Source organism: Rhipicephalus sanguineus, chromosome 8 (genome assembly GCF_013339695.2).
Source record: "Rhipicephalus sanguineus isolate Rsan-2018 chromosome 8, BIME_Rsan_1.4, whole genome shotgun sequence".
In the NCBI taxonomy this organism is placed as follows: Eukaryota; Metazoa; Arthropoda; class Arachnida; order Ixodida; family Ixodidae; genus Rhipicephalus; species Rhipicephalus sanguineus.
The window spans coordinates 84229931-84302019 of NC_051183.1; the positions used below are offsets into that span (position 1 = coordinate 84229931).

General features: G+C 46.0%; 1 protein-coding gene across 4 annotated transcripts; it reads right to left on the bottom strand.

Moving 5' to 3' along the window:
• Positions 1 to 3166: 3166 nt before the first annotated feature.
• On the bottom strand, positions 3167 to 46253 carry LOC119402867 (serine/arginine repetitive matrix protein 1). Of its 4 annotated transcripts, none has more exons than XM_037669913.2 (8): positions 46171 to 46253; positions 45947 to 46088; positions 39539 to 39654; positions 35052 to 35102; positions 31715 to 31762; positions 21785 to 21844; positions 6467 to 6526; positions 3167 to 3328 (listed from the first exon to the last, which is right to left on the bottom strand). In XM_037669913.2, exons 2-8 carry the CDS (start codon positions 45976 to 45978, stop codon positions 3315 to 3317), a joined length of 381 nt encoding a protein of 126 aa, XP_037525841.1. In that variant the 5' UTR covers positions 45979 to 46088; positions 46171 to 46253; the 3' UTR covers positions 3167 to 3314. The 4 variants fall into 4 exon arrangements, with proteins under 4 accessions (XP_037525841.1, XP_037525842.1, XP_049274491.1 ...); XM_037669914.1 differs by having other exon boundaries at positions 46175 to 46237; XM_049418534.1 differs by having other exon boundaries at positions 45917 to 46088; positions 46175 to 46237.
• Between the last annotated feature and the right edge of the window lie 25836 nt (positions 46254 to 72089).

Here is a 72089-nt window from a genome sequence, read left to right on the forward strand (position 1 = left end):
TGATAGGAGATGAATAATTAGTAATAATGGAATAACGATCGCGGTTACACAATAAAGATTTAACAGAACTATTTTGAATTGAGTCCATTTTGTTAAAGAAGTAGTTCTAGTTACATTACGCTAAAAGTTGCCGAAGCAGAATGCTTCGGCACTTTTTAGCTGTGGGCGAACGTAGGCCACATTGAACTACGTTATACATAAAATCACGCAAAATGTAACGGAAATAGCAATTTCCTACAGATCTCTAGCAGTAATGGCAGTTACGTGCTCTCTCCAGGAGATATTTGGAGATGAGCTGGTTCCTAAATGATGCATTATGGAACCTATATTGGCACTATCATATTTATAGAACGAACGAAGTTAGGTGTCGTGCGCGTACGATTTCATTAAACTACATTGTATTTAGCAAAGCTCAGAAGAAATTGCCGCGAATTTCGCGGCCTCGGCGGCTGCATTTTCACTGGAGGCGAAAAGATGTGAGGCCCATGTACTTAGCTTTAGGTGCACGGTAAAGACCCCAGGTGGTTGAAATTTCCGGGGCCCTTCAATACGGCGTCGCTCATAATGATATCGTGGTTTTGGAGTGGGTTTGGAGATAATATTCTAAAAACATAGGGAATGCAGCTGGTAAAATTGAAAGTGCTCATGGAATAGAACAGAAAACACCGGGCTATAATCGGCGCATAATTATAAAATCGCCCCACTTCAAAGAAAAGTATTTTTATGCTGAAAGAAGAATCATCTAGCGTGTGCATTCAAGAGCATTTTTCGCCAAGGATGCAGCTTTTTAGGAAAAAGCTCCGACATTTTCCTCGTTCGAAACAAAAGCCCGGCGAAAAATCCAAACTTCTCTTTGACAAGCTTCTGTTACACAACGCGATTTACGTCTTGAACCATACCACTATCGAAGTACCTGCCCTGCCTAAGCGTCACCTCCTTGCGAAAACCCAGTGACGAAAGCGTGAAATCTGATACGCACCTGTCCTTTCTTGTAGCGAACTTCCGCAGCATGTTTCATGAGCAAGATCACCTGTGTTCGTATGTTTGTTTGTGTTCCTTAGACATTGCTCTAGGCACCGAAACCTGGTTGTCACTGAACATTTCTCATCAATAATTGTGCCCGATTCGTGAATTTTCATTGGTTTGGAAAGATAGGGTTGAATCAAGTGATCGCGTTGTGTTAGTCGCACTAAAATAGTTTGGAAGCTTGCGTTATTGAAACTGGTTCCTGCCTCGAAATTTTATAGATGGCTCCAGACGGCAGAACTTTAATGCATCCATGCTTTGCAGTAGTTGTCGAAAAGCATTCCAAGGTTACAAAAGAAAGCGCTCAACCAGTTTAGCTTGTAAAGACCGATCTACTGAATTTAGTATGCATTGGAATCCTAATGATGTTTCATGAAGCTTTGCAACGCGACAGAGAGCGCTCCACTGTTTCATCGGCCTTCGCGACGTTATGAGTGGATCTGGGCTATTTTGTTTTTGTTAAATGCGCCACTTTTGTCCATGTAGTGTATAAGAAATGAGCTGAAGTTTTCATGTCGTTTGACTGTCCCAACTTCCGGCCTCAAGTTGTGGGAACATTTGACCATTTACGCGCCACGGTAACTTAGGTTAATTGAAGCTGCATCTATATGTCCCACACTCCGCAGGTACATTGCTGGGCAAATAGGTTCCGTTAGAGACGTTTTTCCAAAAGCTATGCGAAGAAATATTTCACATGGAAGCAGTTTTATTGCGCGAAGTAACCAAGAAGCAAGTACATTCAGAGAAGCTTCCGTAGGGAACCCCAGCTGAAGTTTGGGAGCGATGCTCGCGCGGCCCGGCTATACATTACTGGGGACAGGCGCTGCCCGCGAAGACGGTTTGTCCCCGGATTTGGCAGCGGCAGCGGCAAGGACACATGCGCGCATGCGCTTCTCATTCAGCCCGGAGCATTGCTAGTGAGCAAGAGTTAAATTTTGACGCCCCACATATGTTCTCCAAGAGCTCTGCGCGTGCGCAGAAGTAGGCGCGGCAGTGTTGTGGCCGTGGATATTCCCAGTCACCATAAAAGCAGTGGAGCCGCTCAACGCTTCTTTGGAAGCCTATGGGCTGCTTCGATTCTTGATTATCGTATAAACCGGAGGCAATATTCTTACCACTTCATATTATGCAAGGTAGGAAAACAGCGCGAATTTTTGGACGAACACAAAAGGGAGACAGACGACGTGTTCGTCCAAAAATTCGCGCTGTTTTCCTTTTTTGCACCATGAACCAACCTTCCCAAGCTTTAACCCTAGCATATTATACAAGTTTGAAAGTATATTCCACATTGTTGCTTGATACTGAGTCTATCGGCGTTTTAGACGGAAAATTTAGTACTTTGTTGAACGGCCATCGATCATCACGTGTTCTAATATACCTGAGCATAATTTTCGCCACCTCAAAGAACCAGATATCTCCCTATATGCGATTACTAATAATAATAATTCAAGTTTTATGGAGGCCACCGTTAATTTTGACCGCCTGGGATTCTTTAACATGCACGTACATCTAAGTACACGCGCGTCTATAGCATTTTGCCTCCATATTGGCTGCAGTTCAGCCGTGTATACTTATGCTCTTGCAGCACATTTTTAATAGCGCTATGGTTAATGAATACGTCTGTCTTTACACCTAGTCGTATCCTAGCACTAACATCTTCAGAACCCTGCTTGTTTGCGCCTGCTTGTTAGGCGGTTTCTCAATGTTCGTCGCCTGAGAGGTCGGAGTCATGGTGTCTGAGAAACACTACGTCAAGGGTTACCAACCTGTACCGTTTCTGAGGTCGGGGTGGAGGGTGGGGGCTTAAAAATGAATGTAGAACATGTGTGGAAATGTTGACCTGGCAGTCACTTGCGAGTGCATGCATATAAAAGCTTGTAGAAATAGTTTGTTTAAGATATTTTATTATTGAAACATTCATAGCGAAGAACAGACGAGCAGTTTTCACATTGTGCTGACGCAACTCATTCGCGCTCTGTAAATGTACGGGAAATATTTCAGATTTGGAGCAGTTGCGAAAATTGTACATACCGTTAATAAGCCATAAAGAACTAATAAAAATCGCTGTCTGTTTTCCCATCCTGCGCTCAGTTCACCCATTTACTAGCTTTGTTGGTGTTTTTTTTCTACACGTCCATGCTTGTAACATACGACCAGGCAGGCAGCCTAATGTGCCCTACGACATAAGCTCAACCTATTTCGAACTGCTGATGTCTCATCCTTGCGCTCAGCAACGCTTCAACTTGCTGTCAGTTCCTCGGCGGGGAATTGTGGCTCCGTGTCTACGTTTACAGCCGTAGCCCTAGAAGAAAAAGTACACGTGACACATACATTGATAAATTGTGCCCGTAAATACATTCGCAATCTGCTGTTTTAAGCCAAGCAATAAACCTGTCAGATATCAAAAGTCTGGCTGCCTCACCACCACCTTTGTTCTTGGCAAATAGCGCGCGCTCTTCGTTAACACAGCATACATGGCACTATTGTAACTGATGCGCGAGTGGCGGGTTATGACGCAATCAGACTTCTCGCGAGTTCTGTTGACAATGGAGCACGTATCCAGTACAGTCGCATGAGGACGGTCATTAATTCAAAGTTGCCACTTCCGCTTATATTAAGCGTATTTGGGCTTCTTTTCCCGCCGAGTCGCTTTTAGGACATTTTAGTCGCTTGTCGCGTTTTTTGAGCTTATTTGCATTTTCCCAGCAAATGCAATCATCACGTGCACCAATAGCGCGTTTGTATGTCACTTTGGGTAGTTGAGTGTTGAAGTCAAACGTACGTTGAGGAATCAACAAGTCACTCGTGCACCAGAAAACGTGCATTCAACCGAATGGTGACTACCATAGAGACAACGATGGTGAAAAGTAAATATGTGCTTTCGTTCATTGTTGCGGATATTTTCGCTGTAGAAAATACATGATGTGATTTTTCGAACTCCCCTTCCTATTTCACTTAAAAACTTTATTATAAATACAGTATTTTCACGAATGAGAAAATTCATTAGAGTTGCGCTTCTTTCAGGCTTCATCGCGAAAGCCGCGCCATTTCGATGGCTTATTTTGTGATGATTATTTGCTTGTTAACTCGGTACAATCTGGTAACTCTTCTCATTACGTAATTCTGCCAGGCTGCATACCTACGGAATAACCATTCCCGGCAATTAAAGAAATACTACAAAAATTTGTGTCGCCGCAAGGGAGAAACAATTAAAGCGATGGCAACAATTTTTAATGGTATGCGAAATAAAGCTGCCAGCTAAATTTCTGCATCCGATCACGCGTAACTCTGCAGAACGCTGGTTTTCTGGAGATATGCAAGGGACCGCGGCAGTTTTCGTGCTGCCATTCCTCTAAACGTGAAGTAAGCAATGAGAGCGCAAAAAGCTAATGAGCCGTCTCCTGATGCCTGCACCCTTAAGAGCAACGTTCGCAGTTGCTGTTCGAGTGACGTCCCCCTCACCCCCCGCCCCGGCTTTCTCCTCAGAGGCGCCCTATGCACCTTTGTTGGTGTGATGTAATCAATTTGCACCTTATGTAGAGTTTGACGGTGATGGCGACAGCAAAAACCCGTGAAGAGTGCCCGTATAATTGCTATCGGAATAAGAATAAAGCTGTAGGTCCAGACGATTCACTATCTGGCTCCTTTGGTTCAAGTTGCTGTGCAATGCCAAAGCAAAATGGTACGTTTGCCTCCTTTCTCGCGTCTCGTCTTGTTGCTTGTGGCTTGAAGTAACGTGTGTTTAGTGACCAACGCGCTGTGGAGGTTTTGCTGTGGCGGAATCTGCGGAAGGCCGTTTGTCCTTACGTAACATTCAAAGAACTTATCTTCAAACGTTCAGGCCGCTAATTTATTTATGAGCTTTCCTCTCAGAGTAAGAGGCGTGGCAATTCATTCTGCAGTCACTTGGGAAGTACGTTAGCTACACTGATGGCATTTTTCGGGAATCGCACCTGTGCACACCGGGCCGCCAATTCGCTACGATGATTGCACGTAGCGGTGAACCAGGGAAAAAAGGTGCACACCGGTGTGATATTTCGATGAAATGATACGTTGCTAATACGCATTTCGAAAGCAAAACGCACATGAACTATTTCAGTTTTTGACATAGTAAAATCGACGATGTTTTGTTGCTTTTCTCGTGTCTTTATAACTGTCAGCAGTGTGATGCCTTGGTACATTGCGTGAAGCATTGCGTTAATGAATAATTGCCGGAGGTAGTTTTTATAGGAAAGTATATAAAGCGTATGAGACAAATTTAGGAGGGAGGGGCATTTTCTAGAAATAATGCGCTCGTAAATAATGTCTGCGTCACTTGGGTGGAGAGGTGCAACTGTGAGGGAATCAGGAATTTCCCTTCATTGTAGACTTGGCCTAACCCTATGTAATTTATACCTTCGCGACATTGATAAAATCGGATGGATGCCCTAAATAAGTATTCTCAGATTTACTTTCGCGGTCCATTACTTCGTCGCACAAAGTGGATTAATCACCGGTTATCTCACCAATCAGACAACAGAAGTACAGTAGGGAGGGTATACTTTAATGAATAGTTACCCGAGACTGCTGGAATGCAACCGCTAGGGTTTACATTCTTCTATAAGGAGGACGATACATTTGTGCAGTGCTGTGCTGGATGTCGTTGATAAAACTTCTCTAATAAGAGACTGTGTGCGCAAGATGAGAGCTATTTTTATCGCTGAAGTTACGCCTTTGTCATAAAACCAATGTATCATCTCGAATACTATGGTATATTGCGCTCAACAATTAGAGGAGTTCAGTGGTCAGACAGTGGTGAGTGGTCAGATTCAGTGGTCAGACATGCCTTCATCATGTCTGACCACTGAATCTCGGACAGCAATGATGCAGAAAAAAACGAAAATAAAGTAATAGATATCTCCACGCTCATTGTTTAACGCACAACCTAAAAAAACAAGCATGAATGCTGTAAGTTTGCTTTTGTGGCCACTAGTAAGCTAGGAAACACACCTGTCGCATTGCAGAGTTAGAACAAACACTTGAAAGACCAAAAACAGGCAGTCGCGTTTTGTTAATATACAGAATGCCGCACTAGTGTGCCATAAAACGTTTATTGCTGCTACGGTGCCTTTTGCGCACGACTGATAGGTTTTTATAATATTCAGAAAATAAATAAAAAACTGCGCGACATTCCACGTACTACAGGAGTCAAATCCATGAGGACTATCCTGCGAGCAGCTACGCGCGCATATCTGCCCCCAAGGAGAATGTAACGAGCAGCTGAATGATAATACTGGGTGCATACCGTACGACACAGGACTACAGAAGACTAAGTGAATCAGAACGGCAACTTATACGACGCCCGCTCCTTCGTAGCTTTAACCCATCATCGTTAGAGTGGATGAAATAGACTACAAAGACGCAGACATTCAGTGGACTCGCGTGTGACAGAGATACCTACGCGTTTTGGGTCCGCGAGGTGGAGATTGTGATGGCCTTCTTCCCGGTGGAGAATGATGTGCTGGAAAATAACAAACCAGACCTACAATGTTAATATCGAAAAGAAAAAAATGGACCTCTAGTACAAGAAAATTGAGCCATAAAATGTCTCTGAGCACACAAGCACACACAACTGAACATGACTGCTAAGACACGTGAGCGAGCTCTGATGGGATCATATGTGCTTAGAAGGATAAAGAAAGATCGAAGCTCTATGTGTGCTCTTTGAAGAATATTCTAGAGTTTAAAGAAAAAAATATTCTCATGCAAAATGATATCTTTATGGTCCAGCTGCGTCACTGCATTACCTTGTATTGAAATACGATTGGGGAAACTTTAGCCAACTTGCAAAATTTGCGGTGAGTAGTGCTCCTCAGGAGCGCATAAAATTAAAAGAAAATATTTGGGGCAGCTATGCGCTAGTGCTGCGAAGAATATAGAAACAGGCAAGATGGTGGCCTTCCCGTCCTCCTTCTCGTCACTTTCACTTCCGTTTCCAGCCACCTTACCATATACCACACACATCACTATGCCAAGCCTTCTTTCTCTTTCTTTCGAACTCTGTCTTTCGCTCTAGGTCTATTTCTTACTCTGTCATTCTATATTTCTGTTGCTGTTTCTCTCTCCCTTTCTTTGACTTTATCTCAACCTTTTCGTGTTATCTCGCCCATAGAAACGCAATCATATATCGTTCCCATGAACGCTTGTACAGCTAGCGGGCCTGTATGCCGAGTGGCAACGGCGCTCGCCTAAGCATCGTGGTTACCCGGGTTTGAATCCCGCCTCCCCAACAAATTTTATTACAGCACAGCTGTTATGGTCGTGGAGTGCGTCTGTCGTGGATAGGAAATTATCATCATCATGCACCGGCGCGCGCTCAGTCAGCGCCCAAGCATTTTCTACAAATGGTTAACAAGAGAAGCTGAAACGTAGTGGGACTTGCCCATTTATTGAGACGCATACGCGTTTACGAAATTCATTTTAGCACAGCTGTTGTGCTCTATGTTTGTCGTGTGTCGTAAATAGGAAATTATCATCATCACGAACCGGCACACGCTCGCTGGCCGCCCAGGCATTCTTTATAGATAGTTAACAATACAAGCCGAAAAGTGCCTACTAGCTTTGCTGTGTCCCAGACTTGCGCGACTTAGTGCAAGCTGTCCTCATACTTTTGTTTTATTTATTTCTTCTCCTTCTCCTCCCCAATCCTCTGCTCCTCAACTCCTCCTATCTTCCTCCAACGCTCTCTCCCTCTCTACTCCTTTCTCTATTATTGTTTCTCTTACAAATCGGCCCACGTGTGTTGGGATCGAAGTAGAAGATGAAAGAGAGGACGAAGAGATTGGACTACGGTGCATGAAACCATCAAGGAGCGTACGTCCGGATCATTAGCGGCCCGAGCACCAAGTACAACTGTTTGTGCTCTTTGAAACAACCTTGTCTAGCGCCGGTGCGAGCGTTCCCGAAAGTTTGATAACGATAAAAACGTATATAAAAGGGATGGAGCTGGTTAACATAACAGTCACTAAGCGTGGTATATTGTTGCGATGAAAGGAATAATCAAGCTGGCTCGGTCTAGAGAAAGATAAGTCCTCTTACCGCCGCTTGGGCGCCAGCCATATTTATTGTTATTACACCAACTCTACACTCGTGTACCTAATTTCTTCGTGCAATATTTTGGTCAAGGTACTGGGTACAAGTACAGAACTTTGCCTCGAACCGTCCTCTGCCTGTCGCCGTGATGGCACACCCTCCGTCGACGCCTCAGCAGCCAGTGCCACCGGTCATCCTCACCCATTTTAAGGACCGACGGACATCTTGTGGCATGGATTGGACGTCGACGAGTGGCTAGCACTGTATGAGACGAGAGCTACAGGTGGGACTCGATATTGATGCTAGCAACCTGATATTCTATCATAAGGGAACTGCGTGGATGGTATGACACGCACGAAGCTGTCCTAACGAGCTGGGAAGTTTGCAAACAGAAAATGCGAGATGCGTTTGGAAGACTGGTCAGTCGTCAGCTAGCCACAAAGAAAGAACTTGCGGGCCGCGCTCAGAGCCACATGTTGTCTACATAACCTATTGTCACGGTGTCGTGACGTCGACGAAGGCAGCAGTCGGCGCGTCGAAGATAGAAGGCTTTATTTGGCCGAACTTGTGGCCGGTAACGGAAAGTCAAACTACAGCAATACAACTCTACACAGATAGCGGCGAACAGAGCGTCGACCGTCGATAAAAAAAGGCACAGTTTCGCGGCAACGACGAAGCGATGAATGTGATAGCAACGAATTAGAATGTAACCCGAAGATCGACAAGCAGCACAGTGCTTGGAATGCGCCGCTCGAGCGCAAAGGACTGGCGAAAAGAACACACACAGGACGACCGCGAACTAACAACGGTCACAGTTCGACACTGTCAGCGCACTACTCATATTCATCGGAAGGACACTCGAAAAGAACGCACAGGTACGCACAGGGCAAGCGCTAACTGTTGCGGTAGTTACTTCGTGTTTGAGCAGCGCGCTACAACCCAACGCTCTTACGCTTCTTTTAGGGGCGGAGCTCCTTAAAGCGGCACCCGTTCGTTTCCGTCGTAGTGCGTAACCAGTCTTAACGCTAGTACCAGATCTTGACCTCCAAGGTGGTGCCGGTGGGAGATTTCTCCTGTGCGTTGTTGAACAATAAAAAATTCGCAGCGTGCGCGTTAACTAAAAGCCGAATTCTTCTGTCTCTCATTCCCCATTAGCAGCCATTGGCATGTTCCAGTAGGAAACGTTAGTAGAAGTAGAAGTGTAAGTGTTAGCTAAAAGCCGACTTCTTCTGTCTCTCATTCCCATTAGCAGCCATTGTTTACCTCCAAGGTAGTAACTGGTGAGATTTCTCCTGTGCGTGAATAAACAATAAAAATTTTCTTCAAAACGCCGTTGATTGATGAAATAAACGAACGAAAGACAATAGATGTTTTCTAAAAGCAAAACGAAAAGACGTCAGATGTTTCTAAAGCAAAACGAAAAGACGCCAGCTGCTTAACGAAAGACGCCAGATCTTTTCTAAAGCAATGTTTTCTAAACAATGAAAATTCACAGCATGCATGCAAAATTAAAGTGAGCTGCAAGTCGTCATAACTCTCATCGAACCTTTAGTATAAACGCGCCCGATCTCACGTCGGTGATGATGGGCAGAATTCACGGAAGATTCACGGTTTATTGATGAACCTCCGCAGCTTCGCCCACTCATCATCATTCACTCCGTGGATATGCTGTGATTTTTTTTCTTTAAAACTGGGGCGCGTGGAGTGGCCCCTCGGCGTCTCCCGCCGCGCGGTGGCGTTACACACACATCGATGTGTGCGCCCCCCTTAGGGTGTTGCCATTCTTTGAAGGGGCTGATGCCGCCACGACGCCATTTTTTGCCCCGCGTCTCGTGCCTCTCAGCGCAGCTGCCGTAGAGGGGTGAGACACCGGTAAGAAGCCGTGGGCTAAAATATGGCAGCCGCACCGCAGTAGACGCCGCAGATGCCCTCACCCTAAAGCGGACAAAACGCGCATCAAGGCACCCTACGTTTATTCGGCGTTCCACATCGTCAGTGGCTACAGGAAGGGGCCATCTTTTAGTGCGCGTCTAAAGAAAAATGTAGAAGCGTTGCTTTAAGCGCGCCCTTCGGGCAATCTCGCCGGGGATACTACACATACTGAAGCACCTCCACGCTCTGCGTGCCGTTAGCGTTAAATGGTGTATATAAATAGCTCGCCGTTGTTATGTTGAACAGCCGGAGGCGCGTGGCCGTGTTTTTTAGGCAGCGTGCTGCGGAGCGAGGGGTCGAAGGTGCGAATCCCTGTGGTTTGCTTCAAAAATTTTTTTCTTCTGATTTATTTTCTTTGTGGCTTTTATTTATATATACAGACATATACATATCCGGGACACCACGGGGTCGACAGACGGCGACGCAAAAACCAGGCGAGAGTGTCCATATAAGTGCTATCACAATAAAAACTGATCATGGCTGGGACGCCCCGTCTTTTATACATCATGCATTTGGACTTTCCAGCCTTAACACTGGTGGTTGCGCAAGCTCTGGAATAGTGTTGACTATTCGCGTCATGTGCGCAATCTTGACAACATTATCTACGACGATCTGGAATGTTCCCAGACATTCTGGCGCGGCCCGCGCAAGACAGCGATCACACGTGCAACGAACCAGTTACAAAAACATAGCAAAAGAAGCGCGCGTGGCAATATGTTCTGTCAGCTCTGCCGCAAAGTTGACGAACGGCAGACACGATCGGGCACATGTTGCAAGGTATTGCCGACAATTTCTTAAAGCTCCTGATGTGCAAAGATTGGACTACGGTGCAGGAAACCATCAACGAGCGTCGGTGCTTCGAACGGGCAAAGGGCCGTCGAGTTGCTCAAGCGAACGACAGATCACCGAATACTGCCACGACCTCTTCATGCGAACGCCCACCGCGGCTCGTCCAACCGACAGCAGCTGAAGACACTACACGCATTAACCACCGTGAGCTTGAGGTCATGTCTCCGGATCCAGCTCGTTCTGAATTAAGGGACAGCATGCCCTCCATCTCACTCATACAAGCTGTCGTTCGGGAAGAAATCGCAAGTTTGCTCATGCCATCACTCTGCTGGGTCCGTCACACGATCGCTTACCAGGTTTCCCCGGCCACTGGCCGCCAGACGCAGTTTTCGTCCACCTCGCCGCAGTCCAGGCTAGTGGCGCCCTGTACAGGACCGACCCATCTGCTTTAATTGTTCCCGTATTGGGCACATTGCCCGTCACTTCTGTAGCCGCTTGTCGTCGAGTCATCGGCGGTCGTCTCCTAGGTACTACCACCCACTGCAGAACAGTCATACATTATCGGCCTACACAGAGGCTCATAGCATCAACGTCGACAGTGTTCCGCCACGGTCCAGCCACTCCCCGTCTCCGCAAGGTCGTGGGTCACGTTTACCACTCATTCGCCACTATTCGTTCCCATCCACAACCGGCCGCTTCACTTCAGGAAAGTAGGCGGCGCAGCTCCCGAAGGTGACGCTGGAACTGTGGCTTGGCCGTCAAGTCCTCTACAGACCCTGCCTACATGCGGAATCCTACTGCACGTGGAAGTTGATGGTGTTCATATCGCATCTCTTGTCTACACAGGGTCGCACATTTTGATTATGAGCGCTGCTCTCCACCGAAGGATTAGGAAGGTTCGGACAACCGCCGTGACGAGCACAGTACGAGTCGCCAATGGTGCCACTGCGCCTGTTCTTGGAATCTGTACAGCACGTGCTGTCGTTGGTGGCCACTACGCCATTGTTTCATTTATTGTACTCGAAGAGCTGGATCTGCCATTCTCTACCAACGCCGCAACTTCCGCATCACACCGTTTATGTTCCGCTGAGCTCTTTCGCCTGTCCTCACAAGTTGCCACAGCTGTTCTCCTGACGCCCTGCCCTCCCTTACCAGATGGCGACTATGACGTACCAGTCATCAATTTTGGATTCTCTACCCATGTGCCTCCCCATAGCCTCGTAGTGGCGCATATCACTATTTTGGAATAATATTGCTACGTAGCTAACCCATCAAGAGCCAGATATTCTGCATACAGAAGACGACAAAGAGGACTGGCCTGTCGGTCTGCTGTGGGTGCTGTCCTCCATCTTGACCGATGCTGTGCACATCAGTGCAAATACACTTGTAAATAGTCACGCCTCCTGTCATTTTACGTAACATCTTTGTGGTGGAGGCGCTGGTTGTTTCCTGTACTCATCACGAAGCTCCGCAACGGCCGTATCATCGCGGGTCCGACCATGTCACAAGTTGACGGAACATCGTCGTCACCGCCTGCCCCTCCCGTGGCTTCCACCTACGTAGTCCTACCTCCTGCTCGTGATCCTGGCGTATTCTCCGGGCAGGATGGCGTTGACATTGACAAATGGATCAACCTGTATGAACGCATCAGCGCCAGCTATAAGTGGGACCCGACCCTTATGCTCGCCAACGTACTTTTCTACCTTGATGGCCCACCGCGGGTGTGGTTCGAGACGCACGACTCTGACATTACGAGCTGGGAATACTTCAAAGAGAAGATCCGCGACCTTTTTGGCAACACCGCTGGACGGCAGATGGCTGCGCGGAATCAACTGGCAACTCGAGCACAGACCTCTACGGAATCGTACGTCGCGTACATTCACGACGTCATCGCCCTTTGTCGCCAGGTTGATGAGCACATGCCTGAGTCAGAGAAGGTATCGCATGTGCTGAAAGGTATCGCAGACGATGCCTTCAACCTGCTTGTTTATACCAACGTTGCCACCGTCGAATCAATCATCAAAGAGTGCCGACGGTTTGAACAAGCCAAGAGCCGCCGTATAACTCAGCGATTTACGCGGCTTCCCAACACAGCCGCAACCTCATCTTGTGAAGCCGCTCCCCAGCCGCCCACCTATGACAATGTCACACGCATTGTTCGTCGGGAGATTGAAGCTGCCTGTCCTGCTCCCATTCAACCACCCGTTTTTACGGCACACACCACTGACCCTTCACAGCCATCGGTGGCCCTCATTCAAGCTGTGGTCAGGCACGAGTTTGCAAACCTCGGCCTTCCTTCAGCATGTCCCCTGACTCGCCCTGTAGTACCGCCTTACTCCCCAGGGAACGCTCGCCGATCCTCTCCTACAGTGCCCTTCCGCAACCCTACGGAATGGCGAACACCCGATGACCAGCCTATCTGCTTTTCCTGTCACCAGCCAGGGCACGTTTCTCGCTATTGCCGTCGCCGCTGGTCAAACCCACCACGCCAGACCTACTCTACCTACATGCGCCCTACCACTTCTACACGTTCAGCCGCTGCACCCTCCAATTTCTACTCGTCCTCTCACGTACCTCTCACCAATGACGCTACTTCGCCCGTTCGCCGCTACTCCCGCTCGCCGTCGCCGCAACGCCGCCAGTCCCGCTCTCCGCAGCCTCGACGCTTTCCCTCGCCGACCTTCTCTGGACGCTCGCAGCAGGAAAACTAGATATTGCAGCTTATGGAGGTGAAGCTGCAATACCGTCGACGCCTACAAATCCTCTACTGACGCTGCCCACACACCACAGCCTGCTTGAAGTAAAAGTCGACAATGTTTCTGTGACCGCCCTCGTTGACACAGGCGCGCACCTGTCTATTATGAGCGCCCCTCTACGCCGCCGTTTGCAGAAGATTATGACGCCGTCCACGACAAAGGCAATACGTGTTGCCGATGGCGGTACTGTAGAAGTAATCGGAATGTGCACTGCTCGTGTCAGCATTGCCGGTCGTCACACCGTCGTCCTTTTCGCCGTTCTAGCTCGTTGCCCTCATGACCTCATACTTGGCCTTGATTTCCTTTCGGCACACTCGGCCTTAATTGACTGTTCTTCTGGTACACTCAGCCTCGATCTTCCTCTTCTCGCCGATAACTGTGAAAAGCCCGTCAGCCGCTTGAGCCCAACCACTTTTGTTCGCCTGCCACCTCGAGCAGTGACGTACGTCTGTTTGTCATCGACCCCTCCAGTTCCCGACGGCGACTACATCGTTACACCTATAACAGACGCACGGCTTACGCGCAATATTACTGTGCCGCATACCATCGCCACCATAGTGGATAACTCCGTCTTCCTTCCGCTCCTCAATTTCGGCCTCATCCCCCAAGTGTTGCCCTACCAGATGTCGCTCGCCCAACTCACAGCTATAACCGACGATGACATCAACGTTGTCGCCGTAACTGCTCCGGACCAAGCTGAAGTCTCACGGTTGCCCGGTTCTGACGCCGCCATTTTTCGAAACATGATTGGATCAGACCTTTCTCCTGATCAGGCCGACGCTCTCTCCCAGGTCTTAGCCTCGTATAGTGACATTTTCGACATCCATGATCGTCCCTTGGGCCAGACTAAGATTGTCACTCACCGAATTAACACCGGTGACTCTGCACCCATCCACCGTAGGCCTTACCGCGTGTCTGCATCAGAGCGAGCAGTGATTCAAAAAGAAGTGGCCAAGATGCTAGCGAAAGATATCATCGAGCCATCGTCTAGCCCTTGGGCCTCCCCCGTGGTATTAGTAAAGAAGAAAGACGGCTCCTGGCGTTTCTGCATTGATTATCGGCACCTCAACAAAATTACCAAGAAAGACGTGTATCCTCTTCCACGTATCGACGACGCACTCGACTGTCTCCATGGCGCCACCTTCTTTTCATCTCTCGACCTCCGATCTGGCTACTGGCAAATTGCTGTAGACGACATGGATCGTGAGGAGACCGCATTCGTTACCCCTGACGGCCTTTACCAATTCAAGGTCATGCCCTTCGGTCTTTGCAACGCTCCAGCAACCTTCGAGAGAATGATGGACACGCTGCTTCAAGGATTTAAATGGTCGACGTGCTTGTGTTACCTGGACGACGTGATCATCTTCTCACCCACCTTCGCAACACACCTTGAACGCCTTTCGACCATTCTATCAATATTCCGACAGGCTGGCCTCCAGCTCAATTCCTCGAAGTGCCACTTCGGTCTTCGTCAAATTACTGTGTTGGGCCACCTCGTTGACGCTTCCGGTGTACGACCAGACCCGGCCAAAGTCTGCGCTGTAACGAACTTCCCCGTTCCTCGCTCTGTCCATGATGTTCGCAGTTTCGTGGGCCTGTGCTCGTACTTTCGCCGTTTCGTGAAAAACTTCGCGGCACTCGCACGCCCACTCACTGACCTTCTCAAACAAGACGTCCCGTTTTGTTGGGGTACTCTCCAAGCTGACGCCTTTTCTCAGCTAATCACCGCTCTAACGACACCACCCATTCTTGCACATTTTGACCCCGATGCTCCTACAGAAGTGCGCACAGACGCTAGCGGTCACGGCATCGGCGCAGTATTGGCCCAAACGCAGCGGGGCACTGATCGTGTTATTGCGTACGCAAGTCGGCTCCTCTCGAAGTCTGAACGCAACTACTCTATAACAGAACGAGAATGCCTTGCCCTTGTCTGGGCGGTTTCAAAATTCCGCCCTTACTTGTATGGCCGCCCATTCCGTGTCGTGACAGATCATCACGCGCTCTGTTGGCTTTCTTCACTGAAGGACCCTACTGGACGACTTGGTCGGTGGGCGCTGCGTCTTCAGGAGTACTCCTACTCAGTTGCCTACAAGTCTGGACGTCTCCATCTGGACGCCGATTGCTTGTCCCGTTACCCTCTTGAACAGCCAGACGGATCAGTCATCGAGCCTAGCGCCAGCGTCATGTCCATGTCTCAGTTTCTTCAGATTGGTGAAGAACAACGTCGCGATGCTTCCTTGCGATCACTCATTGGCCGTCTCGAATGTGCCCCTAACGACGCGTCACTCCGCATGTTCGTCCTCTTGAATGGCACGCTGTACCGTCGTAGCATTCTGCCCGATGGCCCTGAGTTACTTCTCGTCGTGCCTAAACATCTGCGTTCAACGGTCCTGCATGAGCTTCACGACGAGCCCACTGCCGGCCACCTGGGCATATCTCGCACGTACGACCGTGTCCGGCGCCGCTTCTTTTGGCGCGGTCTCGCCCGGTCCGTTTGACGTTACGTGGCCTCCTGCGATAAATGCCAACGTCGGAAGCGACCTGCCGCACCCCCTGCTGGACTCCTCCACCCGATCTCCATCCCTACCGAACCTTTCTTCCGTGTTGGTGTAGACCTTCTCGGCCCTTTTCCCGAGTCCAACTCTGGCAACAAGTGGGTCGCCGCTGCTATAGACCATGCGACCAGGTACGCCATCACTCGAGCGCTCCCCACCAGCACTGCTACTGACGTTGCCGACTTTTTGCTCCACAACGTCATTCTACACCATGGCGCTCCTCCTCAACTGCTCACCGATCGTGGCCGCGCATTTTTGTCACGAGTAATTGACGATCTTTTACGCTCATCCTCAACGCAGCACAAGTTGACTACTTCCTACCATCCCCAAACAAATGGCCTCACCGAGCGCCTAAATCACACTCTCACGGACATGCTCTCCATGTATGTCTCATCTGACCACCATGACTGGGACCTGGCGCTACCTCACGTGACCTTCGCTTACAATTCATCGCGTCATGATACCGCCGGTTACTCACCTTTTTATATGCTCTATGGCCGTGATCCGACGTTACCACTGGACACCCTACTTCCGGATACTACATCTCCGCCGAGCGAATACGCACGGGATGCTATCGCTCGTGCAGATTACGCGCGTCAGATCGCCCGCTCTAGGCTGTCGGCTTCACAAGCAACCCAGAAGACCCTCTACGACAGCAGGCATGTCGACGTTCATTTCTCGCCTGGTTCCCTCGTTCTCCTGTGGTGCCCAGTTCGTCGTGTTGGCCTGTCCGAGAAGTTGTTATCCCGCTACATGGGTCCATACCGTATCGTCCGCCAGGTAACGGACGTCACCTACGAGATCGTTCCCGTCTCGGAGACTAACTCGCCTGCAAACACGCCCAGTGACGTAGTGCACGTCAGTCGGCTCAAACAATACCGCCCTCCTTCTGAAGAACATGTTTAAAGTGCACCGAGACGGCGCTTTTACCGCCGGGGGTTATGCTACGTAGCTAACCCATCAAGAGCCAGATATTCTGCATACAGAAGACGACAAAGAGGACTGGCCTGTCGGTCTGCTGTGGGTGCTGTCCTCCATCTTGACCGATGCTGTGCACATCAGTGCAAATACACTTGTAAATAGTCACGCCTCGTGTCATTTTACGTAACAATATGAGACCTCTTCTTTGGCCACTAAATTCTTATCCACTACCAGCACACTTTGTCGCCTATTAGTCCTCGTCGATTGCGGACAGCATTTATAAGACGATTGCTCCTGGTCTTCCAGCGGAACAAACAACAACTCTTCATCATCTGCTGTCATCGGGATATCTGACTTGAACGACCATCCTCTCGGGCAGACATCTGTTGCCACCCTTCGCATCAATACCGGTGACGCTTGCCCGAATTGTAGGAGACCATATCGCGTCTCCGCTGAGGAAAGCACCATCATACAATAAGAGGCAGATGACGATGATGGACAAGGACATCATTGAGTAATTTAGTAGCTCCATGAGCATCCCCGGTTGCCTTAGTAAAGAGAAAGTAAGACTCGTGGCGCTTCTGCGTCGACTGCAGTCTCCTGAACAGCATAACAGAGATGTGTATCCACTCCACCACATAGGTGACGCTCTTCACTTCATGGATCGAACTATTTTTCTTGAATTGATCTCAGTTCAGGCTGTTGGTAGATCAGTGTTGATCAGATGGACCTGGAGGAAACCGCCTTCTTAACACCAGATGGTTTATACCGCTTCAATGTCGTGTACTTTAGATTGCGCAGTGTGGCAGCTACATTCGAGGCCATGATGGACTCCCTTATGCGTGGTTTGAAATGGTCAACGTGCCTCTGTTACCTTGACGATGTGATTGTGTTTTCGTTGACTTTTGAATGCCACCTTCAGAGCCTCAAAAGTCACAAGTATCATTTCTGTGTTTCGTACTGCTCGCGTTCAACTGAATTCATCCAAATGCCATTTCTGCCGCATGGAAATTACTGTGCACGGACACCTAGTAAACGCTGTGGAAATTCAACCTGATCCCAAAAAGTTGGCGCTCTGCGAATTTTTGCTATTCCTTCTTCGATGAATGATGTCAGCAGTTTTATGGGCCGATGCTCTTACTTCCATTTTTTGTCGAAAACCTTGCCGATATCGCTCGTCCGCTCACCGACTTTCTTAAGAACCATACACCTTTCTTTTGGGGACCGCAGCAAGACCGAGCATTCTCTGCCATTATTGAGCGGCTGACAAGCTCACCGATTATCTTGCACTTTGACCCTTCTGCGCATACTTAAGTACGCACTCACTCGAGTGGTCATAGCATCGTCTGCTATCCTGGTTTAGTACCAACAGGATCACCTATGTGAACCGCCTTCTCTCTTTGCCCGAACGCAATTACACGATAACTGTGCGAGTATGCCTTGCGCGCGTTTGGGTTGTTGGAAAATTTCGACTGTACTTGCTCGGTCGTACCTTCCGCGTCGTAACTGATCACCATATTTTTTCAATGATCCAACTGGATGACTTGGACATTGCGTCTGTAAGAGTGACTTCTCCAAAGTACATAAATGTGGCCGCAGTTTTAGCGACGTTGACTCCTTCTCGCAATCGTGTTGATCAACCGGATGACACCTATTCTGACGTGGGCATCTGTACTCTGCCTCTGTACGGCTTTCTCCACATCGGCGACGAGCAACGACAGGACCCTGTTCTTCAAAACCTTATGGACCGCCTAAGCAATGCGCCCACCAACCCTTTTCTCCGGATGTTCACCTTCCGTAATGTAATTTTGTACCGTGGCAACGTTGAATCTCATAGTCCTGAGCTGCTACTAGTACATCCCAAGCATCTGCGACTGGCCGTGCTCCAGGAAATTCACGACGCTCCTACCGCTGGACATATGGACATCATTCGGACTTACGATAGCGTGACGCGCCGCTTTTTCCGCCCCGGTCTCTAGCGCTCTGTGCTTCGCGATATAGCTTCGTGTGGCCTGTGTCAGCGCCCGAAGACGCCTGCCTTGCATCCGGCTGCTTTGCTTCAGCCCACTAAAATACATACATAGCCATCCTTAAATGTGTGTCTCGACCTGCCATGTAAGTTTCCGTGTTTTTGCCATGTACGTTTCCGACGATCACCAAGAATGTAATGTCGGTGTACTGTATGGACATTACATTTGCTTATAATTCGTCCCGTCATGACACTGCCTATTTTTGCCATTCTATAATTTCTATGGTAGCGACCCTGTGTTACCCTTCGACATGCTGCTACTCTCCGACATACAATTCTCAACAACCGATTACGCCCGCGATGCAATCACCTTGGCCGCCCATGCGCGAGAGGTCACTCTTCATCGCCTAGCAGCGCCGCAAGCTTCTGAAAAGCGACGCTACGATCATCGGCACCGCGAGACACAATTTTATCCTGGTTCACTCGTCCTCCTCTGGACGCGCTCTCGTCGTGTCAGCTTAGCGGAAAACCTTCCTTCCCGTTACTGTGATCCGTACCTGACCTTGCGCCAACTGTCTGACGTGACCTACGAGATTGCACCATCCGACGTGTCTTTGCTACCTCACGTCACCAGCGATGTTGTTCACGTCGCTAACTCAAGCCTTATATACCCACATTAAGTGGTGATCCATGGTCTGCACTGAGACGGAGCTAATCCCTCCGGGATGGTGATGTTGCGGTGAAAAGAGCGATGAAGCTGGCTAGGACTAGAGCAAGAACACGCCTCTTACCCCGCTTGGGCGCCAGCCATATTTATTGATAATACACCAACTCTGCACTCGTGTACCTGCTCTCTTCGTGCAAAAATATGATAGAGTGGGCATTAGGGTATGTCGTAAATAGAAATATGAGTATCAAATAGTATAACTGAGTGTGAAAGGCACATAGATATATAAAAAAAACATTGGATGCGGCTCACTGCGGCTGGTGGTTCACATTTTACGCACACATTTTTTCTACATGTTTTGAGTAGTGCGCCAAAACCGGACGCCGCAAACGAATGTAAAAGGATGGAACTGGTGCAAGTGCCACTCCCAAACTCCTAAATCCTACGTTATGCTCGCTTGTTTGAGAGTTCACGATCATTCTGCCGGCACGAAACAGAAGTCTACAAGATATGGAAGCGGCCTGGGATCCGCTACGATTTCTTACAAAAAACCGTGGTTGTGTTTGCGTGTTAATGTGGTAACATCAGCGCATCCTGAATTCCACCATCACTTTAGGCATTTCATTCATCCAGTCACCTATAATATACCATTCTAAAAAGACAGGGCATACAAACATAGACACAACAAAGAAGTCAGGACACCACAAACGCGCCATGGCGTTTGTGCTGTCCTGACTTCTTTCTTTTGTCCGCTTTTGCACGCCCTGTCTTTTTAGAATGAATACTTACCAACTAGCTCAGCTCTCCGTTATTCTAATATACCATCATTCGCATCGCAATAAAAACACTTGTTTTGCTTTCCTGCACATTATGTCACCGTAAGTGGGTCAACGTTTGTTTTAAAATTGAGCTTACAATGTAGTCTTTGCCAACACCAAATGTTACAGTAGAATGGTTAGTAGTGAGAGGACGTAAATATGTTGGCGACTATTTATGCTTGAATACACTCTATACCTCTTTGTAACCTGTCCTCTGCCGCAGTGAGAGCAAAAGAACTTCACATTGATCCGCAGAAACTTGGGCTATTGATGTCTTCCTAGTAAAATTTCACCCGTAAATAATGTCTGTGCCACATCGGCCGAGAGCTGCAACTGTGAGGGTATCATGAATTTGCCTTCATTGTAGACTTGCCCTTGTCCTATGTAATTTATACCTTCGCGGCATTGATAAATTCTTATAGCTGCCGTAAATAATTATTTTTTATAAGGGGACCATGCACTTGTTCAGTGCTGCGCTGGATGTTGAATACCCTTGCTAACCATGTCTTAGATAAAGCTTCTCTTATATGTTACTGTGTGCGCAAGATCAGAGCTATTCGTATGGGTAAAGTTACGCCTTCGTATTAAAATCAATATATCATCGCGAATGCTATAGTACATTGGGCTCAACGATTAGAGGAGTCAACGATGCCTTTTTCATGTCTGACCACTGATTCTCGGACAGCAATGATGCAGGAAAAAAAACGAAAATAAAGTCGTGGATATGTCCATCCTCATTGCTTAACGCACAACCTCAAAAAACTATTATGATTGCTGTAAGTTTGCTTTTGTGGCCACTAGTAAGCCAGGAAACACATCTATCGCATCGCAGAGTTAGAACAAACAGTTGAAAGACCAAAAACAGGCAGTCGCGTTTTGTTAATATACAGAATGCCGCACTAGTGTGCCATAAAACGTTTATTGCTGCTACGGTGCCTTTTACGCACGACTGATAGGTTTTTATAATATCCAGAAAATAAATATAAAGAAAACTGCTCGAGATTCCACGTACTGCAGGAGTCAATTCCGTGAGAACTATTCCGCGAGAAGCTACGCGCGCCTAACTGCCCCCTCGATATAAGGAGAATGTAACGAGCAGCTGAATGATAATACTGGGTGCATACTGTACGACACAGGACTACAGAAGACTAAGTGAATCAGAACGGCGACTTATACGACGCCCGCTCCTTTGTAGGTTTAGCCCATCATCGTTAGAGTGGATGAAATAGACTACAAAGACGCAGACATTCAGTGGGCTCGCGTACGACAGAGATACCTACGCGTTTTGGGTCCGCGAGGTGGGGATTGTGATCGCCTTCTTCCCGGTGGAGAAGGATATCCTGAAAAATAACAAACGGGATTTACGATGTTAATATCGAAAAGAAAAAAATTCGGCAGATCCCACGCATTGTGGGAATCGATGTAATGCCAAGCAGCCAGCAAAGAGCTGCATACATCGCCTTGTTTGTCTTTGAGCCAAAATCATTCATACCATGGCATCTAGTCCACCATATATCGCATGTTTGCCATGCACGCATGCATGCACAATCTAGTGTACACCATGCCAATGAAACGCATATTCAGGTATATAAACGCATGACCTGTCGCTTATGTTCATCACGCACTCGTGTCATGCCATACCAGTTTTGGTATACATCACGTTAACAAAACGGCCGGAAGCGCACCATGACAGTGGCATGTAAATCATACCGTACATGACATGCATAACACGATTCGCATGTTAAGACCTCTCATTTATGTTCGTCATACAGTCACATCGCACAATACCAATTTTGGTGTATATCAAAGGAGCGAAATGGCCGCGAGTGCACCATGAGTAGAGCATGTAAATCATGCCATACATGAAATGCATATTATGGTTTTTCATGTTACCACCTGTCACTAATGTTCATCATACCGACACATCGCGCAATACCAGTTTTGGTGTATATCAAGCTATCGAAACGGCCGCGAATGCACCATGAGCGTGGCATGTAAGTCATGACATACATGGCATGCATGTCATAGGTTTCATGTTACCGCCTGTTATTCATGTTCTTCATACAGTCACATCGCGCAATATTGCAATTTTGGTGCATATCAATCTAGCGAAACGGCCGGGAATGCACCATGAGCGCGGGATGTAAATCATGACATACATAACCTGCCTGTCATGATTTCCATGTTACCACCTCTCATTTACGTTCTTCATGCAGTCGCGTCGCGCAATACCAATTTTGGTGTATGTCAAGCAAGCGAAACGGCACGAGTGCGTCATGAGCATGACATGTAAATCATGTCGTGCATGTCATGCATGACATGATTTTCATGTTACCACGTCTCATTTACCTTCGTCATACAGTCGCTTCGCGCAATACCAATTTTGGTTACATCAAGAGCGAAGCGGCCGCGAATGCATCATGTGCGTGGCAATTAAATCATGACATACATGACATGCATGTCATGGTTTTCATCTTACCAACTGTTATTCATGTTCTTCATACAGTCACATCGCGCAATACCAATTTTGGTGTATATCAATCTAGTGAAACGGCCGCTAGCGCATCATGACCGTGGCATGTAAATCAGGTCGTACATGACTTGCATGTCATGATTTTCATGTTACCACGTCTCACGTTCGTCATACAGTCGTGTCGCGTAACACCAATTTTGGTGTGTATCACGCAAGCGAAACTTACGCGAATGCACCACGAGCGTGGCATGTAAATCATGACACACATGTAATGGATGTCATGATTTTCATGCTACCACCTGTTATTCATGTTCTTCATAAAGTCACATCGCACAATACCAATTTTGGTGTATATCAATCTAGCGAAACGGCCGAGAGTGCGTCATGAGCGTGGCATGTAAATCATGTCATACATGACATGCATATCACGATTTTCATGTTACCACGTGTTAGTTATGTTCGTCATACAGAAATGTCTCGTCATACCAGTTTTCGTATGTATCCCTTCATTTAAACGACCGCGAGCGCCCCGAGACCATGTCATGTAAATCATGCTGCACATGACATGCGCGTCATGATTTGCATGTTAGGACCTGTCATTACGCTCGTCATGAACTCTTGTCACGTCGTACCAATTTTGGTATATATGAAATTAACGGAACGGCCGCAAGAGCCCAAAGGCTGTGGAATGTAAATCATGCTGTTTATGACATGCGTGTCATGATTTTCATGATATCACCTGTCATTGATGTTCGTGATAAGGCCATGTTATGACCACGACCTCCTCTGTTGTTATGACACACCAACTTTGGTATACATCCGATTAACGGAACGGCCAGGGAGCCCAAAGGCCGTGGAATGTAAATCATGCTGTTCATGACATGCGTGTCATGATTTTCATGATATGACCTGTCATTTGTTCGTAATAAGGCCATGTTATGACACACCAATTTTGGTATACATCCGATTAACGAAACGGCCAGGAGAGCACAAAGTCGTAGGCGGCTAGATAGATAGATAGATAGATAGATAGATAGATAGATAGATAGATAGATAGATAGATAGATAGATAGATAGATAGATAGATAGATAGATACGCTCAAAGTCGCAGAAGTTCGCTAAGAACTGCTTCGCATTTAAAAAATGGACCTATAGTACAAGAAAATTTAGCCACAAAATGTCTCTGAGCACACAAGCACACACAACTCAACGTGTCCGCTAGGACACGTGAGCGAGCTCTGATGGGATCATATGGGCTTAGAAAGATGAAGAAAGATCCAGAGTTTAAAGAAAAAAAATATTCTTATGTAAAATGATATCTTTATGGTCCAGCTGCGTCACTGCATTACATTGCATTGAAATACGATTGGGGAAACTTTAGCCAACTTGCAAAATTTGCGGTGAGTAGTGCTCCTCAGGAGCGCATAAAATTAAAAGAAAATATTTGGGGAAGCTATGCACTAGTGCTGTGAAGAATATAGAAACAGCCAAGATGGTGGCCTTGCCGTTCTCCTTCTCGTCACCCTCACTTCCGTTTCCAGCCACCTTGCCATACTATACCACACGCATCACTATGCCATGCCTTCTTTCCCTTTCTTTCTACCTCTTTCGCTCTAGGTCTATTTCTTACTCTGCCATTCTATATTTCTGTTGCTGTTCCTCTCTCTTTTCTTTCACTTTGTCTCATCTTTTTCGCGTTATCTCGCCCATAGAAACGCAATCATACATCGTTCCCATGAACGCATGTACTGTTAGCGGGCCTGGATAGCGGAATGGCTACGACGCCCGCCTACGGACCATGGTTACCCGGGGTCCAATCCCGCCTCCCCAAGAAATTTTATTACAGCACAGCTGTTATAGTCGAGGATTGCGTCTGTCGTGGATAGGAAATTATCATCATCATGCACAGGCGCGCGCTCAGTCAGCGCCCAAGCATTCTGTACAGATGGTTAACAAGAGAAGCTTAAACGTAGTGGGATTTGCCCATTTTCGGAGTCGCATACGCGCTTTAGAAAATTGATTTTAGCACAGCTGTTATGCTGTATGTTTGTCGTGTGTCGTAGATAGGAAAGTATCATCATCACGAACCGGCACACGCTGAATGACCGCCCAAATATTCCCTATATATAGTTAACAAGACTACCCGAAACGTGCCTATCCGCTTTGCTGTGTCCCAGTGCAAGGTGCACTATTTCTTTTGTTTTATTTATTTATTCTTCTTCTCCTCTCCACTCCTCTGCTCCTCAACTCCTCCTTTCTTCCTCCATCGCTCTCCCTCTCTACTCCTTTCTCTGTTATTGTTTTTCTCTACAAATCGGCGCACGTGTTCTGGGAGCGAAGCAGAAGATGAAGAAGTGGACAAAGAGATTGGATCACGGTGCAGGAAACCGTCAAGGAGCGTAGGTTCGGCTCATTAGCTGCCCGAGCAGAAAGTACAACTGTCTGCGCTCTTTCAGGCAACCTTCTCTAGCGCTGGTGCGAGCTGTCACAAAACTTTGATAAGGATAAAACGTCTATGAAAGGGATGGAGCCGGTTAACCTAACAGTCAATAAGCGTGGTATATTGTTGCCATGAAAGAATAATCAAGCTGCCTCGGACTAGATTCATCTTACCGCCGCTTGGGCGCCAGCCATATTTATTTTTATTACACCAACACTACACTCGTGTACCTAATTTCTTCGTGCAATATTTTGGTCAAGGTACTGGGTACGAGTATGGAACTTTGCCTCGGACCGTCATCTGCCTGCCGCCGCGATAGCACACCCTCTGTCGACGCCTCAGCAGCGAGTGCCAGCGGTCATCCTCACCCATTTTAAGGACCCACGGACATCTTGTGGTACGGATAAGAATGACGTCGAGGAGTGTCTAGCACTGTATGTGAGGGCGAGCGCAGCTACAGGTGGGACTGGACCTTGATGCTAACAACCTGATATTCTATCTTAATGGAACTGCGCGGCAACGGTATGACACGCATGAAGCTGTCCTAAGGAGCTGGGAAGCTTGTAAACAGAAAATGCGAGATGTGTTTGGAAGACAAGTCGGTCGTCAGCTGGCCACAATGAAAGAACTTGCGGGCCACGCTCTTGCAGCGAGATGCGGGGCTAATGTGCCTCCCTTTCCCATGCCTTCGTGAAACCTCCTTGGTGTCCCGGCGGTACCACCATACTCGCGGTTAGCACATGTCATCTACATAAAATATTGTCACGGGGTCGTGACGTCGACGAAGGCAGTAGTGGGCGGGTCGAAGATAGAACTCGTTATTTGGCCGAACTTGTGGCCGGGAAACGGAAAGTCAAACTACAGCAATACACACTGTACACAGATAGCGGCGAACAGAGCGTCGAGTGTCGATAAAAAAAGTCACAGTTTCGCTGCAACGGCGAAGCAATGAATGCGATATCAACAAATTAGAATGTCACCCGAAGATCGACAAGCAGCACAGTACTTGGAACGCGCCGCTCGAGCGCAAGGGACTGGCGAAAAGAACACACACAGGACGACCGCGAACTAACAACGGTCACAGCTCGACACTTGCAGCGCACTGCTCAAATACATCGGAAGGGCACTCGAAAAGAACGCACTGGTACACACAGGGCGAGGGCGAACTGGTGCGGTTGTTACTTCAAGTTTCAGCAGCGGGCTACAACCCAACGCTGTTACGCCTATTTTTCTTTAAAACTGCGGTGCGTGGAATGACCCCTGCGCATCTCCTGCCGTGCGGTGAGGATTCGCTCCGTGGATTTCATGTGTGGCGGTCGCGTCGTCCGCGATGCTGAGTCTTATCCGCCTCTCGCCGATCGTCGCGCCGCTACGGACGGTTCCGTCTTCCGCGAGGCCGAGCACCGCTAACCGATAGAGTTCCGACTCTCCGTGAACGTCGTCCCGTGACGGTTGCTTCGTCCGCCAAACCAAAGACCTCTCACCGATCAAGGTTCGCCTTCCCGTGATGTCCTCGTGCCTCTAGCCGATCGTTGCCCCGTCCCTGAACACTGCTGACCGGATCCCCCCACTCCTACTCTCAAACTTTGAGGTGCACGTGAAGTTCGAACTTCACGTGCACCTCAAACAACCTGATCTACTGCATTGAATGTGCCACCTGTGAAAAACAGTACATAGGTGAAACTGGACAACCAATTCATGTAAGACTGAACGGCCACCGCGCAGACACAAAACACAACTTACCAAAAGCAGTAGCCAACCACTTCAATCAACAAGACCACAATTTCGATCAAGCCAAACTTTACATTCTACAAACAAACTTCCGGTCACCACGTGAGAGGAAATACGTGAAATCGTATTCGATGCACAAATTTCAATCCCTACACCCATCAGGAATAAATCTAGCACGTGGTAATTTGGAATCATTAAAAGCCATAGCATGATTTCTATAATATTAAGAGACATGAAGTACGCTCAGCTTTCAAAAACCTTAACCTATTCGCAAAATAAAATCCCGACCAGCTCCCATAATACACTATCAATATTCTTTTTGAATATCTCTTAATCTTGCATGTATAAATGTGTACATACGTGTAGATATTATACTGTTAAGATGTTTTCATTTTCTAGTGAATTCGAACCACGGTTTCCTTCCCCCTTTCCGCGCTCCAAAGGCCGCTTCTGGCCAGCATTGTCACAGCCCTCGCCTTCTCAGGAAGTTCTACGAGTCTTATTCCGATTGTTCCCCCCCGGCCGCCCCTCCTTCCTTTTTCATTTTTTTTTCTTTTCTTTTTTTCCCTCTTAGTTGACGGGCGCCCAATTTTTGGAAGCCGCCGACGACACTGGATGCATACGCCAGTCAATTAATTCACCCATTAAGCAGGAGCTTTTCAGGCAACCCTTTAATATCACTTAAAGTAGGCAGGCGGAATTTTAAACGTACGCCACCCGGGTACCTTTTTCTTCTTTTTTTCTCGTTTGTAGCTGCCTTCCCCACCACCTTCTGCAGCTTCTTGGCGGACATTTAAGAGTAAGCCGCCCGGTTTTTCTCCACGCCTGTAGTTTCCTTCCTCACCACCTTCTGCAGCTCTTTGTGATGGCTGCACTCGCCCTCTCGCTTGGTTGTACCCCCCCCCCCCTTTTTTTTATTTCTTTGCAGCTTCCTTTAACTCTGACATGGCAGACCCCAACATGTTTGCAAACTCTCTTGAAGTGTGGCAAGGGCTACAATCCTCTGCTTTCGAGGTTCTCTCTTTCCAGGCAGAAATTACCAACAGCAACAGACGCGCCACCGCTGGACATGATGTCATCACTAACCCCTTAAAACTAACATGCCAGGGATGACAAGGCGCCTTTGACAAAGATAGGTCCCCTATCGAAACGTAGGCCAGCCTGATCTGAGGCACTTTATCCTGTTTTGAAACCTATGAAGGAATTTTAAATCATAATGTTCGCATCCAGTGGTTGACGGTAGATGTGTGCCAACATGTTTGTGGTGTCTTGTAACATAATTCTGTTGTTGTTGTAACATAATTTTGTGTGATGTACAACCGGGAATTAAAAAACAAAATAGAAGCGTGTGGCCGAGTTAATAATAATATCTGGGGTTTAACGTCCCAAAACCACACTATGATTATGAGAGACGCCGTAGTGGAGGCGTGTGGCCGAGTTGTTTAAGGAAGCGTGCTGCGGAGTGAGAGGTCTAAGGTTCAAATCCCTGCGGTGTGCTTCGAAAATTTTTTTCTTCTGATTTATTTTTCTTTGCGGCTTTTATTTATATATACATACATATACATATGCGGGACATGACGACGTGGACAGACGGCGACGGTGATGGCAAAAACCAGCCGAGAGTGTCCATATAATTGCGATCGCAATAAAAACTGATCCTGGCTGGGACGCCCCGTCTTTTATACATCATGCATCGAACTTACCAGCCTTAACACTGGTGGTTGCGCAAGGTCTGAAATAATCTTGTCTATTCGCGTCATGTGCGCAATCTTGACAAAATGATCTACTACAATCTCGAAAGTTCCGAGACATTCTGGCGCTGCCTGCGCAAGACAGCGATCACACATGCAACGGACCAGTTACAAAAACAGCAAAAGAAGCGCGCGTGGCAATATGTTCTGTCAGCTCTGCCGCAAAGTTGACGAAATCCAGACAAGATCGGGCACATGTTAAAAGGTATTTCCGATATTCCTTTAAAACTCTTCATGTACAAAGGTTGGACTACGGTGCATGACACCATCAAGGAGCGTCGGCGCTTCGAACAGGCAAAGGGCCGTCGAGTTGCTCAAGCGCACGACAGATCACCGAATACTGCCACAACCTCTTCATGCGAACGCCCACCACGGCTCGTCCAACCAACAGCACCTGAAGACATCACGCGCGTTAATCGCCGTAAGCTTGATGCCATGTCTCAGGCTCAGCTCGTTCTGACTTAAGGGACAGCATGCCCTCCATCTCGTTCATACAAACTGTCGTTCGGGAAGAAATCGCAAAATTGGGCATGCCATCACTCTGCTCGGTCCGTCACACGAACGCTTACCAGGTTTCCCCGGCCACCGGCCGCCTTGGGGTCCCACGCTATTTTTCTGTTTTTTGGCCTTGGGACGACACGAGCGGAAGAGCCCAAGAGTGTCTAGGGTTATGCCCATGCACCTTGGCGGCTCGCAAACTTCTTCGGTCCCGAAGCTCCTTGGGGCCCCAATTCTCGAACTCTCTAATAAGAATGTCGTGTAGTAAAAGGATTCTCCTTAATGCATGTAATATTGTGTGGCAAAAGCGGAGACTCGCCCCAGGCATAAAAGCATGCGAATTGCGCAAGGAGTGGGTGTTCTAAAGGCCCTACCAATTACAAAGCGCTCTGGCTAGTTTAATCACCGTCTACTGCAAAAGCATCAATAAAGTGAGCAGCTGCGTAGCTTCGCCTGTTGCCTTACGGACGCGTAGTGGGCCCCTCGCTGATTCGCAAAACGAAGAATTATGGCGTAATGGGCACTTAACTGCCCTACTTGCATTAGGCATTCTAGGATAGTTTGAAATGACCTATGTAACGCGCACACTCGTTCGTTTCCTTACGCCGTGGTTGAGGCATGCACTGAGAACCTAAGCTAGGCTAGCATTTGAGCGGGCGATGCGCACGGGCCCGATTACGCTATCGCGTCCCACTGTTCAACGCGAAGTTCAAGCATCCTCGAAGTTTCTTTTTTTCCGAAGCGCCTTCAAGCACGGGTATGGCTCTGTGGTAGAACACCTGGTTTCAAGCAGGAGTCCTGGGTTCGATTCCGACTCGAACCAAAGAAATGTTGTCGTTATTTCGTCGATCTCTAATTTTCGTTGACAGATAGAGGTGATTTATTGGTCAATACCAATGATGTTGACGCGGACACCGGAATTTGCGCCAAAGGAGCTATTTCGCGCTATCGTGTTAATATGATAAGTTATGCATGGTATATACAAAAGAATGCAGAAGTACACTGGAAATTTCAGTCCCCGTTGTTGTTGATACAACAAATACGTTGTTTGATACAGGAATAGTTACATTTTTCCCCTTCATGACGTGTGAAAAAGAAAAAAAGAAAACGATAATCAAAATAATACATAGATCAGTTTCAGAAACGTGATAAGAATGCATGGGTCATAAAAAAGTCATATCAAGCAGCTTCGCACAGTGGCGCCAAGCCTGAAGGAAGTGCATCGTAAAATAATAAACAGCGCAACGGGTTAAACACGGACAGAAAGAAGAAATGGACACCGATGAATATCCACCAACTAGCCCAACTCGCGATTCTGCGTCAGCATGAAGGAAGTGCGCAGATGGGTTACCTTTATGCTTGCTTCTCTTTATTTTCTGCTTCTTCATCTCTTTTGTTTTCTCTGTTCTCTCTGTTTTTTCTGTCTGTTTTGTTTCTGCTTATTTCTATTTACTTATTTCTATATCTCTCTTTCTCTCTTTCTTTCTCTTTCCTTGACTCTATCTCTTTCTGCCTTTCTCTCTATTCTATTCGTTCTCATTGTTTCGATCCTATTCTTTGCGCTCTCCCTTCCTACTTTCCCTCATCCTCTCCCTCACTTGTCTTTTACACCCTTTGCAATAGTACACTATACGTGGCTAGGCTATGCTCTGCTAGCGTTCCTGGATAGCCGAGTGGTTAAGATGCTCGCCGTCCGATTGTGGGTACGCGGGTTGAAATCTCGCCTCGAGGCTACACTTCGTAAATCTTTTGTTCTGTTTCTCATGTTTTTTTTTCTCTCTTTCTTTCTATCTCTCTGTACTCCTTCTTTCGTACGTCACAGTTATTGAATGCGCCGGAAAAATCAGCGCACGTGTTTTGTATGCGGAGCAGAATATGAACAAGAGAAAGATGCCGAAGAGAGCACGTGCCGGTCCATGGTGATTATCATTTCTGTTCACTCGGCTCGGACCAATGATCGGCATAAGTAGCTCCAGTGTTAAAAGCGAGAGCTCAATGTAGCAATTCGTCCCGCTGTGGACTGCGTACACCGTTTTGTAGTAAAGTTGTCTTTACGGAAGCAATGACGCAGAGGTCAGTATTTGTCAGTGACCTAGTAATATTAAGCAAACATCACGTTTGGATCACTAAACTGTGTCAAAAGTGATATAAAAACTTAAAATATTTCTGTTTTCACAGAACATTAAAAAATCGGTTATTTTCTGCCCCGCGTGATGCTTCGAATGAACTAAATTTTTCGTATCGCCCTTTCCGTTGCAGTCTCTCAGTAGGACAGCAAGAAAATCACTTCCCTTATAAGTTTTAGGGTACAACTTACGTCCTGAAATTTCCTTGGGAATTGCGCCCGGTGGGTATCGCGACTTCACTGAAAATAAAATGACGAACGAAGTTTCAGTAAAGAGGAAAAAATGCAGTAAAACTGAAAGAAATACTACAGAAAGGAATTGCTGTTTGTTTTAAGCCTACATGTTCACTAAAGTGGAACCATGCATCAGCTTCACGTGGCAAACTGCTTGGGAGAACTTTATTCTGATTTTTGCTGCCGTTTGTTCATTACGTATGACGTGGGGTTTCCTGTTCACCATATAGTAGGGAACGTCGAAGAATTCTATAGGTATAAAATGTGAGTGGTTGAGGGTCACACCAACGAACAGCCATGACGAATAAACATGGAGGGGAGTTTTATCTTACATTCTGCACTTAAGAAGGGAGATGCTCATAAAACTCAATGTGAGTTATGCAAATTGACACTGCCATGCCTACAAAACTGTGCCCTATGCTTCTGTATATTAATAATTTTGAATGATGCACGAATTGCAAACTTCTTGCAGTTTTTTAGAGTTATTCGCTCTGAGCACATTGTGAAGGGACGCAGGATACGCGCGGAAGCGAGGTTTGGAAGGGACTCCCAAACTGAAGCTTGTCTCGCTCCACTGACATAGAGAATATCATTGGCTCTTGCTTCCGGTCTAGCAGCAGGGTAGCGTGTTTGCGTCTCCTAAAGAGTGCAGTAACCGAACTTCCGATCGCCGTCACATGCGGGTAACTTATATGACATAAGCATAAATGTCAATTATGATGTCTTTGGTATAGCGGCACATCTACGGCTCTAACAGTAGTCATGATGGCAAAATAGTGAGAACACCGAATGCGGGTATGCGTCGTAGATCAATGCCCGCAGTGACACTGGCAAAACAACGATACTTGTACTCTATCTCGAAAGTTGATTGCAGCACGGTGGAAGCTACGAGGTGTAAGCGAACGAGATGCTTGCACAGCGAAACATAGTTCTCTTCATAATTGCTTTAATGTTGAAGAAGGTTAAGACAAGTGCGTTTGCTTGTAACAAGCTACGCCACAGAAATGCGGGATACGCTAAACACGGTACGCATATACTCCGTAAACATTTATTTGTTGTGTCGGCAACTGCCGAAAATTGTGATGACGAACCATCATGGCAGCACCCATGCGGACGCGGCCACCCGCTTCGATTGGAACTCGCGCTTGCTACATCCCCATTGCCCAGACAGCAATACATAAGCAGTGGAATCGGCTATCGCTGTCATCTTACGGTATGTGTTATCCTTATCATTAAGATCAGCTGTTTGTTCAGCCACGCATCTTAAGCTTTGTCACTGACAATTTTGAGAATGAATCTTCGAACTGTGCAAAATAGACACGAATACATTGCTGTCGAAGCATCGCGATGCAAATATAACGCAAACGCAAGCGTGGGTTTACAACTTACTGGCCACGCAGTTCACGACGGCGACTTTAAAATTTCGAGACACAAGGGGCCAGTACATCGACGGGTGCCGTCATATTGTTTTCTTTTTCGGCGCTACCGTTTCTGCGACGAGCAACGCACCGAGCGTTGCTTGCTACCATGTGCTCGCTTTACTCGCCCAACTAACGTTGTTTATTTGCGGCGCTGCCGCTGCTGCCCTAAACTAAGAGGGTTGGTTGCTGCCGTGTGCTAGCTCTACTCGCCCAACGCGTCAGCGCAAATACTTTGGGGGCGCCGAGCAGACGACGCGGCGCGGATGAAGACATCATGAGGTGTGTTCGCCCTTCCCATTGGCTGAGCAGCCTTGTAGCTTCCACAGTGCTGCAACCAGCTTGTGAGCTTGTGAGCGCCAAGCAGAAGGTATTCTTTCATTTTGACAGGATACCAGCAAGTACCAAGTTGCCCACTTAGCTGTGCTACTGCAATGTATCCTATCGTTCAGATGTTACTGCATTTATGACGCCGTGCGTGATGTTTCTGCAGAGGTCACCTGAATTTCCAGTATGCGGCGACGTCCAGACGTTCGGCTATTGCGTTCTTTAGGTGATGTCAGTATGGTCAAAGGGCACTGAGTGTTACCTTTGTTGCCTGACCATGATCTTATCTAGTGTCCCAAAGTCAACTACGTATCCATGCGATCTTAGGGCTAGTTGACTCATGGTGACCAGGATGTTGGGCAGCCCGGGCCGCGGCGACCACATTTTCGATGCAGGCGGTAATGCTTGAAGCCCGCGTACTTACATTTCGGTGCACGTTAAGGAACCCCCGGTAGTCGAAATTTCCGGAGCCCTTCACTACGGCGTCCCTCATAATCATATCGTGGTTTTGGAATGTTAAACCCCGACAACTATTATTATTATTATTATTATTATTATTGTTATTATTATTATTATTATTATTATTATTATTATTATTATTATTATTATTATTATTATTATTATTATTATTATTATAACGATTTTCGGCAGCATACAGTCTTCATGGCAGATGCGCGCCTCTAAAACGAGCGCCTGATGTGAAAACGTCAGAGCATTTGTAAAACTGTTGCTATTAACTACTGAAAGCACGCGGCCACTGGCTACAAAGCCCTCCTTGCTCTATAAACGAACCTTTTGCTTTACTTGTTGCGCTTCCTGAGGCGAAGCGGTCGTAAATGACCAGCAGGCGAGCCAAATGAACAAATCAGCTCATGGTGTCGACTCACATCTGCCTCGTCTAGTACTGATATCAAAGTGGTGGAGACAATGAGAAACGATAGCTGCCGACAACGCTTACGGGGGTTCTGAAAGCTTGTGGCAGCGTGGTAGGCGATACCTGGCCTCATTCTGGCGCCCAGCAAATATATAAAAATGAAAACGAACAACGTTGTCTTTACTGAGTGTTGAGCCTTCCTAGCTACGGAAAATAGCCGAAGCATTTAGAATTGACTAACGCAGTGAACAAGCAGCACATTGCGGTTGCATCAGATTTTCGGCACTCGTTGTCTGCCCTCTATTGGTTGCAGAGATTCAGGAATGCATTTTTTCGCTTTAGAAACTAACAGGGCATCGACACGACGCAGTTTCGAAGCTGTGGTGACCTATGCAATTCACATAATTCTCACAAGCACTGACGTTATCCGAACCTCGCTGCTTCCTACGTTGCCTTGTTTCTCGAAAAATTTATAATTAAGAATTTTTGAAATTCTTCTCGAAAACACACTCGGTACACTGTGTTTGTCATTTTTTAATGAACAGGCACTTTGGTTTGTGTCAATCGTGCCGTACGTTCTTTCGCTGGCTGTGCTGTGTAGTGTTCGAGATACGTACGTACATACGGGCTCATCAGAGACATAGGATGTAAGGCATGATAACGAAAAAATACCTACGTCTGGTATCTCTTGGAGGAGGAGTTAGATATGTCTTCCTTGGAATTTTACCTGTAAGGAAGTGAAAAACGGTCACAGATTCGCCGCAAGGGCGAAGCAATGAATGCGATAGCAAGAAAAGCGGCCCGTGATGGACGCGCTGCGACTACCGTGCGTCCATCACTACCCGGCAGCTACTAGACAGTTTTAATTTCACGTACGTAGGGACTTTTCATACGCAAACGTTAAAAGTAAACGTACGTTACGTGCACGACACCTGAAACGATTTTAGCTACACGCACGCGACGCGCGGTGAGAGCTACCACGTAACTCGATCTGCTGAGAATCATAAACACTGCGGTAGTTTGTTCCAGCGCCCGCGCGAGCACACAGCAGAAGGGCAAGGTTCTCGCTGCGCAAATATAAGAAGAAGCGAGAGAGCTGGCCGACGCCTTTAAGTGCGCCCGCGCGCTCCTAGCGCCATCTCGATGGTAATGAAGAAACGCTTATAAGCGCCTCCGTCTCGGAGGACTGCAAACGGTAAAGGGTGTGTATATAACGCTCGCCGTTAGCTGCTAGAAGGATGTACGCTTTGTGGAGTAGTGCTTAGCGCACCGCGCTGCGCATTCAGAGGTCGCTGGTTCGATTCCGCGCTTCGGAAGCATTTTTCTGATCTATTTTTCTTTGGGATATTGATGTATACATACATACTTATACATATACGCAGCATGGCGGCGGCGACGGCGACGGCAAAAATCAGCGGAGACTGTCCATATAATTGCTATCGCAATAAACGAAGCAACAGTGTCGTAGCGAGGGTCAAGCAATTGCAATTATTCGACAGCAGCGAATCAATATATTATACACTGTTATTAAGGACAGTAGCTGACTCCTCAAGCATAATGTCTGACGTACCTCAGTAGAAAGGCTGGCGTAAGGAAACGCGGCCACTTGAGCAAGCGTAGCGAGCTCCGTGTGAGGTACGAGGCTACGGTATTAACCGTCGGCTGATCCCGTTCGAAGCAACGGCACGCGCGAGCAGGGTGTCGGAACGAAATGTTTTTTCTTTCTGTTTTAGTTTCGTTCCACAGCAAAGAGTTTCGTTCAGTTTCTGTTCCGCAGCGAAAAAAAATTAATGTTACGTAACGGTCCTTAACGGTTTTTCTTGTATGCAAATATTGAAGTTAAGATAATCATAAAAAAAATTTTATTTGTGATGTAGTAACTTCCCCTCCTCTTAAGGAGGTGGGACAGGGGTAAAACACGTTCTTCTCACGTTCTTCAGAGGAGCGGAAGTAACTGTACCACGAATTCCTACCAACTAGCACGAACCAGTATACCCTTCAAAGTCACAGTATTTATTTTCTGAAAAGTCAATTACGTTTTTTTTAGTGTAGGCTCAATGCTTTCTGTCAAGGGAGTGAACGCGATCACAGAAGCAGCACGTCAGTCAGTGCACTCTCTGATGTGCGAGACCGCTGTTGTGATCAAAAAATCGCCATGCCTGCGCCGAAGACGCAGCACAGTCACAGCGAAAGTTAGACGAACGGCCTTTCTAGAGCCCGTCGTAGACTCTCTTGGTGCAACTAATACAAGTACTTCAAAATTGGATAGCGCGAAATTCACCAGGACCATGAAGGAACGCAGAAGCACAGGGCAGACGCCTGTCCTGTGCGTTAATGAAAACCGAGAGCGAGAGCGTTAAAATGCGAGAGCGTTAATAAGAAAGAATAAAACCCAGCAGGAATCGAACCCAAGCATTCCGCGTGATAGGTATTTTACCACAGAGCCACGCCACTGCTTGAAACAGCTTTTGAAAAAGACCCTATTCAGGCGTAATGACGGTGCAATGTAAATTGTAGTTGTGGTGCTGGGTATCTTATTTTATAAAAAAGCAATATGTACTCCTATGGTACAGGCGTCATGCCGTGTTAACGTCAATTGCGGTTACAGTGTTGGCTTCGGTTTTATAGCAGCCTAGTAAACACTACATTTGCGTCCCTATGATTCAGCAAGCTATATTCAAGCGTTGCTCGTCCCCGGAGAAATACGCTCACGAAAGTTACGTATGGTATTAACTTCATCGCACCGTAATGTGCCCTTTCTTTAGATAACTCTCACGTCTGTTCTCCTCCACTTACCCTTTAAACGCTAGTGTAGTTGACGCGCCTGGTTAGGTCACGATGTCCACAGAACTACTACGTTTACAAAAACACGTCGATCCACCTCGTAACGCTTGGATCAAAGCCAAGAAATGCAGCGTAGACAACTACTCTCTGATTGCTTCGCGTGAAACCAATTCCCACAAGACGTGGGATCTGCCTGTTTTCTTTTCCATATTTCACGCGATAGAGGTTACGGACACCGGCGGCGGCGGAGAACTATGGCGCCAAAATCATAACAGCTTTCGCTGTAACAAAATTCAGTGCCGACAATGCCCTCCCCACGCTCGCCTGCGTGACAGGTGCGCAAAAGCCCACTTGCATTATTATAAACATCTCTGGTTGCCACTGTTTTCGTTTTTTGCACAATTTCGACATATCTTTGCTTTGGAATTCCTGCCTAAGGTACGCGCTAATACTGTACCCTGAGATGTGCATAATTGCTCACGTTGCATGACCGCAGTTGTTCCGGATTGCTAAGTTTCCTCGTGAACCGAAAAACGATTGAAATAGATTTCACGAAATAATAGATAACATTTCGGTTACTTTTTCGTTCCGGTCAAAAATATCATTTTTCATTTTCGTTTTGCGTTCTTGTTTTTCGTTCCGTTCCGACACACTGCGCGCGAGTGCACGCGACCTTGGTCGTAGGAAGTGCATAGTCAAAATTCGCACTTCCATGAGGAGCCACACCGCTGCGCTCCGGCACCCCTCCATGAGCTTTTCGCAAATGGAAGGCGGCCGGCTCGTTTCATCTCTGCTTGAGCCACGTTCTCGCCTATCTATCTATCTATCTATCTATCTATCTATCTATCTATCTATCTATCTATCTATCTATCTATCTATCTATCTATCTATCTATCTATCTATCTATCTATCTATCTATCTATCTATCTATCTATCTATCTATCTATCTATCTATCTATAGCGGTACGATTACTCATTTCCGCTTGCGCTGTCCACCATGTGAGCGTTGTGACTGTATTTTTCGCAGTTATCGGTAGAGTTCTTTTCATGTTCGATTTGCCGCCTAACGTGCTGCTCGTTTATTCCCAGACGCTTTTGCTTTAATAAAAATGGCACCTAAACCCCCCATACTTCATTTGTGGTGCTGTTGAATACTTAGTTGCTATTGCTATCGAATCTTATTAATACCTAGACATATTCACTCATGATGTTTCTCAGAAGCTCTGTGCAGGGAGCGAGAAAACAACTCTTATAATAACTTGTTGCTAATGTCACTCATTACATACAATTGCGTGCGCATTACGTTATTCGTCGCAGTTTTCTTTTTGCAGTCCAGTTTGAAAGAACACAAACATTAATCCAGCATTGCTTATGTTTTATTCACGACAACAAAATGACTGTATATCTCTCGCGGCATCGTTGCCTGGCTATTTCGTACTGGTCACAGCTGAGTGGCGCCATTCTTATGACCTGTCATTATTAAGAGGATTGGAATATTTGCATAGTGTCCTCGTCTTTGAAACGCTCACACAAAACTTTGAGCTAACTATTGAACATTGAACATTGTTTATTTGCAGGAAAAAAAGACTAAATTTTCCTGCGGGAGGCAAAGACTAAAGCCTGGCGAGTTCTTGACCTCCTCGTCCTCTTTGTCGACAAAAATTTTGTGCAGCTGTATGACCGACATGTTATCAGCGAAAGTCTACTGCAAAAGCACGAGTAGTTTTGTCCCCTTCAGACACGCATTATGATGCACTGTCTGCAAATGCTTCAAATTCGCATGGCATGATTCGAAGGCACTCAGTATTACATTTCAGGAAAGAAAACGAACGAATGTGTTGCTTTGTGTGAGTTTGAGCAATTGATGTTAATTCGCGTGTAACTAATTATCTAATTATTCCGCCATCAATCAGCTTCAATACTTGCATAAAACATCATTTATTAGGCCCGAAAAGCATGCACGCCTTCTTTCTTGGTTGTATTCGTTTCGAGCGGAGAAAAAAAATACTCTTGACGTTGGTCCTGGAACGCGGCACGTCGAACGATCGTCTAACACGGTAGTATCTCCAGCAAAGTGATCCTCTGCAACAATACGCAGGACAATTAAGGTAAATGACCGCTAGTTATCCAATCAGGAAGCGTGCACAAATTTTCACACTGAGTTTCGGGAAATTTGAAGAAACACGCGGCGTGGGACGCGCCTCTCAACTTCGTGTCCCCAAACGAGGACGCCGTGTCGCAAAGGGTTATTGGTACATTAGGGACCCTATGATGTTCTTGGTGCAAAACGCGGAAATACACACAGTTTCGAGAACTGATATGCACATGCTCCTTCAAATTTGAACTTAGGAGTGAAGATGAAAACAAGAAAATACGTACCCGATCCCTGTCCCGCAAGTACGCAAGAAGGTAGTTGTGCTAATATACACAGAAGGAAAATGAAGCCGAGCAAGAATAGAATATCTCGGCGAAACACGTGCATCATAAGTTGATACCTGGAAATTAACCAAGCATAGAGTTATGTTCGCTGGCTCCTAAACTCCTGTCTAGAAAGTTAATAATGAGAATGTACACTTCGTATGTTTATTACATCGTGTATTTTCCCATGTTTTATTTATCTTGCTTTGTTGTCGCTGGGCATACTGCGTAATTGTTCATCGGTTTAAGACTTTCATTTGTTACTCCGGAATGGCAGACGGTGCCTTATCCATGGCTAAATAGTTATGTCGTGTTCTACAGTTATTATGTCTGTTTGAAGTGTTTCGGATAGTTTTCCTATGTGATATGCAGGAAAAGAGCAGTACTTAGTTCAAGCATACTGCGTAATTGTTCATCGTTTCCTAAATAAAGCTAATCGCCAAGGAAGGACGTAAACTTTTAAATAAAGCAGATATATTCAATTCAAACGCATCTAAGTACGATGCCCTTTCCCGGTAAACGTACCGTAAATTCTACCGCCCTGGCGACGACACCCACTTACAATGTCAGTCGCAAGCACAAACGTTGTGTGTGCAAGCTTGTAAGCTAAATTTGTACGCTAAGGATACCTGCCGAGGTAGGTGTATGTCATGAAAACTTTCTGCATATGCACGTCTAAGCTAAGCGTCCTTATTGTTCATCTGCATTGAAATATTCATTTAGCGCTAAAACGCAATATGATAGTGTTTTTACGTTAAAGCTCTTTCACTTCTGTAAGCGTAGGGACGTCAATTATCAAGATATCTAATGAAAATGCTTTGTTATTATTAGCGAATCATTCGTGGGGAAGCAAATGTTCTTTGAATCTATCTATCTATCTATCTATCTATCTATCTATCTATCTATCTATCTATCTATCTATCTATCTATCTATCTATCTATCTATCTATCTATCTATCTATCTATCTATCGTCTTCATGCTGTCATGATAGTTTGTAAGTTATAGTTTGTAAGTTATTATCACGGTAGTATAATAATTCATGGCGGTCAGGAATAACAGTCCATGCTTTAAAGGGCATGGCTCACATGCTATGAAAATCATGCTGTGCATGAAAGATCACATTGCGATGCTTTAGTGACCATTTCCTTAGCTTGGTATAAGAATAATGTGCATACACGACATGCGGGTATATAAAACGGGAGTGACAGGTCCCAACATGAATGTACGTAACATGCATGCATTTTATGGTATTAGCGAGAAAAAATAACATGATACAAATATTTTGACGCCCCTGCGTCGTTCCTTCTGGATGGTATATCACATGATATACATTTTACGCATAAGGATTCTGCATATCGCACGATATGTAATGGCTAACTTGGAATTCAGGAATGGCATTCACAGCAATCAGTTCTATTGTTCATATGCGTTAACATCACACAATAGCAAAGTGTAATGTACATGTCATTACATGGTTCATATTCACTCGGTAGGATTAGTTCACCAAATCTTTGCCAGTGCTCTGCACTCATACCACAACATATCTGTGCATAATGACCTTTGTAATTAATGACACACAGCGATACAAATGTAATGGTGCAGTATAAATGCTTTATTCCGTGCAACCTGTGGCATAAAAACAACGACATAAATTACATTATGATCATAGCAGGAATTTTGCTAGCCGGGATATACCAACATGCACCAGATGACATAAATGAGGTAACATGACACACATATCATGTGTGTCATGTTACCTCAGTGAGAGATGCAGGAGTTGCTCGCGTTAAACCAAGCTCTGGCCAACTCTTCTCTAGTGTTAGGTAGTGACGCCTTGTATAAACTAAGTGAAGACAAAAAAACACAGTCTTGAGTTGGAGCTGGCAAGTACTGGCTAATGTTCGTTGGTAGGGCTAACTGGTGCTTGGTGGTTGCTGAACAGCGGCTAATAGGTGCAACGCTGAGTACAGTCGAATGTCAGACAGTACTGGCTAGTGCTTTGTAATGTTCACTCGATATTGGCTAGGACTCGCTAACGTTATCTAGCCGTCAATGTTGACTAGAGCTGTTTATTATTCCCTAGAGTTTGCTAGCACTGGCTACGGAATAAGCGGCGCTTAGTTTCGGCGAATACTGGGTAAAGTGCTTGCTAGAAGTGTTGCCTTGAAGCGTCTAAGTGTTAAATATCGTACATTCACTTGCGGTTTGTGTTGACTAGTGATTCATTAGTTTGGTTAGTAGTGACTATGTCTAGGACTGGTTAGCTGTCGCAGATTGTTGACTAGTGCTTGCTAGTGTTCCCTAAGAGTTGTTTGGAATTGCGTAGCGCCGCCGAACTGCGCCTATTGCCCAGTGACCGCACACGTTGGCTATCGCTGGATAATGTTTAATTACTTTCGGTTAGTATACTGTTTACTGTCCGCTAGTCATTGCTCATTTTTTTTGCAGTGGTGCACTGTTTCCTATTCAATCTTACAGCAATGTAACATATATTACATTTGTACCGTTATGATTTGGTCACTGATAGTATAACCTTGCTCGAACCCCCAGAAATGCGCCAACGAACGCTCCTGTTGGTATGCACATGAGTGCCTACGATATGCGTGTCATCTACCGGAATGAAACTGGCATCAGCGCTCTAACTCGAGTACCTAATCTACGTCGCACAATAAGTCCGCCTCGTAAAACTTCGCTCAAAGAAAACAATACGCCATGGCCACTTTCTCACTAATTGCCTGGCATAATGTCGAATCCCATAGTGTGCGACTTGCCGGAATATTTTATGGTTACATTCTTGCAACGAAGTCACGAACGCAGCAGATTTTGGTTAGTTTAGCAAAAACATTATTTGAGAATGGGCTGTGTCAACTCTTAAATTGTGTCAATGTGTGTAAAAATGCATTGGTGCTTTTCGCATTCTATGTGAGAGGCATACATGTAAGAGGTGTCCTTTCTCGCGTTTTAAGGAGAGGCATAATTCGGCAGCACTTTTGTCGACCACGATATTTATGTCAGGAGATTTTCACAAAGTTGTTTAGCACAACATTGATGCTGCACTGCAGCATGTGTTTAAGCAATATTTCACCTGTGTGACCATTCTCACACGTGCTGAAGTCGGACTGCTCGCCAGCAATTGTAGCGTCATCTCTGTGACGATCTGGAGTTGTACAGGCATCAGAAGTCCTGGCTGCGTAGCGAGCGCTCTACGACGACGTAGCTGTGAGCATCTGCGTTAAGTGCAAACAATGACGGTAAACTAAGCTGCATCGGTCCAACTGCTTCGACCATAACGTTCGTGAGTGGCAGAGACAATTGGTACACGCGTCCCTGCAATGTGCACAATTAAGCTTTTTAAGGGACCCGTATACTGCATAACCTGGAACGTAGACTAGTATCGGAAGGACGTCCTGCATCTTCGTGAAAGCCTCGCTGGTTGCAACAATGTTCCTGCTAGAAACAATGGATCGACCTGCCGTTGAACACGTTTCCAGTGCTGCTCAGTGGAAATTCTAGGCAAGGTACTCTGCAGGCGCAGCTTGTTTTCGACTTCATATATCTGCCTGACAGAGATGTGACATCGCGCACCTGCCTGTTGCCTACATTTTTCAAACCGATCTTCTAGCCAGTCACTCTGTATCTTCCCAAAAAGGACACACGACATTTTTGAAGCTCTTGGGAGCTGTACCTAGTGAGCTCGACAAGCGCACAGGTAGTGTGTTTGCGAGCAGCGTGAGTCTTCTTTGTCACCGTACCCTTGTCAAGACATTTGTTTTTTCACTCATCCAGCTATTTCAAAAACATGTGCAAGAAGTTGGTTTTTAGATGGTTATCAATGGAAAGCACTGGTTGTTGGAACTGGTCTCTCAGACTTTCTCCCTTCCATGGAGTTTTGACGTTTACAATTTTCTACCACTTGTGTACGATCTCGATTAATGCAGCAGTGCCCTCAAAAGAGAACAGGTTGTGCTTTGCTCCAAAAGCCCGTAACGCCTCAGGTAAGAAATCATTGAAGGTTTGTAAAGCATGCTTCACGCCCTGCTTTTCAATAGTCGAAGGGTAGAGGGCTTTTCTCCACAGCCCATAGCGATGTTTCAGCAGCTGGTCACAGTCTTGGCTGTGATTATCCCAACTGACGCTGTCTGCATGCGCTCTAAGTGTGGCGCGTCTGGCTGGATCCCCGGGAAGTAGAAGCGAGTTTGGTTACTCTTCAGGTTGATCCAATTATTTGGTATGCATTTTAGAATGTACATTGGGTCTATAACATAGAAGAGCGGCCTTGAATGTTCAGATAGAGGTTGGTACAAAATTCTGTTACAACGAGGTGATTCGAACAGGGACGTCGCTTTTCTTTTCACAGAGTTGTCACTGATGACGCACACAACCCGGTACCCAATATTTTCCAGCCCGCAAATGACATCTTTAGGCATCTTCTGCAAGAACTCCGCGTCCACTCAGTGCACTGATGCGATGTGCGCAACTTCTTTTAATTTGCATGTCGGGCTGCGCACCATGAAAACTAGCGCACAGTTTGCAGCTTCATTACCATTACGCGCAACGCCAGTAATATTATCCTCTTTGTAGTTAAAGCAGGGTTTTATATGTATTTAGTCTAACATAACTGTGACAAAGCGCTGGTCATTTTTTAGTTCAAAATTCTTCTCGCCATGTAGCTGCGGAAGGTTTCCCTCTGATGCTGTTGTTGAAGGCTCATACTGTAAGACGAGCACAATGATCTGATTGTCATAGGATGCGTTATGGTGATGCTTCCGAGCCTGCGTATGAAAGCGTACGCATAGGGCAATATACTGAAAAGAATGCGGCATAACATCATAAAAGCAGCTGAGTAGCGCCTGCGCTGTATTTTCTAAAGTGTAAGGTGACATGCTCTTTAAGAAATCGGATGCAGTCGGCGTCGTCTTCTACTTGGGACGTGCAAAACTGATAAAGCACTAAAGAAACAGCCGCGCAAACCTCCTCGACTGAGTTGCACATCAGGTCACCGTCCAACTTCTCGATGCATTCGAGGAGTTCTACCATTTCCCTTTACTGCTAGCAATTCTACGAACGCACATATTTGCGCCTAGCTTTTTTATGACCGTTTTCATGGCATGTAGCGTCACGCTCAAGTCACGGGGCTTCAGCCACGGGGTTTCATCCTCGACAATGTGAATGAGAAGAAGCCTTTCTTTTTTTTTCGATTACGTCTCAGAAATTTATCGCCTGGCTCCTCAAGTGGGTGGCATGTTGGCTCAAACTGTTGACTTTATGCTTCTCGCGTGTTGTGATAAACGCCTCGTTGGATTCAGCGATGGCTTTCTGGAGGGCAGCATCATCTATGCGCGCGTACTTGAAGTCAGGGTCTTCCCTTCTCGTGGTCTTTCTGGACATGTAGCTCGGATAGTTCGGGGACTTCGACGGTACAGTGTCTGGTCGAAGGGGCACATGAGATAGCGACACACGTGATTGTGCGGCCAATGGCTTGATCTGTATGCAAGGCGACACGAATAATGTCCTCCTCCATGAAGTGAAGTTCACATGCCTAGAAAAAATTTTTAACTCCAATCAGCAAGTCCATGGCTATTGGTCATACAAACGTGCGGCTTGTGCCGCTTACACGATATGTGTAAGCAGCACTTACACGCGTATGTATATACACGTGTATGTCACGCGTGTATGTATATATTGTTTCAGTTAACTAAAGCTTCAATACCAAAAAAAGCTTACCCTAGAATTCTTTGCGACCGAGAGGCTTTCCCGTGGCAAAGTGCGAATACAAACGTTCCTCAGAGCTTTCTCCCTCGGCAACTTCCACTCTCGACATCTGTACCTTCGCGTGCCCCGTGTAGTTGCCGCGGCATCGAGGTACACGTCATTCGCACGGAATCTCCGCGTCATTGATTTCGCATTCCTTTCACAACGCGCAAAACACGGCAATCTCAATGGCGAAGAGAGGCATGCCTGCGCAGACGACCTGGGGAACGCATTTCTACAAACGCGCCATGAACGCACACCAGCGCTATGCGCACCAGAGACCGGACGCGCGGATGCGTCGCCCCGCGGCGACTGGTCGAACTCGCTCGCCATCTCGTGCATCCGCCCCATATGCTGACGTAGTGCGAGTGGAAAGGAAACAGAACTAAGGCATTCCCCCTTTTCTATAGTATGTTGGATACACAGGGGCATGACCTATCCCATAGACCACGACACTTGCTTTGACCTCAACCCGACGACGTTGTGCAGACGGATGCCTGGTTTTCGGTACTTCCTGCTATAACAGGAGGAGCCGGCAAAATTCTTTTCACGTAACACACTGGGAAGACGTCTCTGCGAAAGCTTACTCAATAACTGAAGATCTTTGGCGAACTCACCATACAGCGAGCGAAAGCGAGTTTGGTTGCATATGTATTGGCTGATTGGTGATTTGCGAGCCATCAGATCAGGTTGCCAAGCGGCATGGTAGAATTTCATGTGTTGAGTGCAGTGCTTGAGAATGGTCAATCACCCAACATTCTGAAAAGTTGTCTTCGTGAAATTATCGAAAAACAATGAACGAGACACGGTTATCACTTTGCAGTAACAAAGCCTAATTTACCTACTCGTTGCTCCACGCTGCCAAAAGCCAAGCAAGTACGCTGAAATTGAAAGACGCAATGCAGTAGCCACATTGATGGGAAGAATACAATATTGCTGACACAGAGAATATATATGCTAAGTTTTGTGGGCGGTGTAATGCAATCGCAATAATTTAGGATATGATTGATGGCTACTAAATTCGTCACATGGTTTTAACCGGAGAATTTATCGGCTTCCTAAGCTTCAAAACGATGAGTCAAGAAACACATCTACCGATGATAATGTCTGTATCCGCTAACATAACCTGCTGACTAATGCATTGTTAGCGTGCGAGTTTCATTCCTTACTTTCTATGTGACGAGTCATAGGCTGTGATACACTTGACAGTTATAGACTGTGCCTTATGTTCTCAAGGTAACAAATTATAATAAAACCCAAAATGAAGATACACAGCCTGTCTGTTGCGCAGACTTTCATGGTATTTCAGCTGATTTGCATTTTCATTCTTAGCGATGTATTTCGCCGAAGAGTGATGACAGCATTTGCACTTCACTTTACTAAGTGTGTGACAAGCAGCATAAATTTGCGGTCAATTTTTATAGCCACGTATCTTTCTGAATAAAAATGTGGCAGAAGTATTTTTCTGGGCATTGCAAAATAAGGCTTAATAAATGGTTGTCAGTATGCGATTAAATCATCAAATGGCCACACAATCAAATCTGGGGTTTCGCGTACCAAAATTTCGCTATAATTTTGACGCACGCCGTAGAGTGCTCCGGAAATTTCAACTATCTGGTGTTTAACGAGCACTGACATCGTCCAGTACACGGCAATTTAGCACTTTGGCTGCATCAATATGCGACCAGCAACCAGGATCGAACTTACGACCTTCGGGCCAGCAGCCGAGCACGGTAGCCTTTGTACCACCGGGGCGGAAAAACATATACCAACAAGCTGCGGCAAGAGCCAGTAAAAGCCAAAATTAGGCGCCATTTAGCTAGCACTGTCCATGATCAGCGAAAGCTAAACATTAAGTGATGTTTTTCATCATTGAGCAAACACTACCCAGCACTTGCGAAAGCTATAAGGCACTACCCGGCTAATATCAAGCAGTGCCCAACACGAAGCGAGATTAGTGAACCGACATCAGGCGTCGTTGGCAAACAGTAGACAACATCATAATGAAGTGTATGACGGAAACCCGTCTGGCCGGGATGAAACATACAAGTTAAAGGGATCCGGACACCGACCAAATGATTTAAAAACGAATGTATTGACGTTTCGGCTCCCCCACGGGAACGATGTTCACAATAAAAGATCGGCACAGCAGTTCGCCTTTTTAAACGCGGCGCATCACGTGACCAAGACACCTGGCGTACATTGGAGGAATATTACCCTCGTTGGAATTAAGGGCGTGCGGCGTAGTTTGGATGAACAAGGACTCCAGATAAAGGCGTGTAGCACGATTTTTTTCCTTGGAAATCACACGGGCGTCATTCCAGCTGATAGCGTGTGACGTAGTTGCGCAGTGTTCGGCCACGGCATTGGACGCAACATGTTTATTCGTGACGTCGTTCTTGTGCTGTTGAAGTCTCGTCTTGAAGTTGCCGGTTTCCCCCACGTAGACGTAAGGGCAGTCCGCACAGGGGATGACGTACACAACACCCGGGTACCTTTCATTTTCAAGAGGGTCCTTCACACGTACGAGTTCGTGCCGGAGCTTCCTGGACGGGACGTGCGCAGCCTGCACGTCATAAGACCGCAGAACTCGTGCAAGGGGCTCGCTTACTCCCGGAACGTACGGAATTGCGGCCCGTTTGGACCCACACAGAAATCTGGACCCACACAGAAACGGGCCGCAATTCCGTGCAGGCTGCGCACGTCCCGTGCAGGCTGACGTGCAGGCTGCGCACGTCCCGTCCAGGAAGCTCCGGCACGAACTCGTACGTGTGAAGGACCCTCTAGAAAAGGAAAGGTACCCGGGTGTTGTGTACGTCATCCCCTGTGCGGACTGCCCTTACGTCTACGTGGGGGAAACCGGCAACTTCAAGACGAGACTTCAACAGCACAAGAATGACATCACGAATAAACATGTTGCGTCCAATGCCGTGGCCGAACACTGCGCAACTACGTCACACGCTATCAGCTGGAAAGACGCCCGTGTGACGGCCAAGGAAAAAAATCGTGCTACACGCCTTTATCTGGAGTCCTTGTTCATCCAAACTACGCCGCACACCCTTAATCGCAACGAGGGTAATCTTCCTCCGATGTACACCAGGTGTCTTGGTCACGTGATGCGCCGCGCTTAAAAAGGCGAACTGCTGTGCCGATCTTTTATTGTGAACATGGTTCCCGTGGGGGAGCCGAAACGTCAATACATTCGTTTTTAAATCATTTGGTCGGTGTCCGGATCCCTTTAACTAGTATACAACATCATAATTTACTTAATCAGCAATAGCCTACAATATCTACAGCTAATTATTGCGTGTAGTATGCGAGAAAATGTTCGAATTGAATTGCTGCCATTACAGGAAAACAAATGGTGGACCAGAATAACCGGCACCGCTGTTTCAAGTGAGAGGGGAGAGCACAATAACATATACGCTCGCACCAGGTATAGCTGCAGGCATTAAGTGCTCATTTTCTTGCGTTCTTTTTTTGGAATAGCAATCATATGGACACTCTCGGTGCGTTTTGTCGTCAACGTTATCGTCGCCGTGATGTTCCGTATAAAACCCAAATCGATAACATTGCCCTACGCGTCTTAAGTTGAACGTGCGCATGCAAGCGTGCGAGCTCCGCCTACAAATACGGCTCAAGCGGCGACAAAGTTGAAAAGAATGCGCAGGGCAGCGGCAGAGCGGCTGCGTCGCTTCAGCACACGTCGCAGAATATTCGACCGGTTGGGGTACGCGTACGTAATTTTTACAGCCAACATCAGACGCTGCGAAGACTTGCTCAGCGTCGTTCCCATCTAATGTGAACACCCCATCATCAGCCTGAGTGCACCCACTCTAGGGCACAATCCTCTCCCATTTCCCGCCAATGAACCCGGTCCTGTGCGTGCTGCCGCCACGTTATAACCGTAAACTTCTTAATCTCATCTCCCCACCTAGCTTTCTCTTTCCCCCTTGCGCGGTTGCCTTCTCTTACAATCCATTATGGTAAGCAAGGTAGATATTTCGGCGAGATGGTCGAACTTCATCATAAAACAGCGCACACACACGAATGCAAAAGAACGAAAAACCAACAACAGCGCTGATTATCAACTCAACTTGGAATTCAACACACGCACAAAAACACACACACACACACATATATATATATATATATATATATATATATATATATATATATATATATATATATATATATATATATATATATATATCATACAGATGACCATTCCATAATGCAACATATACGTATCAATGTCATAAGTGACGGCATGCGCCAGTTCAGCAAGGCATCACATTTCACATCCTTAGTGCCGTCTAGAAAGTTAATATCCTTTTCTAGGAGGTTAAATGAAGTCTGGCTGATACAACGCCTGTGCTTCAGTAATTTCTTTGACGGTGCGTACTTGATGTCTGTAGAAAAGCTTGTATCACTGAGGACAGTATAACAATTGCACTTCCTACATTGGGCAGCCAAGTGAGCATGCTCATTTTTCTTTACCGTCGTTCTGTGCCCTCTGAGCTTCGTGTTCACAGACCGGCTGGTTTGGCCGATGTAAGAGGCACCACAATACAAGGGTATTTTATACACTACATTTGTGGCACAATAAACAAAACACTTATCATCTTCATGACTAAGGCCACACCATCGTTGCTCCAACCTCTGCACAGCTGCGCATATGCTACTCGTCTTAAGAGGCGCAGAGAACATCACATTAACCCCCCACCGCGTTCCTATTTTCTGAAAAACGTGTGGCATTTTGTGCACATGCGGAATAAGTGCAAGGTGGTCCATATTCTTGCTGTCTTTGTCTTTACCATCTTTCTTCTTTTGAGACTTTACGCATTTCATTAGTTTTATTGCAGACATTCTAAGGACAGAGTCTGGATAATCTGCCACTTTCAATCTGTTGATCTGCTCAAAAAGAAATTCTAACGCCGTGTCATGACAAGAACGGGTTAGTGCATCGCGCAAACACGTGAAGGCCACCCCATTGTTGAGCAGTTACTGCAGATACTGCAGGTGGCTGGCAAACGAAGGTCAAGTCGAGACACGTTAGAATACGTATGACGCAAATTACGACATAAATAGCCATTTCTTACAGATATTTAGCAGTAATGGCAGTTATGTGCTCCCTCGAGGAGATGGAGTTGTGCTGATTTGGGAATGAGTTTATGATGGAGCACGTGTCAGCGCTCTAATATTGTCACGTCGTCAGCGGGCGTGGCAATATTTGTAGAATAAACGAAATCAGATGTGGTGCGCTTACGGCTCCAATTTAACTACATTGCATTTAGCACAGTTAAGAATAATCACCATGTAATGCGCCAGGAAATATTATCATTAGGAGAGTAATGAAATGCGATATGGTCAGTAGCAATCTGTGTTGCCCAAAAGGGAAAGGACCTTGTAGTGTAGATTATGTTAGTGGGGCCTTATATAATATAAGATAAAAATAGTTAGGGACCAATGACGGAGAGCAATAACGCGACTAACAACTTTGAATTCCAAGCCACGGGATAAATAGTTAATTACGGTGCTGTCAGTCATGTCTTAGGCAGGCAGTCAAGCTTGGAACAAGCACCGTGGTTAATTTATGTATTCGTGCATCGCAGGCAGAAGCTTCACAAAATGCGATTTTGTTTCTGCAAGTGAAATGATCAGGTAATAATACTAATTGTTGGTGTTTTACCTCCCAAAACCACAATATCATTATTTGAGAAGCCGTGGTGGAGTGCCGTGGACATTTCGAGCAGCTGGGGCTTTTGACGTGCCCACGGGCGTCTAGCATTGTGTATAAATGGAAATGCTACCGCGTCGGCAGGGATTCGTTTCCGCAACTTTATGGCCAGCTGTCTAGCACCATAAACACTCGACCCAAGTGGAAGACAAGAAATTTTGTGAATACGGGCTTCGATTCTCCAATAACTCCCCTGTTACATTTTTTTGAAAAACCTCTATAGCAGCGCACTGTAAGTTAACCGACTCGGCAAGTCAACATGCGCGGTAAGTTAACAGAATCACGTGTACTGTGTATATGAGTGCGCGTTAAATAACACACGATGGTTGAAATATCCGGTGTTCCACTACCGCGTGCCTCATACTCTTGTCATGGTTTTGACACGTACAACCTAAGATATTAGTTTCGCAATGAGTAGTTTAGAGTGCACTTATTGGCCGAAAGTCTTTAATGCAAGGAAAACTAAGCTTAGTTAGAAAAAGCCGTTGAGATGCAAGCGAGGAAACCATTTGCATGGAAGTTAGTTTACAGTGTGAAGTAATCGAAGTCAACCGTTTCATAAAAGCTAGCTTTGCATGGGCAGCTTTGCATCTTGATTTTCGCATCAAACGCGCATTGCATTGGCCGTTTCCTCAAACATATTCCAGCTTCTTGCTTTACGCCCAGCTAATCTGCAATTTCAGTGTAATATTTAGCGTTACGTATTCAACGGTCCCCAATCATCCAATAATTACATATATCTTTCATCAGGGTGTTTACCACCGCAGAGAATCAGTCACCATTCATTCTGCGCCAATAAAACTTCACGGTCTACCATTTGATAAGTGACATAGCCTTCACGTGGTAAAAGCGGAGCTATTTAAGCCGCCGTTCCTATACAAACAGTGCTCATAAACTCGGGTGGGTACGTGCCACAGAAATTGGGTATGCCCCGCTACCGAGCACAGCAAGTTCGAGGGAAAGCGAATACATTACAGAGAGAGCGGAGCGTAGAAGAGTGATGGGAAAGGAGGTTGTAGTCTGGGGTGGGTGAGAGCAGATCCTAGTAAAATGAGGAGTGCTGAGACAAGGAGTGAGAAGGAGCAGGGAGGCAAGCGTTAAGCGAAAACTGCGCTTGGCGAAGTGGAGAGGAGGATGGAAAGGAGTAGAGAGGATATGAGAAGTGGAGCGGAGGAGGAGAAGAAATTAATAAGACCAAATGCAATTTCTGCTGAGACGGGATTCCAACCCGTGTGACAAGCCATTAGACTGGTGCCACTCAGCTGCCACCAGAACGAAATAGCTGAGCTATGCCGCGAAAGATGTACAGACACTTCACTGCCGTGGGTAAAACATACGCAAAGGTAGATGAATTTCTGTTTGTCTTGTTTTAAAATGGACTGTAAAACAAACTACGACGAATAAGATATTGCGCATGTAATTACATGAAATGAGTGACAATAACAAGTTGTTGAGTTGTTTTTCGCTCTACTTCACAGAGTTAAGACGCCCGTCTAAAGGCGAGCGTCTTAACCGGCTATCCAGGCACGGTAGCAGCACTGCGTTTATGGGAACCATATGATTGCGTTGCTATGGGCGAGAGAGCGAGAAAAAGTTAGAAACAGAAAGAAAAATAGAAAGGATGAGAAATACAGAGAGAGCGACAGAAAGGGACAAAAGAGCGAGATAATGAAAAAAGAAACAAACAGAAAAAAAGATAGACGGAAAGAAAGCATAGCATAGCCATGCATATTAGAATATAGCAAGGGGTGGGAAAGAGAAGTGAACGTGAGGGCGAGGGAAAAGAGGAGGTCACGGCCACGAGCTCGGCTGCTTCCACAGTCCTCACACCAATTGTGCGTAGCATCCTTATGTTTTTATAGTTTGCTATCGTCTGTTAATCAGCCGCACATGTGTATTGGTCGTGGTGCATATCTTAGCAGATTTTTCTGTATGATTAATGCGTCTGTAGTTACTGCGGAACTCTTACGCGCAAATCTGCACAACCACGCTGGTTTGTCTGTTATCTTATATGACTTACCAGCACTGCTCAGATGCGTGCTCTGATTCCTAATGTGTGCGTTACACTATGTAAAATTACGCCAACCGACATTTTCGATGCGCAGGAAAATAAATGTAGGTGATGTATCGAAATGTTGTTGAAGCCAAGTCAAATGCGCATGCATGTATATAAATTAAATAAGGAACCATGGAATTCATTTGCTTAAGCCATTTTATTCCTGCGGCATTTGTATCGGGCAACAGGGGAATCAACAGTATCGCGGGCTGTCCATGCGCTGGCAATCATTCAGACTTGAAGCAGCTGGGAAAATCGTAGAAACCGTGGTCAGGTTCCCCTCGAAATCTGGAGCAATATTGTCGAAGTGTTGTGAATTCAGCAATTTCGAAGTTTTTGTCGGACGATGTTTTTGTAGTATAACCGATTATTTTTAGATATTTGCTAGATGTAATATCCTACCAGGCCCACCAGCCGATCGCGTCCTAAAACATGGGCTCCTGGCGAGCCCTGAAGGCACGAGCAATTCTGCCGTTCACATTACATTGGGGAATAGCGCAAATAACACACAGGGACACAGGCAAGTGACGCGAGCCACGCGCTAGGTTTCAACTGACGATGATTTCTTTTTTTCAAAAAGACAGCATATACACAACATAAAGACATAAGGCGTGTGTCGTCTCACTTGCCTGTGTGCCTGTGTGTTATATGCGATATTCGACAGTGCATTCGTACCAACTAGCTCGGCTTTCCTTACTACTGCAGTTTGTTTGATTTCAGTGCTCTACCATTCTCTTGGCACTTCAACTAGAGGTTATGTACCTAACTATTCGAGCTTTGACAACTGCTAGGTGTTCTGGCCCTTGCTCTCAGTAACACTCCAACTTAGTGTCATTTCCTCGTTAGTGAAGTGTAGCGCTGTAGCCCCACTTCTATCATGCCTCTGAAAGAAAAAAAAGATGTCCGTGAGTGATGCACGACGATCTTCAACGTCAATACGTTCGCAGTTTCCTGTTTTAGACCTAGTAAAAAACTAGTAAAATATCAAGCGTTGTTCATAGTGGTTGGGTACCCAGGTTCATTGGAGCGTCATCTTCACCACTACTCCACCGGTGCTGCTGCGAGGTTGGTCTGTGCCCCCAATGATGTTTTCTAGAAACACGTCCGGGAACGAAAATAGCTGTACAGCCAAGCGGTTCACAATTCATTCTTCTAATTGGAATGATGAGTTCTATATGCTTAGCAAGAAAATACGCTCATACAGCTCAATGAAAGTGTGGCAGTGTTTCATCTCCAACCTTTTGTGGAGTACCACAGCGCCAAACTTTCTTTGGCTTCTGTGCAAGTTCACGTGTAAATGGCTTTTTCATGAATATTGCGCGGGTGCTCACGGTATGAGCTTCAAGTGCTCCTCATGCAAGAGCTGGAGTGCTAAAATTTTTCGGCAATGCTTCGTGTTGCTCCATGCTGCGTCTCATTTTAACAGCGAAGCTGTTTAAACTTCAGGTTGTGCCGGCCATCATTTCAGAAATCTTGGCGGGTGTGCGAGAAAGCATGCTTGTGCCAGGCAGCTCCTAGCATAGAATAGCCTTGCATATAAGAAAAGGAGGGGAGAAGGTAAAGCATGACATAGCCCTGTATAGTGTAGTTTAGCAAGGACCATAACATAGCCATTCCTACTATAGTATAGCAAGCTCATAGGAAAGAGAAGTGAGGGTTAGGAGGAGTGGTGAGATGTTGAGGGAGGAAAAGATGAGTGGAGAGCGTAGATAAAGCATGGTATATGCCGGTATAGTAAATTTAGCAAGTGAATGGGAGTGAGCGTTATGAAGACTGATGTCACGTGAGGAGGAGAGAAAGGAAGAGATAAAAAAGAAAGAGAAGAGAAAGAAGGAAAAATGAATGAGGGAGATGTAGAAAGAGATAAAGAAAGAAAGAGAAGAAGGAAAGGAAGAAGTCCATATGCGTTTGCCAGGTGGTGGCATTTCCTTGCCGGCTCCGCTGTTAACTCACATTCCACAGGCGTGGAACAGGACTTAAATTTTTTTTTACCGAAGGGTTGGATCCAGATGAGATACAGGTGCCATATTTATTTCTTTTTTATTGCGATAGCAATTATATGGACAGTCTCGGCTGGATTTTGCCGTCGCCGTCGCCGTCATGCACCGTATATGTATAAGTATGTATATATATATAAAAGCCCCAAAGAAAAATAATTCAGAAAAATGCTTCCGAAGCGCGGAATCGAACCAGGGATCTCTTGTTCCGCAGCGAGTGGCGCTATCCACTACGCCACGAAACGCAGATCCTCCACGTAGCTAACGGCGAGCGTTATATACATACCCTTTACCGCTGGACGGACTCACAGACGGCAGGCGATAATAAGCTTTCTTCATTACCAGCGAGATGGCGCTAGCAGCGCGACGGGCGCATTTAAAAGTCGTCGTCGAGCTCGCTCGCTTCTTATATTTGCGCAGCGAGAACATTGCCCTTCCGTTGTCTGCTCGCGCGGTTTTCTCGCGGTGAGGGGAAGAGGAATGTTTCACGCTTTCACCGTGATGTCCGCGCTCATGTTACCGAGCGTACGAAAGTCACTCGAGCTGAAGGGACGCCGCTAAACGAACAAACAGAAGATGAGCGCGAACTATCAAGTGTCACAGCTCGACAGTTGAAGCACGCTAGTTTCCTTCGCTGCTTCGGCCGCCTTTGCAACAGGAATGCTGTTCAAACTGAGAGTATCCATTGGCGAGCCTCACTTCGTATAGCATTAAATTCTTGCTATCGCATTCATTGCTTCGCCCTTGCAACGAAACTGTGACTTTTTTCTTCAATTTCCGAAGAGCCGGAACACGGCCACGTTGATATAGCGCATGCCTTGCACCCAAAAGAACTATGACATTCTGTTAGGCTTTGAGGGCGATCACCAGCAGCTTTCGCTTTCGTAATGGTCTACTTTTGTTTGATTTAGATAGGCGATGATGCTGTGCAGCCACGATCCTCCGTGCACCCGCCGATAGAGAAAATATACTAGGGATACGAGCATTTTTCGCAGGACATTTGCAAAGGCTGCTCGTGTAAACGAAGGGGATAGCAGTAGGGCGTGCAAGAAAAACAGACATTCACTTCTGCCATTGCCACCTGTCTCACTGGTTGAGGTTACATGACTAGAAACAATGAGTTACCATTGTATAAGTAAACTGGTAGCGAAACTTCCATAGGAGTCCATGTGTCAAGGAATTGGCGACTCTTTGCCGCCATCGGCATCTATGTATGGTACGAACAACTAAGAGCAAGCAAAAAATAAATATAAAATAGGACGTCACAACCAGAAGCGGCAGTGACATCGGGCATTTACGCTACATGGCGCGCAATGTCATATTTTTAAGTGCTGCTCCTTTACATGCTTCTGATAACCACGAGATATGTTTTGTTTTGCATCTTTACGGCTCTCTAATAGTCGTACTCGAGAGGGAGTGAGGATGACCGTGGATTTGACAAACATAATTTGTTTATTAGCCATATAGTGTACTTGCAATATACAGAGAAATACTTAGCAGATAAAACAATATGATGATACAACGGATCACGTTGCCCAATCAAGGAAAACCATTGGAGCTTCACAGCAGGCGTGAAGCGATCACTTTGGCAGCCTTACACAGCGCAGCGTTTATTTGCTCAGTGTGGCGCATTGTCCGCCTTGAAAGGTGAGGGCCCGCAGCCAAAGCAGCCTGCAGTCACAGGAAAGGTTATGTACAGCTTCTCTGAGCTAGTTTAGTTTCTATGAAGTAAACAAACATATGGAAAGAAAAAAAACCCTCCGAAAGGTACGAGTGAAACCCCTGTGCAAAAGGGAGGGATGCCTTGGTCACAAGACAGTGTCCCGGACTAAAGGCTAGCAAGACAAGCCCATACCTGCCCACACCACAAGACTGCCTACATACGCCCCCAGTTTCTGGCAGTCTACAAAAACAGAGGCAGTCAGCTATTTAGCCAAATTCCAGATAAGCCTTATAGTAGCTTGATAGTTTACTCTTTCATGTCCAAATTAAATACATTTGAAAAAAAATTCATTGAGTTTTTGGTTTTTATTATTGGTCGCCACCTCACGTAGTCGCGCTTCAAACGGAGGCCTCGCGTTGGTGTCTGTGGCAATAGGTTGTAAACGGCTTTTCTTTCCCACTTTCGTGTGCGATATGCATTAACCTTGGGTTTACGACGCTGAAGTGACACGTGACTTCCTTCGTACTTCACTTACCCGGCGAGGGCCCCTCGGATCGCACCTGGCTGTTCTCGATGCAGCGAAACTGATCTCGCATCGCCTTACCACGTTGTGCCGTATATTTGCGTTTAAAGAAAATGCGCTAAAGCTTGTCTGCAAAGATGTTACAGTTAAACTAAACTGCCTAAAAGAGTAATGTTTCTGCATGCTTTCTGAAATGCCTAAAAAACCAAAAATTGTCTTTAATGCTCACTTTGATGCGGTTTACAGGGAATGCCATAGTAAAACTAAAGCAGTTGTTTACGCTAAAACAAAAACTTCAAGTTACTAATCATAGTCGAGTCATAGATGTCTCTTGCTGTGTCATTGTGAAGGAACCACGCAAACCTATGGTGAAAACAACGCGATTACCAGATAAATGTTACAATTTTATGCAAAATTACGTAAAACCTCGACATGGGCAAGTAAAGGTTGACCCCATGACCCCTGAGTCATTGTAGTGCGGATTTCCTTTAAGTGTGAGTACAAGGAGCTGTCAGCAACAATTCAATCGTTTTGCTGAAGATCCAGTAGCTTGAAAGTAGAACAAACGAAGCTTATTTTTTTCTTCTCGAAGCGCAAACTAACGCCTATTTGCATTACTAACGGCTATTTGACAGGAGCGGAGTGTAACGTGGGACTAATTCATAACATTGCACGCATTCTAAGATCCACTGAAGACTAAGGGAATCATTAAATTGCTTTAAAAAGCGGTGGCTACTTGGTCGATTTGACCGATCATCAATACAGAAAATTTAATAAACTGCAAAGGCGTAGACTCTTAGTAGCCTCATGCGTGAGCAGGATACGTACTCCAAGCAGGTCCTGCGCGTTTCGGTGGTTGACGTTTGCCCATCGGTGAAGGAGCAGGTCCTGTAAAACAATGAGTTCTACCTAATGTAATAACGGGGCACAAACGAAAAACATGTCTGAGGTACCGTAAAATGTGCCTTTAAAAACTCTCATCCTAGGCGAGCATAGGCGCATCCACATGCCAGTTACGACGCGCAAGCGAGTCGTGATGCTATCATACATGCTTGCATTCACGAAGTGAATTGAAAGCGCAATATTTTGACAAATCATGTATTATTCAAATTTCTTTTACAAAACGTCATGTTTTGCGGGCGAATGGCCTCGCTGCATTGGCCTGCATTATCATAGGTGCATCCAAATTTTGTGCCAACATGCTGAATTTGGAAAGAGACGTGGTGCGGAGGGGTGAATAAAGGTTAAAAAAGATTTAGTCTGTAAAGTAAAAATACGTAACAATGTGAACCCGAATGAAACTTTAATGATTTATTCAACAGAATCATTTTAATTAACTAGCTCTAATACGTTTTACTTGCTTTGTAACATATACTAAGGGACTTCTGGAGATAAGACATCTTTATGTATTTTACGTTGTCATGCGTGTGCATTATGATGTTATGTGTGAATGTTTCTTTTACCACTGAGGTAAAATTTGAAGTGTAAGCTCTTGCAATAAGTTGACATTAAATGTTGATGTTAGGAAATGCCCATTTTCATGGTTATCTCTCTCGCTTGCGTTAAGGGCAGACTACAAAAAGACGACCAGAAACAATGAAATCACCATATAACTGCAGAAAGTTAAGCTACTTGCCTTTTATTACAATAAATTTCCTTTGCAATAAATAAATGACATTCCTTGTTTTCATTATATGGAACTACCATGCAGTAAAAATGTCGTAAAGCTGACCAAATTCATCTGGGCCTAGTGTTACCTGCGGAACGAAATAGAGAATGCTTGTTGCTTTTCCTTCAATGTGTTCGCGATGAGTGTTAACAGGTTCCAGGTGACGTCCTGTTCAAGTTCTCTGTTATCGATCCGCTTTCTCTATTGCGTGTTCTAGAGCAGTTCACTAATCTTTCACGATCGCAATTTCCCGAGCTTAATTGCTGTGTTTTTCAATTCTTCTATATGCGTTACATTTCTTAGTGGACCATAGGTACTTTCCCTGTTTCTATCTATCTATCTATCTATCTATCTATCTATCTATCTATCTATCTATCTATCTATCTATCTATCTATCTATCTATCTATCTATCTATCTGTCCGCCTGTCTGCCTATCTATCTATCTATCTATCTATCTATCTATCTATCTATATCTATCTATCTATCTATCTATCTATCTATCTATCTATTGTTATGCCAGGGCTCCCAACCCAAACTTCCTTTCTTCGACAAGGCATTCAGGCTGGTAGAACGTCGGATGCAACCAGCGTCAACACCAGCTGATGCAACGAGGCGGGAGTCTTACGCAATCCCCGGCAACACCGGGGCTGCGTCTGACGCAACCGACGGAAATCTCTCCCGCAACGTGCGGCAAGCCCTCTCAACCGCGGATCCGGTTCGAGCCAGCAACCAACGGCGGTTCCTGATTGGAGGCTTCGAGCTCCCGGCTGATGCAAGCGATCGCCCAGGGCACTAAAAGAACCAAGCTGCGCGGAGAGAGAAAGACAGCGAGCGAAGAAATCCCGGGTCGTCGTCGCGCCTCTGTGCGAGCCCAATAAGCTGTCGGCCCCAGCGCCGAATATGTAACGCCTCTGTTTATATGTATATAAATTTGCCTTAAAGGGATACTGAACAAATATTTGAAAAAGCTATGAAAAAACTTGCATTCGAATCGGACGACATGACTGTGCCTATAAACAGCGTTTATTTCGCATAATTTCGAGCAGTTGGTCGTATTTTTAGTGGATTGTGAGAGCGCGGCGGCTGCACGCTAGTGCGCTTGTCGACGGCCGTGACGTCGAATGCTCCAGCAAGAGGGGGGCAACCGGCACGCTCTCTTCTGCCCTGCCACTTCCCTTTCTCCACCTCTCCTCTCAAGAACACCTTCCCGACCGTGAGAACACGTTTTTAGAGAGACGCGCGGCAGCGGTTGGCGGCTTGCGATGTCGATTGGTAAGCGATTTTGCAGCGAGCACGGTGGGCGAGTCAGCATCCGCCGAGTTTCGCGTCACTTCCTCTCAAGGTCGCGGCGCGGCCGCTAGGTGCGCCAATTTACGAAAAATGCATTAAATTCATTATTTTCTGGTAGTCTCTGGCTGAAATGAAAGTTGTTTCAACGAATCTCAGCACGCAATTTTTCAATTCGGCCATTTATCTCGGCGGCGAAAATTTTGTTCGGTATCCCTTTAACTCACCGTCGCCTTGATCGCTACGTCTATCAGCTCTGCGCAGAAGCAGTCGCAAGCTGAGAAACCTGTTACCCAACACTATCTATCTATCTATCTATCTATCTATCTATCTATCTATCTATCTATCTATCTATCTATCTATCTATCTATCTATCTATCTATCTATCTATCTATCTATCTATCTATCTATCTATCTATCTATCTATCTATCTATCTATCTATCTATCTATCTATCTATCTATCTATCTATCTATCTATCTATCTATCTATCTATCCATCTATCCAAACGCCAACGTCTTAGAGCTCTCATGGTCCTGTTTAACTTAGTATACACGATTTCTCAGAAAATTTGTGTCAATGATTAAATTCTCACAACTATACCTCTATACCTCACAACAGGCTAGGACCGATTGATACCAGTGGACGAGGAAGTTAGCTTACGCACGTGCGGTCGCACTGTCGTATGCTACCATCTGGAGAGTAAGGAGAGACTTTTCAGTGAAACTCGTTTTCGTTTCCCGTGCAAGCAACAATGCAGCGCTCGTTAGAACAAAGGATTGCCATCATGTTTTGTGTGAAACTCCACAAGTCCGAAGTGGAAACTTTTCCTATGTAAAGACCCTTGGTGACAATTCTTAGTAATAACGCCAAGTGTACCAGCAGCATAATGCCTTTATAGAAGATCGTAAAAAGCTCAGCAATGAAGCCCGCGCTGGACGGCCAGTCAACGACCATCACCGATGACAACGTGCCGCTCCACACCACCTTCGTCTTGACCGACTTCCTTGTCGATTTAAAGTGGCCAAGGGTTCACCGGCTGCCGTAAAGTCCTGACATGGCTCCTCCATACTTCCTTTTGTTTCCGCGCTCGAAAACTCGCATAAAAGTACATCATCAACAAAGTAAAAGAGGCTTGCACCAGGGATTTAAAGTTCCTTTCGAAGGAGACCTACTGTGACGCCTTCGATGCCTGGAAATCTCACTGGAAGCGCTGTATCGCCGCAGGAAGAGCGTATTTTGAAACGTTTCTGTTGTACTGATGTGTTCAATACATCTTTTTAATCGACTCACTGACATTACTTTTCGGACATACCCTGTATTGAAAAAAAGTTATTTCGCCGCAACGGCGAAGCAATGAATGTGATAGCAACAAATTGGAATGTAACGCGAAGAACGGCAAGTAGCTCGAAATTTCCAGCGCGTCGCTCAAGCGCAAAGGACGCACGAAAAGAACACACGTAGGGCAGCCGCGAACTATCAAGTGTCACAGTTGTTACTTAATTCTGTTTGAACAGCGTGCTCGCTTCGCAAACGCGGCCGCTGCAGGGAGCGAAGTGATCTTTGTACGCTCTGTAACTTCAGCGCGGACCTAGCGGCGAAAGCACAAGACATACAAGCCCCCTGTTTCCTCCACGAGGCACACGCAGGCGACCACGCCCCTAAGGGTGAAGTGCACCGAGGCGCGCGCGCGTTACGTGCGGGGCGGTGACCTTTATAGCGCGCCCCTCGCGCACTTCGCGCCATCTCGCTGGTGACTAAGAAAGCACGCTGAAGGAAATGGTGTATATAAATAGCTTGCCGTTAACATGCTGATAGACGGTTCTCTTCGTGGCCTAGTCGTCTAACGTCGTGCGCTGTGGAGCGAGAGGTCGGCCGATTACGCGCGTGGGAAAGTATTTCTGAAATATTTTTCTTTGTGTGGCTTTTATATATATATATATATATATATATATATATATATATATATAGAGTGCATGACGGCGGTCAAGGCACAAACCCGCCGAAGCCGAGACGGTCTATGTAAGTGCTATCGCAATAAAAATTGGTATAGCAGGACATGAGTATTGTGTAGCACATATACGCGCATAACACGGACCGTGGTATGTGGGCATTCGTCGCAAATGATTCACACGCTGTGGCAGGGACATCGAGAATATACATTGGAAGCTTTAGCGCGAAAGCTTTAAAGAACCCGAAATAACGTGAGCTTGGGCATGTTGGTTTCCATCTTAACACCTATAGCGCACAGAAGGGACAGGTGCACGTTGTCCTTTGTGTTCCTGTCGCTTCTGTGCGCTATAGGTGTTTAAAGAACCCGCGCTGCACCTAATCCTGTGCCGACGTCGGCGGCGTTGTCGATGAACGAAGAATCCCCAAGGAAGGAAAGAACATTTATGATTTGAGCCAGAGTAGAACCTAGTCATTCAGAATAATCACCGGGTGTTCTTCCACAAAGTCACCCCAGTGCTTCAAGCTGCTTTGGAAAAAAGACCTTAGCGAAGTGTCGGGGCAACTCGAACAGTGGTTGCCGTGTTGGCTATCCGCTTTTATATACAATGTAAAAAACATTACATTTGTACTCCTGTGAGTCAGCAAGGTGTATTCAAACCTTGATCGAATATCCCGCAAAGCGATATGCAGATTGTCACGCCGCAGCTTGCAGTTCGTTGCGACGCAAGTGGCGCGTTTGCGGCAGCGTTACGTTACAATGCTACGTCAGAACCTGAGCTACCCTTTACACACCAGTGTAGTCGACGTGCCTGAGAAGCCGAAGGTGTCCGCGAAACTTCTGAATTTACACAAAGACGTGTCATATAATAATGCGGTGTCCAATAGGAATGAATTTCCAGCGTGCGGGCATATTGATTAATGCGATACCGCTATGCAAGGAGCCCCAACCTGCGAGGACGCTCCAAGCTGATGGTGCTTTTCCTCAAGTGCAATAATCTGAGGTCATACACACCCTTTCTAATGTACCCTTAGTTAGCTTAAGAATGCGACTACTACCGGCCTGGTACCCGGATGTCTACCCGCATATTAATGAATGGCAGATACGAAAAAATTGAAGGCTCACCCAAGAAACCAGGGATGTTTGGCGCCTTCACGGAAGCTTTCTTCACAGCGAAAATGAAGACGAATACCATATTGAATAGCAGTCCAAAAGGTACGCGAATGTTTTCATGCAAACAGTTCCAGTCGGCTTAGAAGTCGGATTATAAGACGACAGGAGAGGTCCAAAGCTCTAAAGAAGGCGTGTCACGATGGAGGTTTTTTGTTTAAATTATACTTTAGTGCTAATTACTACACACGAGAGTGATTCGATTCGTTTGGTGTGTATACTACTCACTATACATGTATATCCACACTTCCTCAGTAGGTTCTTGATACCAATGCAAGCGCAAACGAAAAAACTTCTGATGCTTCTGAGAATGTGTGTGTTTCAATAGTTCGAGATAAAATTCTGTAAAAATCTGCAATTAGGCTATCATAATGACCCCAGTTCTTACATGGTTGCTAAACTGCCTCGAATAACCCAATAAACAACCCCTGAAGGTTAACGTTTAAAAAAATGTGAAGAGTTTTCTTCACTACGTGCAAAATGTGCTTCCTACTTCATTCCCTGTGTGTTTTCGGCAGCAGGGGCATGTAAATAGGAGCCGAGTGTCGCGACGACGTGCATACAAATAGTTACCAAAGGCTAAGCGAATGAGGAAGGCAGATGAGGCAACTAAGATACTTAGTAGATTTAGTACATTTGAATTCGAAGATGATATAGACTCTAAGCGCAGACTTTCTGCAAGCTCGCATGCGAGCGAAATACGTACTCCAAACGGGTGCTGGTGGTGACGGTGGTTGACGCTGTCGCAATGGTGAACCAGGGCGTCCTGTAAAATTATCACTTTTACTTATATTAGTAACGGAACGAACAAAAAATATGACTGATCCTTCTTTCATGGGAATGAGTATTAACATGAAAGTGAAGCGTGTCGTCACAGAAGTAGTTGTTTATAGTGCACTGGGATATAATAGCTTGTGCAATATCTATTGTTGTTTGGCAGAAAGGAGTACACTGCTTGATATGGACGCACGTATGTTGACGCCTAGTGGCACATATCCGTACCAACGACTAATGCTCCTGATCATGATTTAACCCTAGCGGTAGCTGAAGTTGTCAAGATATACGTGGACACACCACATGGTGAATCCCGCGCAAATATGGCATCAACATGCACATAGTAAACACTGATACTCGATATGCACTGCTTCAAAGCGTCGTGAAACGCTAAGAGAAACGCGACGACTGCCGTGTGTTCCTTTTACCTGGCCGTTAATTCTCACAGGTCGAGCGGGGAACGCGGTGCGACAGGCAGGCGAGCGTCGCAGAGCTATTTTTTATATGAACGGATGCTATGAGTGATGTTTCGGCTAAAGCCGCCACCTCGCGGTGTGTTAAAACGTTGACTTCATTACACTTCTTTTGAATATGTGCCGAATGGGATGGTCGTAGCAACGGCGCGTTGCAGGAGCTAACGGCGGAGGCAACGAAGTTTTAGATGCGAAGCAGCGTTTGCGCTGGGCTTTGTCCGTTGTTCCATTGGCGACCGTCCGCTTTCTAAAACCTACCATAGCCACCTAAACCTACCATAGCATATTGCAATGCAAAAGGCGGCAAATTATTATGTATAACGTCATATTCTTATCGTTGATTTTGGTGGAAACATTGTCATGCATTATGATCGGTGTCTGCAAAACTTTCGGCCAATGTGCAGAATTTGCGGCTAGTGGAGTGCTCAGTGGCACAAAAAAATTTCAAAAATTTGATAGGTTAGGTGAATTATTATTTATACCATAGTCAAACACCTAATTTTATTTGCTTAGTTCATGGTATTTGCTACATGGCATGGTGGTCTATAGGTTGCCGTGTGCTTGAGTCCCAAACCGAAGGCCGCGGGACCGGATCCCGGCTGCAGCGGCTGCATTTTCACAGATGCAGAACGCTTGAGGCCCGTGTGCTTAGATTAGGCGCACTTTAAATAAGCCCAGGTGGTCGAAATTGTCGGAGGCCCTCATTACGGCATCTCCCACAATCATGCCGTGGTTTCGAGACGTAAAAGCCCAGCAATTATTATTACGGGATTCTTTGAAAGTCTCAACTTAAAGTAGTTCAGTTTATTTTGACATAACAGCTCAAATATTACGTAAAAAATTACAGCATATCCACGGTTGAATGATGAAGAGCTTGGGCGAAGCTCCTGAAGCAATCATGGTCTCGGGATTCGCTTCTCGTTGAGCCCGCTTCGCAGCGGCGTCCTTGGAGCGCACCGTCATGGGAGCCGCCTGGCTGCCGCCGAGCGAGCGCCCGCCGCTGCGCATCGTCCATGCTCCGCCAACGATCCGACACGTACGGCGACGATCCAGAAGAATGAGAGAGGCGCTCGCTCCCCGCGCATCCCCGCGAAGCAGCCAATCGGAGAGCAGTGGCACTTCCAGCGCCATCTAGTGTCGATTCACACAAGCGCCATATTGCACACAATTCTACTGGACCAACGCCATCTAGGAAATGAGACGAGAAATGGTGATGACGACGCAGCTTGTGTACAGCGCCATCTAGAATATCGTCCCTGAACTGCAGTTTGCATGTACATCTATGAGACAGTGCCATCTATTGCATCATACGGGAGATCCGTTTACGCCGGACAACGGAGACGTGACAAGGTTAGACTAAGAGTAGCTACGCCCCTAAAAGGGTACTGCCTATGTATACATATATTTATATATATAGAGAGAGACAGATCTTCTTTTGTAGAGAGGAAGTTGCACCTAGACTCGTAGCTTTATAATGCACGTTAGTGTTTAAAGAGGCTTGTAAACATGGATAATTCAGCACATACATTCACGCTTCTTTTGTTTTACAGTCATTCTGTCTGCACCATGCAGCTGTCGACAACGCTGAGGCAACCTGCAATACATCACAAGTTGTTACGAACGGTCCTGGTTTTGCTTGTTATTATGTCGCTGCAGCATTATCGACACCATAGACATTCAGTGGTGGCTTTTTAGCAAATCGCTTACATTTTTTGTTGTGAAATGTAGGCCAGTTTGCTTAGCATTGTCAGGAATATAAATGACAGAACGCAAAAGGCAGGAAACAATATTGTTGTTTTTTCTTGCACGCTGTTAGGCCTGTGTAGTATATGTTGTTATAGTTTCGAACCTTTGTTTTGAAATGTAGGTCGTAATATAGGCCTTTTATTATTAAAGTTAAGCATAAGCTCTTTTTATGAAATGAGGTAGAAATGTCAGCGACTATTCATGTTAAAAATGCCCAAATTTTCTTTATAACCTGTTTCGTGTCCCATGTTTGCTGCAAGGAATGGTCTCAGGGCTTGAAAAAAGGCGACGAGGAAGGATGAAATAAACGTAATACATTTCGAAATGAAGCTGGCTGATTTGTCCAAAGTTTTCTTCCATGTTAAAAAAACGAGCTTTATTTTGCTGGTTATATTGAAGCACAACGCAATTATTTACGGTCACAAATCTGAACAAAGCGTCCTGAGCCAAGATTACCACCTCGCCGAAATCGGAAAGGCTTTGTCGCTTCTTCTGAAGTTTGATTTGAATGCGAGTTGACACCTGTTCGAGGACGTGCTAAAGACTAATGGACAAGTTCTCCTTTGGGGCTTCGTACAGCAGATCACTCAGTGTTCGCCACAATGAATGCCTCAGTTTCAAATATGTGATTCGGAAGTTTCTAGTTTCATTTTCATGTCTTATTATCTATCTATATCTCTCGTTCTTTCTCTCTCTCTCTTTCTATTCCTCTGTGCTAGTTCTCTCGCCTATCTGAGTTATTGCACGCCACGCCGGACAAATCGGCGCAACAACAGGAGAGGCCATGCTGGGCGTAATTGTTTGGGGAGAGAAGCAGAAGATGAAGATGACGAAGAGAGCTCGCGCTGGCATGACGATGATTGTTTCTTTTGTCGAGTGGGACAAACGACAGGCGTAACAGCTCTGTGTAATATAATGAAACATCATTACGAGTTTGCCTCTTTTCGTGCTTGTTATGCTGAGAGTTCCTTCACACGTAGGTGTCGGTCACAAGCATACTTAACTTCCTTCTGACACATACGCACTCTCAGTTTGTGACTTTTTTGCTTGCGCGGACTCTTAGTAGAGCTGGCAAATAAAGCGTCGATTCAGCTCCGCGAGACGTCTAACTTCATATTACGCGCGCACCGGTGATTCCGGCCAGCTGCTGAAGAGCCGTAAAGTACTTCTGTTTTCTTTAGCGCGCGTAAATTTATGACAAGTCGTATCAGGCGGCACATGTTAATTCGAACGCCTCGATCTGCAACGGAAGCTCCCTTCATCGGCGCTGCCTCGAACGAGGTGACCTGATATTTCCGCGTCATGGAAGCCTTTTCACTTGGAAAACCAATTAGTTCAATCATTTGGAGGGAAGCATCGATGCTAAAGGGTCGAAAGTTTGGCGAAATGGTATGGTAGCGTAATTGAAAAGTTTGAGCGTCGTCGTCCTTAGCCTGTCGCGCTTAAAATTTTCAATTATTAATCAATTTAAGTGGAGGCTGGCACAGGCTTTGTACATATCAGCGGAGTTCTGCGGGTCGGTGTCATCAGAAGGGTCGCCACCATTGTTGGAGTGTTGGAGAATGTTCGCACGTGTGCCGAAAAACAGGAAATGTATTTCTCGCATATTGGGACGCACCCACCGCTTCTGAGAAGCTTTAATTGCAACATCCCACCGCGAAAAAAAGGATAAACAACCCAGGCGGACGCGTTTTCGGGGTTGTGAACGCAGCATTTCGGGTTTGCAAGCGCCACCGCAGGGAACTGCAGAAGGAACATGCAAAATGTTTAGGAGGGTTGGTGCGAATACATTACTGCTCCCAACAAAAAATCGCACAATTTCCCGCTAAAGGGGACCATGAGGCGATGCGAAGCAGCGTTTCGGCATGTCGATCGCGCGTTTCAGATGGGGAGGGGACAGGGGTAGTGGAGAGGTGAAGTAGAGAGTGGGAGGGGTGAGTGGACAAAGGGAGTAGAGAGTGGAGATTGGGAGTAGAGACGAGGTGAGTGGAGAGGGTTGGCGCATGCGCAGTAAGGGTGGTCACGCCGCACGCCACCGCTTTGAACTCCGCCATAAGATACTTCGCATCTAAAAAATAAGGTGAGGCCAATTGAGGTATCTGCACAACACTGGAGAAACACACTTAAAATAGGGAATAAATGTATATATCAGAGTTCGCAAACTCACCTCAACTAGCGGGCCGCAGTGACGAATTTAGTCTCGCATGAGCCGGGGGACAGTGAAGGAGGGGAGGGGGTTGGTATATATGTCACCTAACGTTGACATTTGAAGTAACGCATTTCCCATATCTCATACACAGACCATTTCTGAAGAGAATTTGATATGGCGTCAGGATTCGATAAACATATCGATACTAATCTCCAGAGTGACTCAAATGTGAACGCCCATTGTGAAATATGAATTTTTTGTGCCGTTATTATGTTTCAACAGATGATGGCCGCGTGGGATTCTTGAGGAAAAAAATATGCTTCAGACCAGTCCCGTCTCTGTAGCTTAGCTGAAGAAAACGTTTTTGATCTCAATAGGCGAGTAAATAATGTGAGCATAATTTAGCAAAGTCACGAACGTTTTATTCCTTCTGTAGCCGTAGCCGTCCCACGACACGCCCGTGGGCTGCGTGTTTGAGACCCCTGGTGTATGCAATATACAATCGAGACGTGTCACTCGTCAGTTCATATCTGCCGATTTCTACGCTTCAACGCGGACGCTGATTTGTTCGTCAAACAGTTTTACGAGACGACGAGGCGTCAGTGCGGTACTTATTTTGATGCCTGTAGGATTCCGGTATACATATCGCACTGAAAATACTCTCTCAAACCGTTCCAGAACAAAATAAATGAATGCTTGGCATGGGCGCACAAAGTTAACCTCTAGCAGATTTACAAACGCCAGCGGAAGCGAAACATTTAGCTTCGGCTCTCAGTTGTCCACTAAAGTTGTCGAAAATCGAAAACATCTTCAAAAATATAGATCACAACTTACCATATAGTGCTTGAAACCCACGGACTAATTCGGCAGTTATGTTAACTGCATTTGCTGAAATACGTAAACCGAAGAAATATAGATATTTCCAGGCTGATAATTCGTTTGCGATATTTACGAAGGCAGTGTAAATGTCGGACTAAGATATAGGTGCGTTGTTTGGATCAAGTACATATTAATTTCACGTGGCCATCATGTGCCCTGTTTGAGGAAGCGCGCTACCGCTCTGATCGAATGAGGTTAATAGCTTTAAGCATCGTAAACACTTAATAAATCAATACCAGCTGCCCTAAATTAGAAGTGCGCTTTGTCCAGTCAGAATATATAAAGGTTTCATGTTACATTGAGAAGCCATTTACCTCGTGGCTCTGTTTAGCGAATAAATTTACTCCCTTCTTTTATTTTTTTTTTTTCAAATAACAAAACATAGGCTAAACCTCGCTCATTTGAGGAAATATTGCTGTGCACTGGGAGGTCACTTTTATGTTTTGCAAAGCCAGTTTGCCTATTGCGCTCGAAAAGCGCAATAGGCAATTACCTTGTACCACCTTGTAACCACCTTGTAACCGGTATTCCTTACTGATATGTTTACAGGCAGGGAACCTCAGTTCAAATACGAGACAGTTTTTGGATTTTTCAAGGGCATACATACTTTTAACGTTATAGTTCCTGGTAATTCGAAGCGCGGCCTCCCATCAGAGGTTGCTGCTGCGGTAGTTGTATCAAGGAAGCCCCTATCTCGCGGCCTTTGGGCTCAAAGGCTTCGACGATGCAGTTGCGCTCATTATATGTTCTCACTTGCTGAAATCATGATCACCCGTTATTCCTTCAAACCCATAGGTCACTACACATGTCACGGCCATTATTTTATACAATATATATATTTTACACTACAAAATATAGCGTGATGTTAGGGCCTCTATGCAGGGACATTGCATACCATCATGAAAAACATTGGTCAACACTAACACCACATCACAAGACATGGCGCTCTTTGGCCAACCATAGACCTTGTGAGACAAAAACCCACTAATCATCATCATCGTGCATGTAACAGGTTTCTTATGTTTTCTTTTTTGATAATAAGAACCGGTATACAAGATCGCTTCATCAGAAATAGCAACATTAGCAACATGTGCACCGGTGGTGGCTCATATGTAAAAATGAACCTGAAAGTACTTCGAAAAAATACAGCACTTGCTTGATCCGATATATTTAGTGCAGATTTGTATACTCGTCAGCCATTCTTAGTGTCATAATATTACTAAATCCGCGCTTTTTAATGGGCTAACCACAGGAGAGGTGCTCTAAATTGAATTATTTATCACATTTGAAAGGATATTCAAAATTTGTTGCTTTCTTCTTCGAGTCGTTTTGAATAAAAACAACTTTTCCCACTTTTCTTCCTATTGAAGTGCGGCAGAAGGACGGCAAGAAAACGCGTGCTCTTATTGGCTCCATGAAAGAACTTACGCCTTGGGACTTCCCTTGGAGGTGCATGTGAAGGGTGGTGAGCATGCGCTGAAAATCAAACATGCACTTTAAGTTTGAGTAAACAAAATGCAATAAATGGTACAAAACGTGCACTAGCAATATCCGAAATCTCTTATGTTCTGAAATACACTAAGCTAAAACGATTCATCAGCTTAAGCTGTGAAATATTTCTAGGATAGCTTTATTGTCATACTAGTGCCGCTATAGGGGGCTTCGTCTGATATTTCTTGTTTATTTGTGATGTGAGAAGTCGCGTATATATAACTTTATTCTTGATCTTCGAGAAATCTTCACGTAATGGTATATGCATCATCAGGTGTCAACAAACACCTGAAATCAGAGCAGAGCTCTTAAGCAATGTAAATTGCCTCATGATTTAATCTAACAAAACTCTCTCAGCGGTTGGAGTCCATATGCACAAGTGGAGTGCGCTGTAATGTTAACATTTTTTTATAAGCCAACACTAGGATGTGAAGCAACTTACCAAGCAGTTTTATTGTCGCAAAAAAAAGGACGCGTACCGTTAGTTTTCACCGCATATGCGTCCGCGTATCTTCAAACCTCAGTACGGCGAATAATACTCAAGTAGACGTTTTCTCTTGCATTGAATGTTATCAGGTGTCACGAAGTTGCGTGATTCGATATACCTAAACAAGTTTCTTCAACGTTAACATTTTTGACGCAACCTTTTTGGTTGCGTGGGCTAATCCCACATCCTAATATTGCACCAGCCACTGTTTAGGACGCTTCCAGTTTACCGAGAACCGTTCAATTTCTTTTTAGGCGCCAAATATGTCAATTCGGGAAGCGCCGTCGCATCTGTCCCATTACCTCGGTCCCACCTTTTCGTTGCGTCACGAAAGCTATGCGCGTGCAAAGGCAATGTCCCCATCAGGCGGATACTACTGCAGGGGGTGTTAAAAATATTCCACAATTCTAGGACGACTCTAAATATTGGGGTGTTCTGTGTCTCTACGACAAAGGCGCTGCCCAAGGCAATGAGGTGGTCATGATGCTCAGGGCGCTCGGCAAGAGCGCTGATATGAGCTTCCATGGGTCGCACATCATCGTTGTGTATGTAGTTTCTTTAATAAAAACACGCGCTTTCGCCTACTTAACTGGCAGGGCGCTACCAGGATGAGATGTTACATACCATCCTGCTTAAGTTTTTTTAGATGGTCGGTGCATGACCGCGCCAGCGCACGCGCGAGCAGTCAAATCGCCCTGTCAGTCA

Coding starts and splice junctions, on each gene's coding strand:
- LOC119402867 (XM_037669913.2), bottom strand. CDS start 45,978: ATGCAACCAAACTCGCTTTCGCTCGCTGTATG. Junction 31,763..35,051: donor TCCTCCAAGAGATACCAGAC/GTAGGTATTTTT, acceptor TTTTATTTTCAG/TGAAGTCGCGATACCCACCG. Junction 21,845..31,714: donor TCCCAAGGAAATTTCAGGAC/GTAAGTTGTACC, acceptor GTTATTTTTCAG/GATATCCTTCTCCACCGGGA.